Source organism: Artemia franciscana, chromosome 7 (assembly GCF_032884065.1).
Source record: "Artemia franciscana chromosome 7, ASM3288406v1, whole genome shotgun sequence".
Lineage (NCBI taxonomy): Eukaryota > Metazoa > Arthropoda > Branchiopoda > Anostraca > Artemiidae > Artemia > Artemia franciscana.
In genome coordinates this window covers 6130222-6202310 of record NC_088869.1, presented here as the reverse complement: position 1 = coordinate 6202310, position 72089 = coordinate 6130222, and the positions used below count along the sequence as shown (strand labels likewise).

The following is a 72089-nucleotide window of genomic DNA, read 5'->3' as shown; positions in this document are numbered from 1 at the left end:
TTTTCTCAGGCTTGTAACTTTTGTTGGGTATAACTGATCTTGATGAACCTTGTACATTCAAATTCAGCATTAAAATGCAATTTTTTTTATGTAACTATTGGTATCAAAATTCTATTTTTTAGAGTTGCAGTTACTATTGAGCCGGGTCGCTCCTTACTACAGTTCGTTACCACGACAATTCGGCAGCGGCAATTCGTTTGGATGGAAAAATTGGAAAATTTAAAAAGCAAAAATCCGGCAAACCAAAAGGAAAACAGCATAAAAGGAAAACATAAAGGCCGTTTTCATGCCCAGGGGTAAGATCTTGGTACACAATTTGGGCTATTTGGCAGGATTCTGTTTTCGCTACAGGTTGCCATTCTTCTCAAAGCGGTTGACGGTCTTTGAAAACATAGTGTCTTATATCATCTCAAAATTATACTTCGTATAAGAAAGAAAAAGAGGAAAATATTCAGTTCATATTCGATGATCTTCTTCCTCCCACTTTTGGAGTCATCGTCGTAACCAGGGGGTGGAGAAGCTACATAGAGGTTCCCAGAAATGCGAAAGCCTATCTGATATTAGGGACGTATTTGTAGTAAATCTTATCTATTGTTCGTATTCGTGGTTTTATTTCAATACTTTCTTTCTTTAAACTAATTATATTTTTGTCTTGACTTTATACGTCAAAGAAAAAATTCTTTCTGAGTCTGTGTTCTAATGTGGTTTTTGTTTGGTGACAAAAAAAGCGCCGTGAAGTTTTAAACGCGGCAAGAGATTACTTCGGGAAATTGAACATGCAAACTGATTGCAGACATATCAACCTATAACTGTACGTGCTATAGTCTATACTTTGTACCTATTCTATAACCTATACTAAATCAACCTATGCTATATAAGGGGCATCAACCTATACTCTTTTTTATTGTTACCAGTTTTAACACGTTGTATTAGTAACCGACCTTTGCTTGGTGAAGAGAATTTTAGACATAAAAACGATAATAAATGTACCCCCCCCCCAAAAAAAAAACAAACAACAAAACAACAAATGTATTCCTCCATAACGTGAAACACGCAAAAAGAAACTTTGTGTATTTTTCCTACACTTTTTTTGAAAAACACAGATACAAAAGGCGATGTGATGTTCAAATTCTAGGAGTCAATTTAATCCCTCCGATAGGTATTCCTTGCAGGGTTAAATTGACTATTAATTGAATTGAATTAATTGAATTAATACTTTTATTATTAAATTCGATATTCAATATCAAGTATCGATATATATCGATATATCGATATTCGATATATCATTCGATATTCGATATTCAATAGCAGGGTTTGATCAATCCGAGGTTTCAGGCACAGTGCTGAAAAGCATTATTCAGATTTTCTGGATATTCAATATCAAACAACGCCGGATGGATAAGTTAACAGTTCTTTTTTTTAATTTGTTTTTGGATGCTTTTAAATTTTAAATGTAATCTTTAATGGATAAAATTTCCAAGGGAGAATATTTTCCATGGAAGATAATTTCTGCAGGGGTGGGCTCTAGTAAAATTTGTCTGTGATTTTGTTTTTATTTGGACATTACTCTTTTTTTATTATTTAAAAAACTAGAAAAACAACCAAAAGTACGGTTTTGTATGCCATATGGGGCCTTATAATTGTAATTTTAAGTCGAATTTACAAAAAGCGATTAATTAAAAATAAAAGGTTCAGAAGAACTCACTCAAATCCAATTGTGATTTTTCCCAATTGATGTCAATCCTATCAAACAGTTCGTGGTAACAAACTGTTAGTAAGGAGCGACCCGGCTAAATGGTAAACGAAACTCTAAAAAACAGAATTTTGATACCAGGAGATACATCAAAAGAATCGGATATTTATGCTGATTTTAGATATGTAAGTTCCATCAAGTTTATTATTACCCATCAAAAACCCTTTTTAAGTGACTAAATAATTGGGAGGCAGCTAGGCCCCCTTCCAAACTCATTCTTTCCCGGAAGTCTCCGGATCAAAACTTTCAAATAGCCATTTTGTTCAGCATAGTCAAAAAATCGAATAGCTATTTCTATGAGAACGACTTAATCCCCCACAGTCCCAGGGGAAAGGGTTGCAAGTTATGAGCTTTGCCCATTGATAATATATAGTATTGGTTATTGGGAAGTATACAGACGTTTTCAGGGTGAAATTTTCTGGGGGGGATGGGGTTGCGTAGAAGGAACTTTCCATGGAGGAATTTTTTATGGGGAAGAATATTTCCATGAGGGGGGCGCTGGATTTCCAAGCGTTGTTAAAAAAAAAACAGTCAGAAATTAAATATAAAAAGAAACAAATTTACAACTGACAGTAAGAAGCAACATTAAAACTTAAAACTAACAGAAATTATTGCGTGTATGAAGAGGTTTGTCCCCTCCTCAATACCTCCCTCTTTATATTAAACTTTTTGAGCAATTTCAAAAGAGCTATTTATTCTAATTAAACAGCCTTTGTGAATAAGGGGTCATTCTTATGGAATTGGAACAAAATTCGAACTTTAATGTAAAAGCCGAGGTATTGACGTAGTGGAGGAAAAATACGGTTTGACCTCGGGGAAATTGCAACAGAAATTTTTTTACACCAAAACGTTCAGAAAACCAGCTTAATCACACAAACAAAATCCCCCGGAATCCCCCTTGCACAACTACCTGAAACCCCCCCTTGAAGGGGGGAAAATCGAAATTTCTAATTAGACGTATTTTTGGGTTTAAGAGGTCGTTTTCTGCCAAATCAAGCATGACGAATCTGACTTAAGAAATCAAGTTTTTCGTACCCAAGTATCAATTTTCACCTCCACAGAACGGGGAGGGGGGGGGCAGTAAAGTACGCAGGTCATTATTTGCCGGATTCCTGGGGCTAAAGGATCATTTTATATCAAATAAAGTACCGTATTGCCAAATATGAGGTCAAAAAGCAGGATTTTTTTTAACTATTTACCTCATTTTCTCCTCTAAGGGGCCTTTAATATGAGGGGTTGCTAAGTATAACGTCTTGAAAAACCACTTCTTTAATCGAGATCAAAACTTCAGATCAATCAGTTATAAAAAGGAACGTTTAGAACTCAGGTAAATTAATCATAAGAACATTTTGATTTTAAAGCACAGCCTAAAGCCAATTCTTCTCCCTGCTCATCTTCGTTATCATCCTCATCCTGCTCAAGGAGCGACTCGTACGCCTGTTTTGCCTTTTCAAGGGGTTCTGGTAGCATGTCATTAAGCGCTCTGCTAACCATCAAGCGCTCTGCTATCCAGTTCTGATGATAAAAGGTTCGCATAAAGGGCTACCTCCAACAGACCATGGCCTCGCACAGCACGAGAGACAGCTTTGCCTTGTAACATACTACACGCAGTTTTAGGCACGTATACTTTACTTAGGATTTCCAAAAGTCCTGAGTCAGTTATAAGGAAGCCAATGGCTCCTAGGAAACTCATGCGTGTATGAAATCCACCTAGGACAATAATAGCATTTCTTAAAGCACTTGTGGCAGGCTCTGCATCGACGATACACTTCGCCTTCCAGTAAAGCGGTTGGTCAAAGGTAATGATTAGAGTTTTTCCAGCTCGACTAGGAAACTCGTTAGCATGCATAAGTGTAGAATAAACACAGGAGATATCGCTTGGGTTGTGGTTAACTATTGACAAAAAACGAATATTCGAATTTCCCGAATCAGGTATCTTTTGGTGTATTGACCACATAAAGGCCGACCAGCTCATGTATGAGCTTTTGAAAAAGCCAGAGATGCGCTAGAGTGCTTCACCTTTCCATTCATTGTCATGAGTGTCACTACTGTTTGTCAAGCAAACAAAAGTCCTTGGTTGCGACTTAGCAGGTTTTTGGTAGGTATAGAACGGCACGGTGCCGATTGACTTCATCTCTTCTCCACTTACTTCTTTTCTCGGCACTGAAAGCTTCGTTGCCGGCAACTCAGGTGTAGGCACTTCAATAAGTCTCATTCCATGAAAGGTATTCAGGCCGTTGATAGTAGCAATATCATGATGAACGTTGTCCCCTACATATTGAAAAAAAAATGTACTTTCTCTTCGGACTCTTCCAACAACGTTTGATTTACTGCTGAAGCCAAGATTGTACAGTGTGTCAATTAAAAATCGGGATGAAAAATGGTGATACAGCTGCGAAGCCAGTCCTATTTGTACAGGAGACATTAAACCACATGGTCTGCATGCCTGAATTATAGCCTGTCTGATAAGAGATACTAGACGAGGCGTATCGACCCCTATCGATGAAAGCCGTAGACAAAGAGATGGGCACACGAAGTTCGAACACTTCTCTACTGACGATATCTCGTTAAAAAATTCACAGGAATCCTTTCTTGTGGTAATAGATTTGATTTCACTTCTTATTATCTTTCCAACGACTTTGATGAGCTGATCCCTTTCTCTGTTTTCACTATCTTCTTTGTCTTCTTGGTGAATTTCGTAATATCCTTTCAACGGTATCTCGAAATGTTACGAGTTTCTCTTTCCCATTTGAATCGGACACAGCCACTTGTTCGCCATACTCACTGACTAGCAAATCCTTGGCTTGACGAAAGCTGTAGGCCAAACTATCACAGTCAGTTTCAGATATAATATGAGCGATTTTTCTTAAAATGATCGTCAGAGGTACAGGTTCTTCACTGTTGGCATAGCGCCGAAGCACTTTTTCGAAAGCGGCTTTCCTTGCACTATCGCACAGTCTTCCCTTCCGTTTCTTTGGTCGAGGCACGTCACTCACTTCTTCTTGATCACAGAATTTTTGTGGAATCTCTTTTCCTGTCCTGAAGTTCATTGAGCATATTTGATCATAAACGGCATCCTCTGCATGAAGGTCAGAAGTCTTTGAATTTATCCGACCAAGTACTGTCATGGCCCACTGATCGTCCCTGCTCTTACACATTTCACTAATCGAGTAGTCGAACCTATGAGTTCGTACTGCATAAGCTTCAGCGAATTCACGACTTGTAATCTTGCATAATCTCACTGCTTGACCACAGAATAGGCAGTTCTTCGAAAAATCAAAGCGTGGAGCTGAAGATCTGGTCGGGGGGCTGCAACCGGTTCTTTCTGCTCAAGTTGTCTTTGAGCGTTCTTTTCTCTGTTGATCCGACGTCAGTCACAGAAGTTACGACGACACGCGGTGTGGACTTCATTTCCAGTCGTCACAGCTATGCTACTACCTCTTTCTTTGCTTGCCTTATTTACGGCATCGGCTCCTTTCTCGGATAATATGGCAGTGTTTTCACCGGGTTTGATACTGCTTTGGCATATCGGGCAGATCATGTTCTGTTCATTGACGGTTCTAGAAGAAAAAGAGACTGATTATTTCATACAACTTGTTTGTTCAGGAATCCAGGCACAATCCAATCGGAATTCCATCCATCGCAACCTAGAAGAACAAATTCAGCTTGAATGATACACCATAGATGGCATTGCACAAATGAAGTTGAAAGGCAGAAATGAATATCCACTCTTTTCCAAAATCAGAAGCATAATCTTAAACACTATCTCACTGAATGCTTCTAATCAACGCTCACGGATCCCAGTTTATTATTTTGTCTTTTCTTTGCGGAAGTAAATAAAACGGCACAAACATTTTATATAGCCTTGAGCACGCCAATCATCTAGCAAGTACTATGGTAGATGGCTCTACCGATTAGATCACCTTAAGAATGACGTTAAGGAATTGAAAACGCTAACTGGAGGGGGGCCTGGAATAATGGTTTGAAATTAAACTGTTCGAGACTCATATTTTAAGGCGCCATTCCCAGCTTGATAGGAAATGGTGAATCAACCGACAAATGATTAAAATAACTAGTTCACGTAGGTCAACTTTCACTGACAGTTTAGGTAAGATGAGGTACTTGACCACGTAAAATCAAGTTTTTAACTTTATTTTCGAATTCACCGCCATTGATTCCAAGGGAAACGGCCAAATAATGCAACAACCTCTTAATTTCGAGTTTTGCCCCCCCCCTCCACCCTTTAAGGGTGGAAATGGGCATTAGGGAACGGAAAAAAGGAAAATCTGAATTCAGATTTGGAGTCGGCATACTTGATTTGATAGGAAACGACTCTTTCAACTCAAAAATATTTATAAACACAAAAGTCGGATTTTTTTTTGTGTGGTTTAACTGATTTTTCTGAACATTTTGGCGTAAAAAAAAATCTGTTGCAATTTCACAGAGGTTTGACCATTTTTATCCGTATCTTTCCTCCACTAACGAGGGAGTGAACCCCCTCATATACGTGTTAAAAATATAAAAATGTAGAAGTTTGTTGCGTAAGTTAATTCGTGAGTTGCATATATTTATTACTAATAAAAACGTTCGTAAATAAAACTGAATGTTCTAGGGCCCTATTAAGTGACCAAAAAAATGTAGGGCAACTAGCCCCCCTCCTCCACCCTTTTTCTCAAAATCGTCTGATCAAAATTTTTAGAGAGCCATTTAGCCAAAAAGAAGTAAAGTTAAGATGTTTAAATTTTGTTTTAATTATTCATGTGTGGTGAGCCAAAATGAAAACCTGCATTATTTCAAAAACGTCTAGAAATTAAATAAAAAAAAAACAAATTTCATTTTAACTAAATGCAACAAGCGACATTAAAACTTAAAATGAAAAGAGATTATTCCGTATATGAAAGGGGCTGTCCCCTCCTCAACGCCCCGCTTTTTACGCTAATGTTTTTTATTGTTTTAAAAAGTAGAGATGTGAGAAAGAGTCAAACTTTAGCGCAAAGAGCGAGGCGCTGAGGAAGGGAAAGCTCCTTTAGTATAGGGAATAATTTCGATTCATCTTAAGTTTTGATGTCGTTCCTTACTTTAAGTTACAAAAAAAACTTGTTTTTTTTTATTAAATCAAGACGGACACTAATTAAAGTGTATCACCGATTCCAGGTCAAGAAGACAGTTTGTTAGCTAAGTTTCCCGACATGACTAAGTTGCGGATGAATTCTTCAAGTCAAAATGCTAACAATATAAACACTACCTGCGCAGCAGCAAATATTATCAGAGCATATAGTTCCGGCGAGAGTTCCGTCCCTTTTGAGCGAGAGACGAAGATCAAGAAATTTTTTTTCCGCTAGAATTTTACACAAAACGTGGAGTTAAGTGAAATTACATGTATGCATCTCCCAGTGCCTAGAAAAACAGAAATGTCTGTTAAAACTGCCGTTATTATTGGAATAACAAAGGTTCTTTCTCTTTTTTAGTAAAGAAAGCAGAAAAAAGAAAGAAATCTCTGGTTTTTGTTTTCTCCGTTAATGTTTCTGTTCCCTTTTTTTTATTCCGTGCTTTTTTTTTTACCGTTTCTCTTTAGCCAAAAACAGAAACGATGCCGACCCCTACTGTATACTCCCAGAAGACTGGCGGTATTTACCGCTTTTTCGTGTGACTTTCTAAAAAAAAAGTATGCGTTACTTGCTATTTTGATGATTTTGGTTTCTTCAGCAAAGCAGACTTCTGGAGAATTTTTCCCACCCATGGGCACGACATGAGACAGCACCATACCAATATTTAAAGGTGCCAATGCCCTTGGTCTCTCTACACGCTCTCCAGATTTGCCTTTCCGGATCTTATTGGAAAATAGCTTCAAAGTCAGGCAAAACCGTGGTTCCATATTCTCTACATCTCTTACCCCAAAATAGTGTATATGATTGTACACAACAATGATATTGATAACTACAGAAATTTATTAACAAAAAAAAGTAAAATACAGATTAACATGTGTCGAACGTGACCAAATCAATACGTTTGTGGATCAGCTAGAAACAAAAAAGACTACAAAAGAAAGAAAAAAGCTAGAAACGAAGGTTTGTAAAAGCTAAACAGTTGAATCGAAAGTATTATAGTAGAAGTCATTTGTATCTATCATGGTAGAAGTCACTACAAAGAAACTATAAATAAGAACTAGGATTAAAAACTGAGATAAAGAGTTAGAGAATTATTTGAATTTTGGATCTGGTGGCGTCCACTGAGCAAGTGAACCAATAAAAAGCTATGGCGGATTGACTTGTCATCTTGTGACAAGCGCTTTTAATCTTTTTGTTAAATCTCATTGTCTCAAAATTTGGTCTATCTTGTTGGTTATTTATTTCTCAGTGAAATCAAACGGTTCGTGGTAACGAACTGCCAAACAGTTCGTTACCACGAACTAAGGAGCGACCCGGCTCAATAGTAACCGAAACTCTAAAAAGTAGAATTTTGATACCAATAGTTACATCAAAAGAATCGCATTTTAATGCTGATTTTAAATACATAAGTTTCATCAAGATCAGTTATACCCATCAAAATTTACGAGCCTGAGAAAATTTGCCTAATTTTAGAAAATAGGGGGAAACCCCCCTAAAAGTCATACAATCTTAACTAAAATCACACCATCAGATTCAGCGTATCAGAGAAACTAATTGTAGAAGTTTCAAGTGCCTATCTACAAAAATGTGGAATGTGGTGCCAGAAGACAAATCACGGATGCGTGTTTACTTTTTTTTCCCCAGGGGTAATCGCATCGACTAAGTGGTCCTAGAATGTCACGAGAGGGCTTATTCCAACCTTATTTTATAAGTTTTAAGCTCCTATCTACAAAAATGGGGAATTTCCCATTTTTTGCCAGAAGACAGATCACAGATGCGTGTTTATTTGTTTTTGTTTTTTTTCTTTTCCCAGGGTTGATCGTATCGACTGAGTGGTCCTAGAATCTTGCGAGAGGGCTTATTCTAACGGAAATTAAAAGTTATAGTGCCCTTTTTAAGCGACAAAAAAAGATTAAAGCAGATCTTTGTAATCTGACTACCCGTCCCTCAGACAGAAGACAGAAATCAAGACAGATCAGGGCTTACAGATAAGTAATACCCTACCAGTCGACGAATTAAACTCAGGATAAATATATACTATGAAAAAGGGGCTTATGCAAACAGAAAAATAAGGTAAATGAGGCTTTTATGGGAGTAATAACAAAACAATTGATGATTAAAAATTGGGCCTAACCTTTGATTTCTATTAAATATACTGTGATCACTAGTTAGACATCTCCATTTCTTAGTAGATTAGGGCATAGGTTTAATGCTGACATCCTTATATCCCTATTAAAAACGATATACATAAGAGGTGGCAGTAGATAGCGCAGGGTTAAGACAGAGAATGAAAGAACTGGAACAATTTGAATGCTAAGTTCCCCAGCAACGGATCCAAGCACAAACTCTGTAATTAGTACTGGCAATGGCGTTATAACAACAGACCCAATAGTTATAAAAATCTGAGCCTTTGCGGTTGTAATATTGACTGTTCGCATTCCGGCATGAGGCCGAATCTTCTTTGAGGCCTTATATTCCAGTTTCAAAACAATAAAACTAAGGAGAACCATAAGAAATAAAGATGTGTAAAGACAAATGGCATTTGTCTTGCTCATACGGATGGGACCGTTTTTTACGGTTTCTAAACTACAATACTGATATAAGGGAGTCGCTTTCATGTCATAAAACATGAGCCAAAATGGCCCTACAATAATAGAGCTTGTTGACAGTGAAACTGCAAGGATTTTCTTATTTGACCAAGTTATCACTCGGCCTGGAAAACCTAGCATAAGACAGCGTGCTACCAGACAAACCCCTTGCTCAAAGTTCGAAATAAGCACAACAAGAAGGGTGATTATAATAGTCAGGTTGCAGTCTATTGTTCCCCGTTCCTTCTTCGTAAGCCTGTATATGGCCTGGAGATAATACACTGACATGGAAAAACAAGCAATTATACTAAAATTTTTCAGTATATCATTAATAATTGTCTTTTGAATTCTTGCTCTTCCAAGCCCACGTAGAAACACTAAATTCATCGTAATTGCCAAGATGGCCAAAAATGTCACTATCAATATTAGGAGGATATACAGTTGAATATCAGATAGCATGGTCAGCACATGAATATGTCTAATAGTACTAAATTTTTCATTTTGAAAAGATGATCTCTCCTTTGTTGTTTTTTGTTACTATGGTCTGCAACAGAGTGCTTGAGCATAAAAGCATATTCGGTTTCCATTTATAGCAATTAAGCACGAATCCAGTAGGGACTTAACTTATCTTCCCCTGAAACAAGAGATGGGATGAACATGACTTATAACTACGAAAGAAGTTAAATATATAACCATTTAACATGCCGTTATATAGCCTTACAGTTATATAACAATGTCGGTTTTTAATGCATCAATTTAAAAAGCTTTCCACAAAACAAGTTTTTCAAAAAAAAGTCAAAAGCTTTATTATACCAAAGACGAGGGGAAATAAAGATGAATGATAAACATAAATGACAAACATAAATCACTATCAATAAATAAATGAAACCTAAGACAAATATAAATTACAATAAATAATCAAGTCAAAGTTACAACGACCAAAAACTGGCACAAACAGGAATATGTTTAACGCCCCCAAAGCTTTCGAAAGACAATAGTGCCATTAACATTCCTTCTTGAAAGTCTCTGCAATTTTGAATTCATTAAAGTTAAAAAAGCGAGAACAAATTGTTTTGACATCTGTTGTCCATTATTTTTGTTTTTAGTGAAGCAGAGATGACACTCCAGTCTTAGGAAAGCTTAGGAAACGTTAGCCTTATTCCTGTACCTACCCTGTACTACAATCTACCCCGTACTGTACCTAGATCCTTACCTATCTGTACTACAGTCTTAACTGTTATATACATTGATGCTATAATCTTAACAAAAAGGCTTGGTAGTACTAGCGCTAGCAACGACTATCGCTAAGCCTCTATCCACTCCATCAAACGCCCCTTTTGAATTTAGAAATGCAACAAATAGCTGCCCTCTTTTCTCCTAACTTGTTTCTTAATCATCCCAAATAAAGTAAAAATCTGATTTATAGGACTATAGTCTTTTTTGAACCCTGCCTGCAAATCTCAAAAAGTTCTCTTTTGGTCTATCCAACTATCTATCCTACCACATAATATCTTAGCGAAAACCTTACTAAGCAAATTACTTAGGCTTTTACCTCTATAGTTCCCATGGTCTAATTTATCCCCTTTTTAAATAACGGCACTAGAATAGACTTAGCTCAGGACAAGGGCCACTGTGAACTGTTCAATATACCAGAAAGCATCCCTGCTATAGCAGGCAGCAGTCAAACCTTTCCCCACTTCCACAGTGCGGCTGATACTATATCTTTACGTGGAGCAGACCTGTCTCTGACGCCCTAGCCCCTCCTACGACCTTTTTCCCCAAAACAAATCCAATAAAAATTTTGTGACAGCCATTTTGGTAAAAAAAAGTTCGAAGATTCTATAACAAAACTCGGGGGTCAGGACCAGGGCTTGGTTAAATCAGTTGTAAGTTATGCCCTGGGGCATATATGGTTCTTATAGAAGGGATGCTCGAATAAACTTCAGATAGGACTCATTTGATTAGAACTGAAAGTTACAGTTCACTTTTTACTGTCGAAAGAGATCAGACAGCAACTAGCCCCCCCCCACGTCCTTTTTTTCCAAATACACCCGAAAATTGTTTAGATAGCCAATTTGTTAAAAATAGTCGAAGATCCTATAACACAATTCCGGGGTAGACTCGACTCCCCATGGCCCGTGGATAGGCGTTCTTAAAAAGGTAAATAGGATTTACAATTTCCAATCAAATGAGACACCTTCGATGTTTTTACGATCACCCGTTACAAAAAACCTAATATCCCATCTCTATAATACTTCTTCAGCTGCTCTTCTGTCCTAATTTTATGCTCTATTTTCTTAAAATTCAACATTTCTTGTATCATTCATTATAATTCATATAAAATCTAGTATTTACCTACTATCTATGCTGTCCCTTGCTTTCCGCAGCGCCTCTAAAACTTCCTGGCGTGTCCTTTCAAAATCTTCATCAAAATCCATTCTTAATATAATTCTTAATTTTACAACTTAACTTTGAACCTACCTCATATACAGCATTAAACTATTGCTAACGACTCCTCTATTTTTGCATCACCTAATAAAACCAAATATTTCTCTAATTCCTGCTGAACTTCTTCATTCCTTATCACACCCTAAAAATCTTTCTCTTTCTCTTTTGTTGTTTTCAGTGCCTTTCTAATCCCTAAATTCTCATTTTCCTGGATTTTTTCCCATCTGTCTTAGCCGCTAGTTTCTTAGAAGTAACCACCTCAAAAGTAGCCGTAGTAGGCAAATTATCCGATTCTTTCACTGCCATCGCCTCGAAATCCAAACACAGGCACCAAAGAGGAACATTCAACAAAACACATTGAATCATACTTGGAGAAGCACCTGAAAAACAAATAAAACTTCCCACATCTCCATACTTTCCAACTCTTCAATGCAAAATAACAAATTTTCCTTACCACAAAAATCCAAACTTTTACGACCCTCATTGCAAAAGCAGCTTCGTCCGTACAGAAATGAGATGACAACAAAGCTTCAGGAGTAACTCCAGCATAACAATTAAAGTCCTCCATGAGACAAAACGAATCGGAAGGAAAGTGAATAGAAAGTTTACGTTTTTCAGTCTCTAATATACTCCACGTATCCTTCTCGTTGTACGACCTTGACTCTGTAGGATTATAACTGCACAAAAAACAATAAACCGCCCATCTGCTTCGACTTTGAACCATATCAAATTACAAGAAGCACTCTTCAGCTGTTGGACTACGTGCTTAGACAAAAATTCTCAGATGCAGAAATCGCTGCTCCACCACAAGTTCGTCCATTCCTAAATTTTTTACGATGCACGACGGAATACCAAAACCTTGTAAAATGAACTTAATTTTCCAACTAAGTTTCGGATTATGCTACAATATCAAACAATGAAAATTAAATTCATTTTCACTTCACTCCATCCTTGAATGTTCCAGTGCGCCATATTTATTCTTTCTTACGAGTTGCGATCTGCCTTTCATTTATAACGGCCTTATTTCTAAGACAGGTGGCTGTGTTGTATTCCGCGCACTATCATTTGGTCTAATAATTTCAGAATTTCCTCTCTTCGGAGCGCCCCTTTGACCTTGTTGGAATGAAAGTAACCTTATTTTCACTTGAAAAAAAACTCATTATTTTATTTAATCTCAGATCGTTTTTTAAATAATACCTGGATATACATTTCCTCGTACATGAAAAATTTCCTCCCCACATGCAAAATCTCTCCATTGAAAGTTACTCCAACATAAAATGCCCCCCCATGCGCCAGGAAAATTTCCTCTGGGTAATTCCATTCTCGTTTAAAATTCCCCCCTGGGAAATTTCTTTTTATGATTCTACCTGAAGAATTCTTCTTAGCATACTTTCATTTGACCAAGACTAATTTCAGATTTTTTTACAAATCGTACTGCAAATCCCCCCTCCATGGAAAAATTTTTCCAGAAATACCCCTCCCCCTAGTATAGGATGCTTCTGCAGAAAATTCGAACATGGACAATTTCTCTTGGAAAATTCTCCAACGGAGAATTTTTCCCCATAGAAAGTACCCCCCCTTCCGAAGGAAAAATCCTCTAGAAAATTCCAACTAGGTAAAAAATTTCCCCTTAGAATTCCCCTTGACATCTCCACATTTAAAATTAAGTCAGCCAAGAGAATATAAGATAAATAAAAAGAATTTCAAATAGGAATTCTGGCACTCTCCCCAGTATCAGATCTCCCCTGGAATGTCTCTATCTAGAAAATTGCGTCCCCATGTAAAATTTTTCTACGGAAAATGCTCTCGGCAGAAAATTCTCCCGCCCCTCCTAAAAATGTCTGTATGCTTCTCAAAAACAAATACTGTACATAAATAATGGGCAAATTCCATAACTTAGAAACCTTTCCTCAGGGGCAATGGGGGGGGGAGGGGTTATGTTATCCACAAAGGCATAGCTATTAGACCTTTATCATCTACACCGTACGAATTAGCCATCTCTAAATTTTGATTGAACAACTTTGGGGAAAAGGAGGAGCGGTTGGGCGGGGGAGGGCTATTTCCTCTCCAATCTTTTAGTCATTTGTGAAGGGGCAGCCGAACTTTTAATTTTTATTCTAATGAACTCTATCCCTTTATTCCAGAAACATAGGTTCCATCCAATTCACCCTGACAAAAAAAAAAAAAAAAAAAAAAAACAACTAAACGCACTTTGTACTGGCAAAAAAAAATGCAAAATTCCATATTTTTGTGAATGGAAGCTTGATCCCTCTACAATAAGGTTCTCTGATACGCAGAATCTGATTATGTGATTTTCATTAAGAATCCTCGGCTTGTCGGGGGTGTTTTATCATTTTTTTTCAAATCAGACAGATTTTCTCAGGCTCGTAGCTTTTGACGGTAACACTAAACTCAATGAATTTCATATATTTGAAATTGGCAAAATAAACCAATTTTTTTCACATATCTATTCATAATAAAATTACATTTTTTCGACTTTAGGTTACTATTAAACTGAGTCGTTCTTACTAATAATTTGTTACCAGAAACTGTTAGAAACAAAAATTTAAATAATAAGGCTATTTAGGCAAGAAAAATCATAGCACTTGACGATGGAAAACTGTGTTAAATCTTCCTTTCACTCATTACTGTACAAAAACGTTCTCAAAACAAAACTAGGAATAAGAGAAATAACGGTTTTTCAACCTTGGCGATTGATGATGAAAAAAGGTCCTGTTATTTCAGTACTAAAAGATACACTGTTGTTATTAGTTAACAATCTCCATTTCCATGTAGAATAGGGAATAAATTCAATTCTGACGTCCTAAACTCCCCGTTGAAAATCATATACATAAAAAATAGTATTAGATAGCGGAAGGTTAAGACACAGAATGTAATATCTGGACCAATCTGGATGCTAAGTTCCGCAGTAACAGATCCCAGCACAAACTCTGAAAGTAGTAGTGGTAGTGCTGTTCAAAAAACAGAGCCAATAGTTATGAAAATCTGCGGCTTTGCGGTTGTAATATTGACAGTTCGCAAACTGGCATTAGGTTAAATCCCTTTTAGGCTTTATTTTCTAGCTTCAAGAAAATAAGATTAAGAAGAACAAGGAAAACTAAAGAGGTAAAGGCAAATTGCATTTGTCTGGCTCTTGCGGGTGGGGCCATTTTGTACGGTTTCTAAACTACAGTACTGATACAAGAGGGTTTCTTTATTATAAAGAAACATAATAAACAATGCTGCAACAGCGATGGCACTTATTCAAAGCGAAAATAAAAAGATTTTCCCATTTGACCAATTTTTCACTCGGCCAGGAATGCCTAGCATAAGAGAGCGTGCTACCAAACAAACTCCTTGCTCGAAGTTAGAAATAAGCAATACAAGAACGGTGACTATAGCAGTCAAGGTGTAGTCTATTCCCGGCCGTTCCTTCTTCGTAAGCCTGTATATGGCCTGGAGATAATACACTGACATGGAAAAACAAGCAACTGTGCTAAAATTCTTTAGTACATCATTGATGTACTCTTCCAAGCCCATGTTGTAGGAACACTAAATTCACAACAATTGCATTTCACTATCAATATTAGGAGGATATATAGTTAAACATCAGATAGCAAGGTCAGTTAATGAAATTGGCTTCCACTGCTTAATTTTTCGTTTTGAAAAGATGTTGTCTTCATTTGATGCTTTTTATTACTATGGCCTACAACAGAATACCTAAAAATAAAGCATATTTTATTTCCATTTACAGCAATTATGACCAAGCCTAATCAGAACTTTAAACTGATGAGCTTACAACAATGCGAGATTCCTACTTTAATGTTTCTGATCCATCTTGATTTTTTATCATCTCTGCTGATAGCTGGAGTCTTACTAACAGCTTCCATTTTGACATGTAGAAATAGATGTAGAACTGTAGGACATGTAGAACTGTGTTTACAGCATCCATGATAGAAAATATTTTTTTCTCCTAATTTGGTGCAGAATTTTATCATCCGGATCCGACAGATTTGTAAAATATCTTACAATTCCCCTGTTTTTTTTTCTGTATTTAGTGCTAATAACACGGTGAGGTCTGAGGCCCTATTTTTCGCGATATAAACATTACGTTACCTCAGAATTCTCAAAACAGTAATAGATTTTTTCATACTTGTTAAGGGAATAAAATCAAAGGAAAGAAGAAATACATTCAGGATGACTAATTACACAATAAAATCCTTTATGTAACGAAGGGGTGTCTAGGAGAGCCTGTCAGCAAGGTCATATAGGTTTAGAATTGTGTCTGGAAGCTCGAATCTATGAATATCAAGCAAATTACTTACACTTACACTAAGTTTAAATCGCAGTCAAGATCGCCGTACAGCAGCCAAAGAAGAGGGAAAGCTGCTTATGATAGCAGCAATTCCTTTAGATGGAAAAGCAGGAAAATGTAAAAAGCAAAAATCAGGCAAACCAAAAGGAAAACAGCATAAAAAGTAAATAAAAATGCCGTTTTCATTCCCAAAGATAGGATCTTGGTTCACAATTTGGGTTATTTGCCAGGATTATGTTTTCGCTACAGGTTGCCTTTCTTCTCAAAGCGACTGTCTTTGAAAACATTATGTCTTATCCCATCGTCAAAATTATAGCCTACTTCATATAAATAAGAAAAAGGGACAAATATTCAGGTCATATTCGATTATCTTCTTTCTCCTCGCTTTCAGAGTCATCGTTAAAGTGTTATACATACCATTATAAAAACTTCAAGAGGTTGACAACTTTAAAATTGTGTTAAACGCTAAAAAAAATCTGGTTCAAATTTTAAGAAAAGACAGGGATTGTAAGCAACAACTGGCTGTTATGCCTTGATCATATTTGCAATGAAATATTGGCAGCTTTTGGTAGTTGGTGTACCTATTATTCGCTTCTAATTCATTTCAAGGTGTGAATGTCCGCTAAGGATAGGGAAGATGACAGTAAGAATGAATTATTAGAGCAAGGTCATCTTCTTTTCAAAGGGGCTAGAATCTTCTGCAAATTCTACTACTACTGCTACTAATGGCTCACTAAAGCACCAAGCCACCCGACGCCAAAACAACAAAGCACGCTTCTCCTCCATCCAAACCATTCAAAGCCTCCCTCTTCACACCCTTCCAGGAAGTTTTCACTTTCATTAGATATTTCCTTAGCACATCCTCCCACCTCATTTGGAGAAGACCTGCTCTTCTTCTGACCCTAGACGGTTTGTCGACCGTATCTTTGGCAAAATGTCATCGATCTTCCAAAGAACGTGTCCTAGGCAGCTCATCCTTTCTTTCGTCATAGCCATTGAAAGCGGGACGGAGAAACATTTTCGTACAGCTTACTGTTAGAGATATAGTCAGTCAGTCGGGCCCACAAAATAATCCGCAGGCACTTTGTTTGGAAAAACATTTAGCAGAGCCTCCTCGGTTTTTTCGGAGTACCCACTGTTCAGAACCATACTCGGCCAGTGTCATCACCATAACTTCTAATATTTTAATCTTGTTTCGTACACTCATTTTCCTTTTTTTCCAAACTTATTTCAACTGTGAAAAAACACCCTAGCCTTGGCTAATCCGTTTTTTAGTCTTTACTACACCCACCGTCTACAATAATAATACTATCCTAGGTAAGTGAAGCTGTTCATTTGATCGATCTTCCACGCTACTCAACATCACCTTTTCACCTTCGCTGATTCCTAGTTTAAGCGAATTAGTCTTCTTAACATTAATTTTCAAATGTATTCTTGGGCAGGAAAACAATTCCAAGACGAGTTGAAGAGTTTTGATTAGGAGTCGATTATTGAATCACGCCTGCCTTCAGGGAATAGGGTTGTAGGTTCTAACGAGTGTTGTACCCTTCTTTCATCATTACAGCGCCTATTCATAGTAGTACGGTTATGAAAAGTGACCAAAAGATTCATAGTGCCAACTAAGTTCGGTACGACTGTATTGTAGGTTTTAAGCTCTTTCATGAGTTGTAGCATCTGAAAGTTTCCAGAGGCTTACACCTTCAGTTTTAATATAAACATTGGAAGTAAGTATTTAAATTAAAATTCTGAGGCACTCCGGAGACTTGAAAGTAATTTTCAAATGTTAAGCCAGTCATCTTTGTCGATGAGGGTCTTAGAGCTTTCCCTTGTCGATGCAACTATTATAAGCTAATAGAAATAATTTACATTTGAGCCAAAGAAGACCTGTTTCTATGATTTTCGCAACTATTCAACAGCTCGTTGTGACGCATTATAAGTAAGGAGCGACTCGGCCCGATAGCAACCAAACTCTAAAAAAAAAGATTTCTTTAAAAAAGAAATTCTGTATTAACCTGAAGGCCCAATAAGGGGTGGAAATGTTTGTCCGACTTGTAAAAACGTAACAAAATGCATGAAAACACACTCTTGATGCGTTTTTTACAATTTGCTCTGCCCCCCCCCAAAAAAAAATACCACCGCCACCCCCTCCCAAGCAAAAGTCCTGGGATCATATATCAATTTCTACCTCGACCCTCCCCTCGTCTCTCCCTTAGATCTAGTTCTATATTTACCCGAAGGCACAATGAGAGTTGGGGTATTTTGGCATTAAAATGCACCATTGAGGCATCTCTTTTCCTTCCTAAAAACAAAACAATCAAAGAAGCTAATTGTAGCAAAATTCTTATATACAAATGTTTGGAATTGTGTGTGTTTTTTTTTTTTTTTTTTTTACCGAAGAATAATCATGGAAAAAACAACAGCAAACAAACAACAGGGAATTTACCAAAGACAAAGAAATTTGTTTAGATCGTAAAATATTTCGATTCTCTTCCAAAAGCCGTCCACAGCAAACGATGTGTATAAATTAAATAAAACTTACAATAAAATAAAATCTTTAAAACTAAAAAAATTGAAACAGTCCCAAGTTTGTTGTTTTTATGATAGGAAAGCAATGTGGTCTTCGTCATTATTTAAAAATTATGGATGTAAGTTGTTTGTTTTTTTTCTTTTTATTGTTTCCTCAAGGGATGATTGTAACAAACCATATGTCCTCGAAGATCGGCAGAGGGCTCACAATGTATTTATACACCAGAGACCACTGTCATGGAGGTTCGAGCAGAAAATAAAAGTTCTAGTGCTCTTTTTAGATGACCGAAAAGATTACAGGAGAAGTAGACCCCCTCTCACAGCTCCTTTTCCTCAAAATCGTTCGGTCAAAATTCTCAGATAGCCCTGTTGTTCAGCACAGTTGAAAGGCCCAAATACTACTCTCACACCCCCAGGGGAAAGGTCTTTAAGCTATAAGAATTGCTCATTGTTTACGTATAGTATCTGTTGTTGGGAAGTATGCAGACATTTTTGGGTTGGGGGAGGGACACATCTTCTACTCGGGGGCATTTCTATGGGAATAAAATTTCCAGGGAACTTTACCAGAATTCCTACACAAAATTCTTTTTATATGTCTTGGTTTCTCTTTGCCAACTCAATTTTACGCGTGGAGATGCTAAAGGTAATTGTTCGAGGTAAATTTTCACCAGGATTAATTGTCTAGAGGATATTTCCGCGGGGATAGGGATTTTTCCGTGGAGGTGGAGCCAGATTTCCTGGCATTATTTAGAAAAGGATTAAAAATAAAATAAAAACAAATTTTTTCAACTGAAAGTAAGCAGCGACATTAAAACTTAAAACGAGCAGAAATTATTACATATTTGAGGGGTGTTGTCCTCCTTAACACCTCGCTCTTTACGCTAAAAATGACATTTCGTCCCAATTCCTTAAGAACGACTCCTGAAACACAAAGTTCGTTTAACTAGAACAAAAGTACTAAAAAATTCCAGCCTGAAGAACGAGGTGTTGAGGAGGGGACAACCCCCTTCATATATCTGATAATTTCTGTTCGTTTTAAGTTTTGATGTTGCTCGGTTCTTTCAGTTGAAAAAACTTTTTTTTGTACTTAATCTTAAGCATGGCCATGATTTTGAAAAACGATAAAAAAATTAATTTTAAAAAACATTTTTTTTCAACTGAAAGTAAGGAGCAACATTAAAACTTAAAACAAACAGAAATTAATCCGAATATGAGGGGGCTAGTTCCTCCTGACATCCTAGCTTTTATGCCAAAATTGGACCTTTTGTCAAAATCCTTTACAAACGCCTATAGTCGGTAACAACTAATTTGTAACAACAGGTTAACAAGTAGGACGTTTTTTTTCAGTTTTTTTTTCTTTTCATAGCCCGTTTTCACACTCTTTGACATAGTTGGGATGTAGAACTCCTAATATGAAAACGGTTTTGGCTAATAGCAGCAACCAGTTCCCTACCCAAGCAAATGTTGCCTTATGAAAAATTAAATACTTCAGAACGTATATCCACCTACCTTTGAAATTTACGTCGTTTAACCTAAAACATTTTGGTGGCACTAGAACAGTTGCTCTTGCATGAAAAGTTATTTTTCAAATAAATAAGTAAAAATAAATAAGGGTCTCAAAAACCAATGGAAAAAAATCACATGTCTCCAGTAAAAAATTTATTCAAAATACATCCCACAAGTCGAAAATGCAGAAGTTACTACAAATAAATAAACAAAACAGTTTACCATCACCTCTGCAGACCTGTATAAAAAACAAAACAATTGGAAAAACACAGGAATATTCCTTCGAAGCAGCAAGACACTTTGTTTTGAAGAAATACATTTGGAGGTATTATCAAATTACTAATACAATTTCTAACCAAACATTCACAAAGAGTGTTAGACAACAATCAGCTACTACTACTACTAGAGACAACTCTTCACAAAACCAACCCGTCGATGCCAATCCACCTCCACTCACTCGTCCTCCGTCCCACCCTGTTCAGAGCGTCTCTCTTTTCTCCGTTCCACGTAGTTACCACTTCTTTTAAAGCCCTATTTGCATTAGCGTGGTAAGGGTTATAAGCATTCAGGACCTTAGGAAGTTTACACAAAAATTTCGGAGAGTAGATGACCTTTTGTCAATTCATGCAGAAGTCTACCAACAACTCTTGACAGAACCAACACACTTGATGGCAATCCACCTCTCGTGACTCACCCTCTGTCCCACATACTTCAGAGCATCTCTCTTTATTCCGTTCCATGTAGTTACCACTTCTTTTAAAACCCACCTTTATTTGGTGTAGCAAGGGTAATAAGAATTCTACACATTAAGGAGTTTACGCGCAAATCGTGGAAAATAGATGAAGTTTTGCTCAATTGCATAAGTCGATTAGAAGAAGCCAATTCATAGCGTAACAAAACGAGAGAAAATTTCGAACCAAAAAGAGAAAAAAAATAAAAAACTTTCAAGATTTGACATTTGAGCTGATTCCTGAAAGTTTTATTCACCTAAATCATCTACTTATCTTCAAAACGCCGTAAAGTTTTTCTGGAAACCCATACCCTGTTTACCCTATCGAGTACATGAAAATATACTAGGCAGCTTTTGTGCGAGACATAATCAAACATTTCTTAACCCAGTCATGGTCGGTCCCTTTTACCTCCTCCAAAGCACCTATGCCTTTACAAATACAACCAATGGCCAAAGAGCCATTAGAGAAACTTTTCCTACTTTGCAACTGATTACCTCAGATAGCGTTACATGCACTCTTTAGTTTTGAGCACAACAGTATCTCCCTTGAAGATTTATGACCTCCGGTTATAAAGACAAAAAAAAGGACCATGTTCTACTACAGGTTTCTGCAAGGTTTGTGATTCCAAAGCTTCAAAATTAAATAGCCCAAATTGAAATAATTGTCATCCTAATTACAAGGAAACTATAAACTTTATGAATAGATTCGAACAAAACGAACGAAAAAAAATTGTTTTGGAGAGCAGACATTTCGAAATAGCAAAAATGTAATTGACAAAAACAATTGTCTTCTACAGCTCTCCGAAACAATACGTGAAAAAAGTTCCAAGTATAAATTGAAAATCCCAATTAAAATAATTGTTACCTTTACAAAAAAGAAGTGCTGACGTTTTAGTAAAATACAAGCGTACCTACGTGTCTACACATATCGTATGCAAACGTAAAATGGTTGCCACTACGGTCCGTTCCTAAAGTACTACATTTGCCCGAATTTTCGTGCCACAGAGCGATTTTCGGTGCTAAAAATTTGACTGTAATAGTGCTAATATAGCACTTTCGTGATGCAAGTGAGGATGTACTACACATATTGGAATAGTGCTAAAATAGCACGTCCGTGCTACAGAAAACATTCCTAATAGGCATGGTTCTGAAACAATGACACTTCAAAACGTTAACGGGAATACAAGAAACGTTTTCAAAACGTCTAAAGGGAGTATCTGTATATCACATTTTAATATCTGTTCACACAATTTAATTCACATCACACATTGGCACCTACAAGAAGCTAAGGTGATCCCTAAGTCTAGAGCCGTTTTCCATTTATGTGTTTTTCTCTTAAATTTGCTTAGAAACATTTAAACGGAACAAATTGTGCAAGAACAGCACCAATGTTGTGCTTATTATTTGGGAAAGATGCACAATGATTTTCTCACAAATATTCTTGAAATACATAAAAAAGTTAAAACTCTCCCATAAAATTCGTGTAATGTACTAATAAAGAAATATTTAAAGGGTTGACGAATATAAAGTAATTCCATTTATTTTGAGCCAAGCACAAGGATTTGATTTGCCAAAACTGTCAATAACACCTTCAAGCCATTTGCTCAAAAATTTTTTACAGAGCCCAAAACCTCGCACAAGCGAAGTGTATAGCAAGTTACTTCAAACAAAACAAAACTCGTATGTAACTGACAAACATTAATTGCTCCCATTTTTCCTGAGAAGGACTTCACTTCTGTGTATTTTTCAACAGAATCTCAGAGCCACTTACTAGAGAAAACTTGAAATGAAAAACTTATCAGTCAAAAAATCGTATATGCATTAATCGGCTTTGATTTGTGTTTGCAAGAAAAGTGTACTTCTGGCAACACTGCTGGGGCCAAGCATAATACAAGAGGTCCTTAAATAGTTTGGAGAGAGGTCGTAAGGAAATATTTAAAGGAAGCAGAAACTGCCTGGGAAGGATTCAAGGGTGCATCTTTAAAAAAGATAGGGGTAAAGAAGAAGCAAAAAGTCTGCTGTCTTGGTTACATGCAGCTTGGTGCTGCGCTGAGTTGTCAATAGTAGTAGCAGTAGTAGAACAGATTTACTTTCTCCAGTTTTGTGGTATTTCCCTTGTTTTTGGAGGGAAAATGAAAAAAAAGGAGGGAATATGAATTACAAGGCAGTTTTATTTTAATAAAGCTTAACATTAAAAAAGAAAGAAGGCACTATCAGGCATGTAAATAAAAAAACATTGAAAAGTACTATTTGAAAGCAATACCAACTTTTTTCTCTACTATTTCTTCTATACATTTCTACTTAGTAAAGAAAAGAAAAAGAATATGATATTTATTATTGCTGTAAAAATTTAACAAACCTTAATCAAGAAGTAAACATTATCACTAAGCAGTTTGTTCTCAGACATTAATGAATAGAGTCTCATCTCTCCTGTATTGCGATAACTACAAGTAAAGAGGAACCTTAATAGACTTAAAAGATGATCCACAAAATAGGAACATATAGTTAGGGCTTAAAGCACACATAAAAAGTCTTCAGTTTCTTTGATATGAATATTGCTTGTTAAAACCAAACCTATTCGGAAGATCTGATACTAACAAAATAAATTCAAGCAAATTCAAAATAACTTATGACAGATTAATAAATTCTCTTGCGAATTCTTATCAGTATGAAACCTTTTATAGTTTAATAAATATTTTTAATACACATAAATTGGTCGTTTGAATAAATTTATCGTTCAGTCAACAGGGCAACACTGGCTTAAAAACAAGGCTGTAGGGGAGGGTACCAGGTTTGATCCCCCCCCCAATTTTTTTTTATTCAATTCGTAAAAGCGTTACAAGATGTTTAGAAACACATCTTAATGCGCTTTTTTAAGTTTTCTTCAGCCCCCTACCCCCCAAAAATACCCCCGAACGAAGATCCAGGATACACCCTGGCTTCAAAATTACATCACTATCATCAAGGATAGCTTGAAGGCATGCATAAAACCCGACTCTCTTTTTTAACATTACATGTTAGGTCTATTGATAATCTACATTATATACATTTTGTGGTCCAAATTTTCCTTTTACCGCTTACAATGATAATAATAATAAAAATTAAAACAAAATCCTAAAACAAATTGTAAAGCTATCATTTTGGTTCAAGAGGCTTAAATACCCATTTGAAATAGTTATCTCCTTCACTACACGGAAGCATTGCGAGTTTTCTTGTGACTGCATGAACAGATAAGCATTTCTTCAGGGTTTTGTGGTACATCACATGGGTTTGCTGAAAAAAAAAAGAGACATTAACGACGAGGCAAGATTACTTAAATTATGACCAGCATACTCATGGAGATAAAAAAAAACATCCCATGTGTAATAAGTTTTAAAACATTTATTTTTTGTAAGAAACTTTCTAATACTAAAATATCAGTGACCAAACAGCTAATTTTACCAACTCTCGGCTAAGAGACAACCACAACCCTCCACTCAGATTCGCTCAGAACACCAAGTAAATTTTCTTTTTTTAACTTTATTTTTTTAGGTGTGTCTTATTAATTCGTTTGACACATTTTATTCTGCTGAAACTTTTCCTTCCTTTTTGCACGAAGGACTGAGGGACTTTCAGCCAAAAGGTTAGCATTGTTTTATCTCTTCCACGGGATGAAGATTTTTCTTTGTTTATTTATTTTTACATCTTTCTTACTCAATCAAGATGTAAGATTCTCCCCCTTTTCATTGAAACAACACACTAGATATAATTTGCACACATAGAATAGACTAATCTTGCAAAGAGAAAAATTCTTTTGAAGAGTAGACCATATCTCAAAAATTCACGAATCGAAGTTTATCTGGTACTTGTTAATCATACGGAATATACTTAAGAATTTTGATCTGCAAGATCTGACAAAACTCGGTTGAGCTATCTGTATTTGGAGACAATTAGCTTAGGCTCAGGGTAAAACTATTTTGTAGGTATATTTTAATTAAATATTTAATATTTAGCGAATTTTCTAATATCTCTGTAAAATTACAAAAGATAATTTTCACGCTCTGAAATTTTCAAAATGTTCGGTTCTATCTTGTAAACACACATTTTAACAAAAAGGAGCCCTCGGTAAATGTATGACAGTTCATGTTATTGACTTACCAATAAAGTGAATATACCACTCGATGCTTTTTTTTTATGCTCTTTATGAATATAACAATAGCTTCAATTGCAAATTCAAATTTAAGCACTCTTTGACCTAATCTAACCTAAACTAACCTTATTATAAATAATTTTGGCACTAAGAAAATGTAGTATTATTTTGTCGAAGGCGACCGAGAAGACGGCGCCTAGAAAATGTAGGATTATTTTTTCGATTACTTATACTTTAATTGAGGATTCGTCTTTTTAAGAGCTAAAAGAGCGCTTAAATTTGAATTTGCGATAGAAGCGATTATTATATTCGTAAAGAACATAAAAAAATTCATCGGGTGGTATGTTCACTTTATTAGTAAGTCAATAATATGAACTGTAATATGTTATATCACTTATTAAGTCGTTAAGAAGAGGTTTATTACCTCGTCGTATTGCCAAGGTCCATCAACAGTTCCTAGCCTGCAAACAACGAGCTTGACACCTTGGCCATCCGCAATGATACATCTCTCTCCTGTCATCAGTTGACCGTCCAAAAAGGGGCTACATCACGAATTTTTTTTTTTTTTTTTTTTTGACAAAAGGAGCGATAGGCTTTTTTACGAATTTAAAGTATTTATTCGTGAATAACTAATAAATGCCAAAAAAATCGTAAGGGAATGAAAATATTGCTCACGAGGAATTAAAAACCCATATCCAATATCCTTAAAATAGAGACTTTTTTTTAGATTCCAAAATTAATTTTTCCTTAGGAAACTGCCGTAAGCTGAACAAAACTGAATTGCAGAAAAATACAAAGCAGTAAGGACTCGTACACAGAAATGAAAGAGAGTACCCCCTCCCCCACTCATGGTAATAACGTAAATATTGTCTCCTCTATGATAAAAAAGAAACCAAATTGAGGTATGAATTATCCTCTGAATTAGTCTTAAAAATTTCGATTTCCGTGATTTCTCTTAATCTTAATTTCTATTAGATCAGTCAAATATTCCTTTCAAATTGTTAATGATTTGTGTGGTTTGTATCGTTTTATTTCCCATGTTTAAATGAGGGAATAACACTCATCCTCAACTATAACTGGAATGTGAGGAAATCATTGATATTTTGAGTGGTTGATATCACTACGATTCCTGGTGATTTTCTGACATGATTCGAAAATAAGTCAGACATTCAATAAAAAAAATTTAGTTTTTTCAAGTGAAAGTAAGGAGCGTCGCTAAAACTGGATTCACGTCAGCCTTTATCGACGCAAAAAAAGATAACTAGCCTAAGAAACCCTATAAATGAAAGCAGAACAGACGCTACACAAAAAAAAAGAATATGAAAACAAAACATGTTTAAACAAAATCCAACTTTACCTCATCGAATTTTGTTTAAATATTTTTTTTGGATTCTGAACACGGCATTGGATTTTACAATTTCTATTGGTGGCGCCGATCTCCGTTTCATATCCTTTCAGACAGGAAGTGCAATGGGTGGTTGGGCGAGCTATCCCGTGTTTTTGCTTACCCGGCCTATTAACTGCCTCAGATTTATCCAGATACCCATTTAGAGCTGGGTCGACTCTTGCTGAGCTTGCAGAGTCACGCCACTGACCCTCGGTCAGACCAAAAAACCAGAGTAAACCCAGTAAAGGGTGACTCACAAGGAATTTAAGTTGATGTCATAACGTAGTAGCTGCTGTGTCTGTCCCTGATTTTCTTCCTTTTTTCCATTTTTCCTGTGTTGGCTCCGGTGTTCGGTGTCTTAGCCATAATCCTTCGCTCTTTCCTTCCTGTGCCTTTTACTGTTTTTTTCCTGTTCTCTTTCCTGGGTTTGTTCCTTTGATCCTTCTTTCTTATTCTGATTCGTTCTCATCCTCCGATGTTTTCATTATGTTCCTTTGTTTAAAGAGTTCCTTCCTCTTTTTTAAGTTTTAGTAGGCTTAGACAATATTATAATATCGGTTTCCCGAAATTTCTACTAAAAATGAGGCATATTATTAACCATGTCTCTTTATATATTCTAATGCTTCAATTCAAAATACTAATCAAACTTCCAGGAAAACGGACAGTTTTTATATAAATGTATTTTTGCCGATCGGCGATTTAGTTTTACTACTTAAAAAACAACGAACTTGCCCAAAAATTTTGCTCAAGATTGCACATAGGAACGCAATAGAACCATTCAGGTCTGAAAAGGTGGAGCTATTTCGCTTTGCTTCAAAGAAGTAAAGTGAGTTTCAAATTGATTACTGTTTTTTCTAAAGTTTTATACTATAGATTTTGCCAGGTGTTTCTAGATGACTTTGTTTGTTTTTCTCTCTCCAGTGTACAAAATTTCTGTTTTTGCCAAAAATTCTGACTCAAAATTTTGCTCTCGTTTCTTCTAATGTTGTTTTTTATTATTTCTTCTAATATCTTTAATATTTAGGTAAATAGGTATATGTAGGGATTATAAAAAAAAGGTAAAGGATACGGCATTATACTTTACAGTCCCTACCGGCGGTGCTGATCTCCGTTTCTTGGCCCTTCAGCCAGGAAGTGCAATAGGGATTATGCATCACTATAATCCCTATTGCGAATTTTTTTGTTTCTTCACACAAAATTTACTCAACCGGGTCAGCTGCTCCAGGTGCCGTTGCCACGGGGTTGCCCACTTTGATCAAATTTTTCACTTTGATTTGTTTTTTTTTGCTTTATTTGGGTTGAGACTGGTACACTTTTATTACTGCTTGGGAGTGATGAAACAAGGCCATGAAGTCAAGAAAAACATAACTCAAACTCAACTCAAGTTAACACAACTGAAAGTAAAGTTCGTTCTCATTAGTTTTCCAGATTCTTACGTGAAACAAACTAAGGGGGGGTCGCTTTAGTATCCATCGAAGAGGATAAATGGCATAACTTCTAAATAAAAAGTGAATTTCACAAGAAAGAATAAACGAAAGATGCTTTCTTTTAGAAATATTGAAAAACTCTCCACTTAACTAGTTTAGCATTCTAGCACCTAGCACTTTTAAGTGGGCCTACTCAAGAGATTTTTCTAATTTTTTTTTCACGTTTTATCTTTTTTCTTTTCTTGAGTATTAAAAAATAATAGTTCATAGAGGGCACTTAGGTTAGAACTTAGAATATATCAAGCTTTAAAGGAACATGACTCGCGTTGACCAATGCATCGGAAAAACGAGTCGTAATTACCCCCTCATATTCTATGACCATCAGAAATATTTGCCCTAGTTCACTTGGGTGCAAAAAGACGTTATGTCACATTTAATTTTCATTTTTCAAGCTGCTCTTCACTTATTGAAGTTAGAGACTAAACAACAGCATAGGTATACATGCAGTAATGCGCGCTCTTATCTTCTCCCTTAAAGAATTTCCGGGCACATCACGTGCTGCGCATTTCTCCTCGCCTCCTCCTTTACGCGTGTGTAATGACGAATTTTTACCGATGGCTGTTCGTAAATGCTCTAGAACCGTAAGAGACCTACTGTTTGGTGTTTTTAATGTACAGTTGAATTAGTAAACGCACAATTAAACTTTAATGAAGAAAATAATAAAAAATAACAGAGAATTATTGCGCTAACAGTTAATTAACAAAACTTCCAATAATTAAATACAAGTAACTTTCGCTAAAAAAATTATATACCTCAGCGGAATAAAACATTTATTTTTTCTTGAGATTCAGAGTCACTCCAAGATTTTCGGCTTATATTGCTGGCTAAAAATAGAGGCTAATTATCAAAAACTGTTTTTTAGTACTTTTTTTTAATATTATACTTTAAATACTTGTCAGAAGTACCTGGCGTTGTCCGAGAATCTTTATAATACTTTATTACATACTTTTGGTATCACAACTTGGTTTCCCGTTTTTTTTTCTGAATTTACATAATGTGATGAAAATTTAAGCTTTCCTGGGCATTAAAATACATCTGAAGATCTGTTTTTGCTCGTCTAGATTTTGTAAAGGCTGTTGATGTCTTGAGAAATTTTCGTAGGAAAACCTGAGTTAATTTTATACGCCGATTATGAGCTTCAATGATGAGGCTCTTGAATGTGATCAATTGATGTGAAACAGAACACGATGTAGGATCTAATCATTGGTCTGTCCAAGTTTTTGCACTGGTAGTTAAACTTTTGTCGTAATGTTTCCAAAAATTGCTTGTATTGACATTCAAGAAGCCTTAGAATTTGTAGTAAATTGTTTTTACTTAAGTCAATTGATTTAATTAAGTCAGTGACTTAATAAGCATTATATCAATTAACCATTAAGTTCATTAGGGGCGTCAAAATTTTCTGTCTATTTTTGAAATAGTCAAATATTAAACTTGATTACTTTAGGATTTCTGCAGGTGACCTTAAATTCTGTGTAGGCTATATTACTTTTTTTTTTGGTGGGAGACCTGACTTATGTCGAAAGGATCGGAATGATTTCAACTTCACAAAAAGAACTTTTCTTACAGCTTTTTCTATAGAAAAAAATAATACTTTTTTGCAATTATTAAATCAAAACAACGTTAAGTCAAAAACATCTTGTCTTCAGACAATACAATTAAATATACTACATTTTATGCTCGAAATTTTTGGGATGGATGGTCACATTGTGATCGAAGGAAAGCAGTGTCCCCAAAATTTTAATTTCGATATCATTTTCTTTTTCAAAGAGGAGTGTGGAGGAGGGGCCAATAAATTAGTCAGTAATATTATAACACACAGAAAACATTGATCCTTTTGTGTATCAAGTAGAAGGAAATCTTCGTCTTAGTTTGCATCCAGGATAGCCTTTTAATTCTTTCCCCATTTTAGATTGTATCCAGTGGTGTCAATTAGGGGGGATTTGCCCCTGTTTTAACCATCACCCCCCGTCTTTGTATATTTCCATTGATTGATGCTACTGGTAGTGTTTACGAAGTTCAAACGAATAGAACTTTTCTATATGCGCTTCAATTTGTTTTGAACATTTGTGCTGATTTTTTTTAGCTTTGTTTGGTTTGTTAACTATATTGTGTTTTGTTTCAGAAAATGCGTGTTCGGCAAGAGTTAAATTTTTATATGGTCTGCTTTTAGTAAAAATAAATGACCTTCGCCATCAAGTGCATTTATGGTTTAAAGGAGTAGAGCCATAGAAAGCGGGAAAGAGGAAGACGCAGCTATTGCTCATTAAGTGTTGTTGAAAAAAGAAAGCATAAAACATTTTAAAAAACATTATCGTTGAAAAAACGCTAAAAATTAACGACAAACATTAAAACATTATTGGTGCAAGAGTGAATTGTCCTTTTTATCATAAAAAATGTATTATATTAGTTTAAAGATCAATTTTCAGATAATCAAAATTTTGATAAATAGTCAATGGTATCAAACAATTAATTAAGACTAGTGTTTGAAATAGTTTTGCAAAGTATTCCGTTGTTCTTATAAAAACAAGTTTGTCTGAATGACTTCCCTCCTTAGGCTAAAAAGCAAATTTCAAGAAACCATAACCTTAAAAAAAGCCATTTTATTTTTTTTATGGCTTTTATGTTTAAGATGAGCCAAACACTAATTCTCTGAATTTGTATTTTTAGAAGGAACATCTTTTAACTCCTCCACTGTAGTTTCTGTACGCTGCCCAAATTAAGGGTTCATTTTTACATCTTTGAGGGCGTTTCGGCGTGCACAGCTGTCTTGAACTCTGGTAGCGTTGTGCTCCGATTTCTTATTAGTAATAGTAATTTTTAGTTTTAAATTAATATCTTTGCATTGGCTCATAGTAAAGTTGGCACATACATTTTTTACACTCAGAGGCGCAAAAAATGTAGAAAAAGAAGTATAATATAGGATAAAGCTCCAGTTCCTCCCTGAACCCATTTAAGGTTTATTCGTACTCGAAAACCGCCGCTTTCCATTTTGGTTGTTTCAAAACAAAGTTGTTAGGGTAGTGCCCCATTTTTCTCAATGTCCCCACATTGTTTCGTGAAAACGAATAAGCAGCTAATTTTTTATATTGTAAACAGCTAAGCCTTTAAAGGAAAACTATACCTTCTTGATCTGTTTGGGCCCATATATTTTTACCTGCTTTTTCATACACGTTTCTTTCTTCTAAATTGGATGCCCGATTCCATCAAAAACTGACAAAGGAGACGGCTTTCAATAAAAATGGTAATCTCGATGGTATTCATATTTTTCAAGACATATGTGGTTGTGAAGTACCCATTTAACCAATTAAAGCAATCATGTTTCCCTTTGACTGTCCTTGGAACTTTAATATTTATAATTAGAAAACAAATTCAAAATACAATTGTTCTTCGCGCTAAGTATAGTCAAAGAAGAATGCGTTGTTGAACAGGGAAACCTCGCGACAATAGGGTCCCAAACAGAATAACAGCACTTGATCAAAATGAAAATCCCATAACATATTATGATAGAACTCGGTAAATAGATGGCGATTTTTCTAAAGAACGTATTTTTAGTTGATGTTTTCTATGGAGTAAAATATTAACATGCTCGTAACGTGGCAAAGAGTCTACAACAGTCGCAGTTTTAAGTCATCCAGCCGAAATCATCACATTAAGGCAAAGTAGAACACTAATGTGCACTTAACTGCAAAAGTAAATGTAAAAATAAAAAATAGTAAATTAATAATAGTAAAAAATAACTAAAAATAGTAAAATTAAAAATAGTTAATAGTTAATCGAAAATAGTAAAATATAGCAAATAGTAAATGATTTTCTTTTTGGTAAAAATTAGGACACAAACATCACTCTATGCAAAGGCTTCAGGTTTCACAGTTTCCTGATTTTTCTTTGAAAAGTATGTTTTTATTCAAAATTTCATCAGAAAAATCTGTTTTTTCGATCACAGAAATATTATTTAGTGTTTTGAAGATTTGCTATGAACAAGTTAGTTAGATTTGTTAACTAAGTCTTTGAAATTTTTTTATTTATCCACAAGTTAAAAGAAAGGGGACAGAATTCACTTCCAAGAGTTACCAGGCGTTTTGGACATACTGTGAATCGTGATTGAATGAATGACATTCTCGGACACGCATAAAAATTCAATTCTACTACCTGGTAAACGTTACACTGACCTCTAATGCAAAGTACACTAGTACACTCGTCTAGTAAAATAATGCCAGGTTTTTCTTCTCTCTCAATTAGACTACCTCTCCTGGCTTTTTCTACAATTAGCCATGACTTGATGCCCACAACTATTCCATTTTAATTCATAGTCAGTAATAATTGATAGGTCAGTGTCTCTGACCTCTGATATCTGATATAGGTCACTGACCTCTGATATCTAGTGCAAACAAAGAAACAACCTTCCAGAGAATAATTTAGAACTCTACTCAATATTAATTTTCGTTCAAAAATGAAGTTTTAAAAAATGTAGGGGTCGTCCCTTTTTGATTCTTTTATTTGCAATCACAAGTTTGGTTCAAAATACACGAGGATGTACTATTTTTCGTCCTTTTCCAGTTCAGCTTTATCTTTGGTGTCTTTTAGAGGAGATACAATTTCAACAATAATGGGGCCGTCATTTTCAATTAGCACTGAACGAACCTTTCTAAGGATCCCATCTGGAAAAGATGTTAAAAAGTCAAATAAATCACTGGCGTCCATTTTGATTGATTTCAGTTTTACAATCGCTTTGCTTATCTTTTGGCGAAATAACTTCAACAGTTATAGGGCCGTCATTTACGATTTGAACGGACATCATGGCTCCAAATATCCCATCTGTAAAAAAACCAATCAATAGAAAATACTAAAACATTTGTTGTCTTTGTCTTAAAGAGTGAATGCAAATAAACCCATCGGGATTACGATTAGTATAGAACAGAACCAACTATAAACCTCTAACCTGCACATGGGACATCTACTTCACGAGCTTAGCAAGCCTTAAAGGAATGCGATACCTTAAAAATGTCTCGTCCCTTATAAACTTTTGTATTGTGAGTGGCTAAATTGTTCAGAATGGATTCGGTTGCCTTGACATAACTTATAGAACTTGGATAGGCAAATAAGGGCAACTTCAGGAAAGGCGAAGTGCAGGGGGGAAAAGAAAAGGCGAAGTGCCGGGGGGTTAGTACAGGGGGAGGGCGAAGAAGCTCAATAATGTGCATCTCCAAAGCAGACAAAAAGGACGTTTTAACATTTGAGGACAGCTGGGGTTCCTGAGTTGAAACTTTCAGTGAATGTTGAGGGGGCCAACCCGATATTGAATTACGAATAGGTGGAGAGGGTAGGGCGTATTCAAAAGACAGTGCATGCATTCAGGTTATCAAAATATCATATCTTCAACATCTTGGAAACAGGATGGGCCATTGAAATTGGAAACGAAAAATTCTAGCGCCGTGTTTAAGGGTTGAAAGTGATTGGAGGACAACTTGCCCTTATCTTGTGCTCGTTTATCCTACCCACAACCACAACACCAAAGGCATCCGATTACAATTTTGAAACATAAAGTAGTCAAAAGGTCAATAAATGTCTTTGGTGATCAGATTACCCTTACAGCTCCTTGGACGAGGGCCACGGAAAATAGAAGTTTCCCATCATTTACAAACAGATTTAATCAAACATTTCGCGACATCGTGCTATAAGTAAGGTGCAACAAAAACTAATGGTCATGCAAACTTTTGAAAAGGAATTTTCATAACAATACATACATCAAAAGAATTTTCTTTATGGTGAATCTCAATATATAAAATTCCGCTACATATCAAAAGATACTAATCTGATAAAATTTTAGTGATTTTTGAAAAAAAGGAAAATATCCCCAAGCAACAAGTGGTCTTGATGAGAATTAAACCATCAAGCTCAATACATCAGAGAATCCTACTGTAAAAGATTCAAGATCCCATCTACAAAATATGGAATTTCGCATTTTTCGAGAAGCAATATTATTTTTTGTTACGTCTTTTTCCCTGATGGCTTTTTGTATTGAACTGATGGTCCTATAAAGTCGGGAGGCAGCCCATTCAAACAAAAATTAAAAGTTCAAATGGACATATTAGGTAGCCAAAAAGATAGTTCTGGCTTATGTAGCGTTTTAACTCTTTCCAGAAATGCCTGATACAATTTCTTTGAGTCTTCCGTTGACATGGCCTGGCGAAAGTCTGGCTTATTCCCTTTCCGTGTATGATACAAAGTAAACTGACTTATACAAAGAAGCTCCAGTGAAAGATCTTTGACTGACTTCATCCACCTCTTTTCATCTTCATCATCGAAAAGCCTAATTGACAAAACTTTCTGTGCCCTAAAAGAGTGTTTCGGCTGTACAGGTCAGTGGTAAAGTATAAAATTAACGATGTATAACACTTCACACAAATAACAATGTATCACTAATCACAAATAAGCCTGCCACCGGATTCAACATTGAATTTTCATACTAAAATTGACCGCCTCTTTTTAATCAAAAGTAGTCAAATACCAGAATCGCTATGTAAACCCCTCCCAGTTTACAATGAAGTGCCCGGGTATACTTCGAAGGAGAGAAATACCCCTAACTTTTCTAAATCCAATATATTACCACTTTGTTTCCTTAAATCCTCACACTTTCTTTTAATCCGATCCCTCTCAAAGAACTTACACATAAATTTGAATGGCTAGAAAGTGCAGCCCACTGTTGGTTGAAAAAGTTGGGTAGCAAAGTAGCAATTTTACTTGGCAGTTTTTAAATGTCTTCGCAGATTTTGTCTGAAAATGCGTTTTTACCTATAAAAATAATTTTTGCTCAAAGAAAATCTGTCAATACACAATTTGTGCTCCACCACACAACAAATGGAGTAGCGTAGTTGCAATGCTACCTATCAGTTGTTAAATTTGTTTGCAGATTTTGTCTGAAAATACTATTTTTACATATAAAAATAATTTTTGCTCAAAGAAAAGGTGTCAAAACACAAATTGTGCTCTGCCAAACAAAAAATGGATTAGAATAGTAGCAAAACTACTTGGTAGTTTTCAGTTTTTTGGTAGATTTTGTCTGAAAATACAAGTGCTTTCACCATTCCCAAATTTTTGGAGATTTCCCAGCGATTTGTCTTCTCAAAAACAAACAGTTCTCCGAAAATTCTATTTCGTTCTGGGGTGCCCCTCCAGTAATTTATCTACTAGTGACAATTCATCCCTAGTAACTATCACTTTCACTTAACTGAAGTAATTTTTCACTACTTTCGAAATTTTTTTGTCTCAATTGTTTACTACCCATCTAAAAAGACATAGATCATTGAATTACCGATGTTACTGCCTGTATATATTTTCTTCGTTTCTGTAGTGTCATTAAATAAAAAAAACAAGTTTTTTTTAACTGAAAGTAAGGAACGACATTAAAGCTTAAAATGAACAGAAATTACACCGTGTATGAATGGGGCTGTTCCTTCCTCAACGTCCCGGTCTTTGAGCAAAAGTTTGACTCTTTCTCTCAATTCTACTTTATAAAACGGTAAATAACTTTAGCGTAAAGAGCGGGACGTTGAGGAAGGAACAGCCCCTTTCATAGACGGAGTTATTTCTGTTCGTTTCCAGTTTTAATGTCGCTCCTTACTTTCAGTTAAAAAAACTTATTTGATTTCAGAACGTTTTTGAATTATTTCTTTTTAGATTTTGGCTCTCCGCAAATTAATAATTATCAAAAAATTTGCGTATTATTTTTTTTTTGTTGCTAAATGGCTCTCTCTTAGTTTTGATAAGACAATTTGGAGAAAAGGGGTGAGAGAAGAGGCCTATTGGCTCTCCAATTTTTCGGTTACTTAAATTTATTTTTTCATTGTTTTTTTTATAATGCTAAAAAATCCTGCGCCCCATTCTTGGAATTTCTCTTCTCCATGACAAATTCCTCCAAGGGAAGATCCTCCCACTTATTCCCCTAACCTCAACCCCCCCCCCCCAACCAAAAAATCCCCCTGAAAGGACCTGTACACTTCCAAATAACCATTACTGTATGTAAACGCTGGTCAAAGTTTGTAACTTGCAGCCCCTCCCCCAAGGACTCTGGGGGAGTAAGTCAGCCCCAAAGACATAGTTATTATGTTTTCCAACTATGCTGAACAAAATGGCTATCTCAAAATTTTTGATCCACTGATGTTGGGAAAAAATGAACATGGGAGTGGGCCTAGGTGCCCTCCGATTTTTTTTGTCACTGAAAAAGGGCACCAGAACCTTTGTGTTAGAATGAGCCTTCTCGTGACATCCTTGGTCGATGCGATCCCCCCTGGGGAAAAACAAAACAAAAAACAAACAAAGAAACAAATAAACGCGCACCTGTGATCGGTCTTCTGGCAAAAAATACTAAGTTCCACATTTTTGTAGATGAGAGCTTGAAACTTCTACAGTAGGGTTCTCTGATACGCTGAATATGATGGTGTGATTTTTGTTAAGATTGTATGACTTTTAGGGGGTGTTGTCCCCTATTTTCCAAAACAAGGCAAATTTTTCTCAGGCTTGTAACTTTTGCTGAGTAAAACTAAATTTGATGAAACTTATATATTTAAAAACAACATATAAATCCAATTATTTTAATGTATGTATTAGTATAAAATTCCATTTTTTAGAGTTTCATTTATTATTGAGCCTGGTCGCTCCTTACTACAGTTCGTTAACACGCACTGTTTGATTCCGAGCATTGGTGCAAAGAAGGTTATTTTAGCCAGATTAACCGTGGGTTTTAATTTTGTTTTCGTATAAGCCTTGGGCCAGAACATAAAGAAACATGTTAATAAAACAATTCTTACTTCACATTGCCCAGTCCTACTTAACATATATCTCAGGCGGTGAATCTTATCTTCACTATTTTCCTTGTATTTCCAGTTTTTATATTATATTTTAAATGTTTTTGTCTATTCTCTAGGTCTTGAAAATTATTTATAAACAAACACAATCGTCATCTAACCAAGCAATCTAAATTTATAAGTATTTGTCTTTTAATATGTTTTAGTGAGAACTATTAGATGGGACAGAGGGTGTTTAATTGCATACGTAGATTATTTGAAAATGGAAAAATGCATTTGCATCCATGCTTATTTTTCAGAATTTTGTAAAAAAAAACAAGCCAAAAAAAACAAAACATAAATCAATTCTCACCCTAATAGATGATATTCAATTTTACACAATTCCAAGTGCTGATAAATTAATGGCAGAAATTAATGAGCGCAAAAATGTGCTACTTCTAATTCTAATAAAAAGAAAAAAAAGAATGATGGATTACAAGATTAGGATTTTGAGCGAGATCGCCTTTCTAACTGATTCAATCTTTTCATCTGTGTCCCTTACTTAATACCTGACTCAAGAAATGGCAAGTACTGAGTATATGACAAGCCCTAAAAATACGAAATAAAAAGTTTTACTTAAACGAGCTTTTCAATTTTTATTAAGATAAAGATAAAATAAAATGTCAATATTCTTCTTTGTTGACTCAGGAAGTGGTTGTTTGGAAAAGAAGCAGAGGCCATAGAAGAAGCAGAAGTGCTTGGATGAGCAGTAAATTTGTTTAGTGAGGGATCAGCAAAAAAGATAATAGATTCAAAAATGTAAAAGGTTCCATTTATTTTAAAATATAGAAAGGAAAACGAGTATAAACAACAATTTTACAGAGAATTAAATTAGCTTACGGTTGAGAACCCTTGATTATTATTTTAATTTTACAATTACAAGAAGCCTGCACTGTTGCAACACCTTTTTCTGTGAAAATGAAGGCTATCACACAAAAAGACGGCAACAGGCTCCAGACTTCATTCACAGAAGTTTATTTACTGCTCAGCTTTTTGCCAACCTAGAAAAAAAAAGACGTCAATCGATTGAAGATAAAAGATATGTAAAGAATAAAAGAAAAGAAAACAGAGAACAAAACTATAAAATATAATACGAATAAATATATATGTATATATATATATATATATATATATATATATATATATATATATATATATATATATATATATATATATATATATATATATATATCATAATTTGTTTTAGTTTTTTCTAGTAAAACATCACCGAGAAGGGTGTTAAGACGTTGATTTCTAACGTCAAATCTCTAGAAAAAAAAAAACTAGAAAAAAAGACGTCAATCGATTGGAGATGATGTAAAGAATAAAAGAAAATAAAACAGAGAACAAAACTATAAAATATAATACAAATATATATATATATATATATATATATATATATATATATATATATATATATATATATATATATCATAACTTGTTTTATTTTAACTTGTTTTAGTTTTTTCTGGTCAAACATCACAGAGAAGGGTGTTAGGACGTTGATTTCTAACGTCAAATTTCTTTCCAATTCATACTGATTATTCAGTTTCAAGAAATGTCAACGCACAAATGTATTGAAAAAAAGAAAATAAAATGTAAATGTAATCGCTCTCATGTTTCAAACGAATCAAAAATAAAGATTTTTTCCTTATTAAATTGACGAGGCATATTTGCAGTAAATCTTTGCTTTTTTTAAGAGGGAATATATTTTTATATTCAGATATGACTACTTCTATTTTAAAGGGTTAACGTGAGCTATTATATGCTACTTAATTGCTTAAAAGAGTCCTTTTTATTACACCTGCATTCTATGGTGAATTGCCGATAAAAAAATTTCTTTCTTGGCGTTAAATGGTTGTATAAATGTAACTAATTTACGCATTAAATAAGGACTAGAAACACTACTCTTTTCCTATAGTAAATAGTAAATAGGTAAATAAGGAATATTTCGGCTATAATAATGAATCATTGCCTGATTGTCCCACCCTCCTCAATAAGACCGGGCTGGAGACTAAAATTTTGCTGATTGTGTGACTGTGTTTGGCATTTACAAAACAAATGCCAAACAATGTAGGCTAAATCAGCAAAAATGAATAAAGTTCTATTTTAGCTACTTTGCTATCTTGGAAAGGGGTTAGGTTGGGGAAATAAGACTTTCAGAGATGGACCTACACACAAATAGATGTCCTGGTAGGGTATTTAGAATCACCTAGCAAGCCTATTTTGTCGCACTTTAAGGAAATAAGTGTGGGTCAGTGTACTTGGGTCCAAGAAAACCCTAAATTCTCAATTAAATACTCTATTTTGGCCTAGATTTCAAATTTTTAGCCTGGAATCAAGGCAATTTTGGACCTCATTAGAATTACCTGGTAGTTGAATAATGGCAAACTTTTTTAAACAACACCTGAAACCTTTTCCCTTTCCTATTTTTTGAAAAAAAAAGTTCCATAATTTTTCTTGTTAATCCATTCTAAGAATGCTTTTAAGCTTAAATCTATATATATAAAAATAAGTTGTCTATGTGTGTGTGTCGAGTGACGTCATGTTTGTGTGTCGACTGACGTCATGTTTTCGACTGACAAAATTACAGACCGGGACATCGGGACACAAATGACGACCGGGACACCGGCATATAGGGAATGTAAAAATGACGACCGGGACACTCAAAGAGAAAGCGACCGGGACACAAATGACGACCGGGACACAGGGAGTATAAATGACGACCAGGACATAAGTAAAAAAAACTAAAAAAACTAAAAAAAAGGTAAAAACTACGAAAAAACTAAAATGAAAGAAAAAACTAAAAACTAATAAAAAAACTAAAAAAGCTAAAAAACTAAATAAACTAAAAAAGAAAAAAAAAGAAAAAAAGATGAAAAATAAAGGAGAAAAACAAAACTAAAAAAAGTAAAAATAAACTAAAAAGAAAAAAAACTAAAAAAACTAAAAAAAAGTAAAAACCAAAAAAAAAACTAAAAAGAAAAAAAGGGGAAAAATACAAAAATTTATTTCATCATATACCATTTCAAAAACGAATGTATATACAGACCGGGACACCGGCATACAAATGACGACCGGGACACAGGGAATATAAATGATGACCGGGACACAGGGAATATAAATGATGACCGGGACACAGGGACACAACTACAACGGGGACGCCGGGGGGCACAGGGGGATATATAAATGACGACAGGGACACAGGGAATGTTCGATTAGCAATCACCATCAACAAAGCTCAAGGGCAATCATTAGAATCATGAGGTATAACTAAAAAACTAAAAAAAGGTAAAAAACTAAAAACTAAAAAAAAGAACAATTCAAAATCGAATGTATATACAGACCGGGACACCGGGACACAAATGACGACCGGGACACAAGGAATATAAATGACACCCGGGACACTCAAAGAGAAATCACAGACTGGGACACCGGGAAACAGGAAATATAAATGACGACCGGGACACAGGGACACAACTACAGCGGGGACGTCGGGGGGCACAGGGGGATATATAAATGACGACGGCGACATAGGGAATGGTCGATTAGCAATCACCATCAACAAAGCTCAAGGGCAATCATTAGAATCATGAGGTATAGATCTGAATACGGATTGTTTTCCCATGGACCATTATATGTTGCATGTTCAAGAGTCGATAAACCTGACAATCTATTTATATGCACAGACAATGGGACAGCGAAGAATGTTGTATATTCGCAAGTTTTACGTAATTAAAAACATATATATATATATATATATATATATATATATATATATATATATATATATATATATATATATATATATATATATATATATATATATATATATATATATATATATATATAATTTTCAACTAATTTCGGAGGTTCGAGAAATGTTGTCGCAGCGCCATTTATTTTGAATTGTGTTTTTAATTGAGCGGATTTTCTTAAAAATTAGCCACATGGTAAAGATGAATTCTATAATTGTTTAGTTCATTTAGGTTTTTTGCAATGTGTTAATATTTGTGATTTGGTAAAATTTATAATATTTAGTTTACCTATTGTTGCTAAAAAGAGGGATATATTAACAGGATAAGCTTGTTTTTGTTTTACTTGGTTGTTTTACATTTGCTGTTTATTTGTCTTTCATAGGCATGTATTTTGGGGGTGATACCTGACACGGGGATGCCATGGATATTCTGTGGTAGCCACAACACTATGCTGTTTGACCTATGTGATTGTATGGATGAGCAGGGTTAAGGCCTCATTCAAGTGCTGGTCTATATTAATCACTAATTTAGGAAAACGGTCTTCCTTTTCTCCTTCTGTCTCTCTTTTTTTTCTTTTTTTTCTTTTGTGTGTGTTTGTGCTGTTGCATTGGTGATTTCTCTTTTCATGATATATGTATATATATATATATATATATATATATATATATATATATATATATATATATATATATATATATCTATATTCACAGGTGGGCCATAGGTGGGACACACAACTACAATGGCGCGTAACAACTTACGCGCGCGGGGGGGCTTTGGGGGGGGGGGGTGCAAAGCGCCCCCACCAACTAGGTATTGGGGTGGCGCAAAGCGCCACCCCAACAGCTAGTATTTTATATAAAGCTGAAAATTTCAGCAAAATTCTGAGTCTCTTAAATGATCAAGATCAGATGTATTCTAACCCATTTGTTTCATGATAAATTAAAATTTCATTTCAATTTAAAGAAAATTCTGAGCAATGCCCTCCTCCCACAAAAAGAGAAAACGCGAGCGATGGAGATGCAACCATCTCCGCCCTACAAAGCAAATGTATGGACCCTTCTGCGGTCCCCAAACAAAGCGAGAAGGGAGCCACTTCCACCCTACAAGGTCATAATGTGGGCCCTTCACGAGCTATTCCCAGCATGCGAATGACTCAGAAACTCAACAATAATACACATATAGTTTTTCGATAATTCTAATCATTTAACTATCTCAGGATTTTCACAAAATAGCTTTTTGGCCCTTTTTGACTAATAGTTGTTTTGCACAAAAAATTGCTGAAAACACCACATTGCTATGGGGCAGTCCCTTTGGCTAAAATAAATGCCTATGTTACCCGTTTATTTTGTAGGCCTACCTGCAATTTATAAAAGCGAATGTTTTCTATACGGCATTACTGCATTTGGAAATCGACGCTCAATATGCGTATGGATTTTTGATATTTCTAAATCATATAACTATCTCATAATTTTTAAAGCTTATCTTGTTGACCCTTTTTTGACTAGAATTGTTGTTTACACCAAAAAATAGGTGAAGACACCACTTTGCTCTGGGACAGTCTATGTGGCTCAAATAAATGTCTATGTTAACCATTTATTTTGTCGTATTACCTGCACCTTTTAAAAACGAACGCACTAAGTTACGGGATTACTACCTCTGAAACTCGAAGCTCAATATTCTTATGGATTTTCGATAATCCTAAATCAATTTACTACCGCAAAAATTTCACTCAATAGCATTTTAGCCTTCTTTTGGCTTGATTTGTTGTGTTGTACTAAAAAATACACACAGTCAGACTCACAATAGCCAAAAGATAGACACAGACAGACAAACACGCACTCAACCACACAGACATGGTGAGACAGAGATAAAAACACACATAAACACAGAATCGGACGCACAGACACATGCAGATAGACACAAACACACAGAGACAAAACATACACATATAAACACACAGAGTAACACACAAACACACAAAGATAGACACAGAGAAAGGTAAATACACACTCAAAGACAAAGGCACGATGAGAGAGAAAAAAAACCCACACACAAACACAGAGTCAGACAAGTACAAACACTAAAGGATAGACACAGAGACAGGCACACACATTCAAATACACAGGCATAGATAGAGACAAAAACACACGCGTAAACACACAGAGTCAAACACACAAAGATAGACACAGAGACATTCAAACACAGAGGCACGGTGAGAAAGAGAGAAAAATGCACATAAACACACAGAGTCAAACAAACAAACGCACAAAGATAGACACTTGCTACCGACCTGTTTCAACAACAACAAAAACAATGTTGTTCAATATTTCATACAAACTCGCGCTGTCTTTCTAGAATCCGGCCTTTTCATCCTAATCATCCATCATACCATAGGAAAAACTTTTTTGGTTTTCCCTTCATGTTAAAAAAAAAATCTTAAAATTGTTCACTTTTAAAGGCTTTGCTTTTAAGTTATATAATTTGCTTTTTGTCAAATAAACACATCTTGAGTTACTCTAGTATCTTTCATCATCGCCTTATCCGGATGTTTTCATCGCCTTATCCGTCTTTTTTCTGTATGTAATTAAATTTGTTTCTTTTGTATTACTTTTTCTGTTTTTCTTTTGTATTTTACTCCACTTAACCTCTGTTTTGTGAAGTGGGTGATAAATAAATTATTATTATTATTATTAAAGAAAGTTTTTCATACATTTATTGCGGGCTTAAAAAATAAAATCAATGCAAAAAAAATCAATAAATTCAAATATACAACCAATACCCCAAACTGCACACTTGGCACCCCAAACCAAAACCTTGTATATATATATATATATATATATATATAACTAAAAGTTGGATCCTAACCATACTGAAGACTATGACTTTTGTCATACAAAACATAAATATATGCTCAGCAGTGATGGAAATCTTCTGCTTTTTGGCAAACTCCTCTGTTCAGCAGATTTGAAAAGCTTTGTAAAACATGTTCAGCTCTTTGAAAGTGTTAAGTTTAGTAGTAGAACTTTGACGATTTTACATAACGGCTTCAATATAAGAGTCAGACCAGATTCAGGTCAGATAGTGTGGAGCCTGGCACATAGAATTTCATCTTACCAAAAAGATGCAATAGAAATCCTGAATGCTTCCAATAACAGTTTTTTCCACAGTGTCCATGTTCAGTTAAAGATTTTCGATTGATTGTCAATTTCTAACAGTTGTAAGGAGTTAGAATATTAATAAAAACGAAATGATTTCTGAAAAAAATTTATTGGACTCTTTTTATTTACTAAGGTGTTTAAACTCGATAAACTTCTGCATTATCAATTTTAATACTAATGGTTGCTCCTAAGATATGACTGACAGATTTTTCATTACCGGATGCACATACTGCAGCTTCAATTGGGGAGGGGGCAGGGAAGGCATTCATTTGTTTAACCCCTTAAAGAGGCTCTACGTGGAAGACGTTTTCAATCCAACAACGAAGGTAGAAATCTAGTGGGAAAGTGGCTTTAATTTGATGGCAGAGGTATGCACAAACTTACGAAACTTACGAAAACTTTCAACAGAAAAGTAAATTCGAAAAGTGCTTTTAAAAGTTACAAGGCTTGCCAGCAGCAAATTGAACGCTGATGTAATACGGGCTAGTAAAATGGGAGCCTGTCAGTAAGGGTCCATTACCTTAAATGAATATATTGAAATGGCATTTATGACAATTTATGTTTAAGTGGGAATTTACAAGCTTAACTATGCTATCAGGCTGGTATTCATCGTTCACTTATATTAGCTTTAGAACTTCCTCCCCACCATAAAGATCGTTGTAAGTTCATAGCGAAATCCATAAATATCTTTTCATGTTGAATAATTTGACGGCCTTGAGAACATAGAATATAGAAATTTTCATAATTAGAATATACGAAACTTTGGGAAACTATGGACTAACTGAATATTATTAGGGTGGGCGTGGCATTCAGTTTGGGAAAATAATTTTATAATTGAGTTAATCCCTGGAATACCCCAGATCTCCAAAAATTCTCTCTCTCTCTCTCTCTCTCTCTCTCTCTCTCTCTCTCTCTCTCTCTCTCTCTCTCTCTCTCTCTCTCTCTCTCTCTCTCTCTCTCTCTCTCTCTCTCTCTCTCTAGAAAACCCAAAGTACATACCAAAAGTTTTTACTATCAAGAAAGCAAATATTTTTTTGACAAAAAAGGCTTTTTTCAAACATCCCCCTCTAAGTCCAAAATATTTGTAGGCCTAATTCCCTCTAGAAAATGTGCGCAGATGCCCATGGTATCTGAAAGGTCGAAGCTCTTGAATTTCTGTCTGCCAATCACCACTAGTGGGTTCGCACTTGGCTTCTCACTACTAATGGGCTTGGTAATATGTGTGAGTAGTTGGAAAGATATATAAAATCTGGTGCTTGTTTCAGTAGTCCCATTTGCACCGTAGTCTTGTTTCTTTATTTACAAAAACACAAACTGTACCTAAGAAAAATTTGTTGGTAAATGTCCGTTGGAGCATATGGTTTTGAATAAAGTATAAAATCTAGAAACACGAGTCTAAAATACTACAAAAGATTCTAAAGAAAATATTGAAAAAGTATTGAAAATATTGATTCTAAAAAGAAAAAAAAATGTTGCCAATTTGAGAAAAAAAAAACTATAATTACCAAGTATCTTGGAAAATAAATTAAATGCAGAAAATGAATCAATATTGAACGTTCTGAGAACAGACTATGTATCTCAGTTTGATGAAAACATGAAATAAACTCTTTCTAATTACCTTTCTAAAACTAAACACAATTTCTTATGTATATTAGTGAGCTCAGTTGAAATATCCATTTTGGCATTGGAATTTTGATCTTCTAAAATGCTTTAAATCGTAAGATTTTGTGTTTCAACCGTGTAGGTATTTCAACTACCTATCGTTGAAAATTCATCGTGAATTTTTTGAAGAACCAGATTGTGCTATACAGAATACTAAAGTTTAATAAAATCTTTGAAGATGATATTGATTATAAAAGAAGTAATTCACTTATTTGTTGCTGATTTTTAATGAATTTGCGGTTTTGGCTCTAATTTTATTGCCTTCTAAGAGGGACGATCAACCTGGAAATCTGTGCAGTAAGCTATTTTTTAGTCGCTGTCAACCTACGCTTTACTGAGAAAATTTCTAAACAAATAAGGGAAATATTAATTATTATCGCTTGTAACATTTTTGTCTGAGAAATTACGTTCTGTTTAAGTTTTCTGAGCAACTCAGACACAATGAACCCTTTTCCTCACCCCCTCACCCCCCCCCCAAAAAAAATGGAAGGATATCATATGTATCGAATCTAAAAATTATCTGAACAAATATTAATTCTATGGTGGTATTTTGCCTACTGGCGAGTTTCATCAATTCTGTTTACATTTCGAGTCTGCTTTTCATATTCTATTTGAATTGCACATATATCAGCCAGATATTGAACCTTAACTTGCCCTATGTTTTCTATTTTACAATTTCTCCACTTATTTATAAGAGAAGTACAAAGCCTACATAAAAAACGGGTTTAGCCAAGCGCTGTAGTGCTATCTAGAAAAAATAAATAGTTGTCAGCTTCTAATACATTAGGTGCCGTGATAATAGCTTTTTGTGTATGGTGATTGTCGTCAGAATCAAAAGAGGGACAACAGTTATATACAAAGAAATATAGCAAAAAAAAAAATCATGAGCAATATTAAAAGTCTTGGACGGTTATAATATTAAAAATAAAAATATTAAAATAGGAATTTGTTCCTACATTGATGCTCTGACGAACGTCAAATTAATCGAGGATATATCCTTACGTGATTTCCCACATCAAGGAAAAAAGCATGACGTCACTTAAAAGAGGTAAACTAGAGTATTACTAGTCTTATTCGAACAGACTTGGGTGACCTAGAATACATATGAAAGATACTTCCTAATGGGCAGATGACTAAATACCCATCCGTATTTCTGTACCCACTATAATATCGATTATAACCCGTATAATCAATAACCTTTCGTATCTCTCTTTGTATTGCCGTTGAATAATTTAGTACTCAAGCTTTGTTGTTGACTTTCTCGCTGCCACTTTTTTCAGGCACAACATTATTTTGCTAAGGGCTATAAAAAACTGGTAATTTGAAGCGAAAAAGAAATACTTGAGCCCTACCCCACATCCGTCCCCTGTTAAAATGGAAAAAAAAATCCCCAATAATTTGACAATTAACAAGTTGGGGTCAAACGGATTCATTCATCAGACCGACCATGATTGTTTTAAAGAAAGTGGGTGTCAAAAGTCAACATAAGAATTAACAACACATTTTGTACTACCACAGTTACGGGGATGAGATAACAAACCAGGTCAACAATTATGTTAGCACGTAGTATGATGGGCGCATGGATAGAAAGTCAAATTGAATGCAAAGGCCTTCTGAACTTAAATACAACTATACTTTTAAATATTTCAAGTGCTTGTGGCAGAGCCGTTCAAATGAAAATAATAAATCGCCATGTTAAAGTATATATTGCCCCATGGGAAAACTCAAATCTGGTGGTTATTCTTAATTGTTTTAACTCCCATCGATCACGATTTCTCGTGGTTCTTTCTTTCACTTTCTCCCAATATTATTGCGCAATTAACTAATAATTTGTAAACTTTAAATATGAAACGAACAGTTGACTAACCGTATAACCGTGTACAGTTACAATGTTACAGTTACACATTGCATCATCACATATATCCAAAATTATTTATTTCTCATGCATTTACCCATGTTTCAACCTGTTTGGCCGTAAATTGAATCAACGCTTACAAAATCAATAAATGGAAAAACATACATGGGAAATACATAAGTGGGTTATTGTTGCCCTAATTTTGTGGATCTTAAGCGATTGCTACAGACGCAAGAGTTTTGACAAAAGTACTTGCCAGGTGCAATCTTTTTTTGGCTGCTAGTCAAATTCAGTGCTTTTTGGGGATACTTTTCAACATCCCTAGCTTTCGACAAATCAGCTACATTTGGACCAGGTCAATATTATAATTTCCGGTAATTTCTTCTGCTGCAGCACCGATATTAACGAAATGTAGGGGAGGGGGGGTGCAAAATGTAATTTTTGAAACCTAGAAGGGTAAATTCTGTTGTTTTACAATAAAAATACCATAAAAGACATTTTCCAATGAAAATACCCCAAAAAGGTATTTTTCAAAATCTAGGGAGTAGCAAGAATCCGAGGAGAGGGTTAGAAAATGCCTCCTCTAACCCCTCCTGCCTCAACTAATGCCACGGATCTGTAATGCAGACCTACTGCCGAATCGCTTTGTTATAATTCTCAACATTCCTGTTACGCAATACAGGCTGCATAAATTAGTTAGTCAGTCTTCCATAAGGGACAGGAGTCTTCTTTGTCTTGAAAAATACATTTTTTAATCAGAATTAGGAACAAGAGTTGCACGAACATCGAAGAGGCGAAAGGCCTAGCACAACCGAGTCTGCTCCTGTTCCACAACCAGTAATTGAGGCAAGAATTTGCCACTTTTGGAAATTTTGAATGTGAAATATCAATCTTAAGTTTTTCTAAGAAGAATTGCATAGATGAATGTTATCTAAAAGGCAATTCTCTATTCTTTATTTTTTTTGTAATTTTAGACTAATGGCAGCTTTGAAAAGCAAATTTTTATCCAACATTTTTCCCAGGGGGAAACCCTTCCTGTGGAAGTATATGCCATAATAGAGAGGGTGTGTTTAGTCCCCTCCCCCCTTACATCTTTCTTCGATTATTTTTATTAAAATATTTAGCACATTAAACTAACTCTTAAAAATTAACTTTCCATGTAGCCAGAAATGAAGTTTATTTCTGAATCCCTTTAGCTGGGCTTGGGACCCTAAATACCCTCTATATGAGAGAGGGTCATTAATATTAACCTTTGCATAACATGGCGTGCTTAGTTCGATCATTGCTATATATGCAGGAAAATATTTGTGTAGTCCGGTACTATTTATATAATTGATCATCTTTCATATATACCCCCAGGGCACATTTTACAACACGCCCCGGGATTCTGGTGAGGGGGGTCTATTTCATCCCTGTATTTTTTTATATATTATCTTTGGTTTATTTTAAACAGAATGGCTATATGAAAAATTCGATTAGACGCATTTGGGGAAAATATGGTTGGGAGTGAGGGGGGTCTAGTCGCCATCGGATCGCTTTTGAGTCTTAAAAGGTGAATTAGAACTTTCAATGTATAATCATTTGAGTCGCCTCCAAAGTTTATACGACCACCTCTTCCATAAAAACCATATATACATTCCATAACTTACAAGGCCTACCCCCAGGCCCTGGGGGTGTTGTGTCAATACCGGAGTTTTTGTTATATGACTGTTTTTTAACGAAACGGCTATCTCAAAATTGTTTCAGATACATTTGGGAAAAAAGGGATGACCTAGTGTTTTTTTAGTTATACTTCCCAGGTATTGGAAATGGAGGCTGACTCTATATGTTGCACTCCGCATGTGACGCTCAAAGACAAGTATATGGTAGCCGCGCATTTTTTTATGCTCAAATTTTGATTTTCAGGCTAATTTGTCTTCCTTATTTTCTGAGACTGACTCTATATGCTGCACTCCGCATGGCGAGCCTGTCACATGCATTGACACAAAGATGAGTCTGCGGTAGACATACACTTATTTTCTGAGTATTTATTTGGAGTTTTTCCATTTGCTGCCTCCATGATTCTTGTACGGCAAGGTCTTCAGTGAAAATTCTATCACAAAGGATTACTCTTGAATTCCACTGGATGCCGTCTATGCTGGTGCTTCATATTAAGTAGTTATAGACGATTGCGAAGAGCATTGGCGACAGGACACAAACTTGTTCAACTCGTGACAGGAAGTGAAAGAAACATATTTAGGTATCTTGCTATCACAGGACTCGCTATCTTCATTGAGCGCAATGATCAGTAAAACCATATTTTTCGGGAATTCAGCAGAGTAGTAGGATCTTCGAGAGCTCTGATGATCCGTTAATCGGCATTGTCTGCTTTCTTTGGGCAGTAAGCTTAAAGTAAATATCAAGTCAGCCCATTAATGGGTCGGTCTGAAGCCATTTTGCTCGTCACGAAGATGTCTGTTGAAATGTGAGCTGATTCCTTGCAGTAAAATGTGGGACAGTGATTTGCTGGGCATTAGAACGTATGCAGAATCCTTGCCAGTTACCTGGGAGGTCCGTGTCGCCTTTCTAATAGATCCTCGCAATAGTGCTGCATTTACAGTAGAACGGTACTTTAGCTGTCGTCCAAACTAGTGCAAAAATGCCTTCTAGAACCCAAGGCAAATCATAATAGTTACTCTTATCATTTTTGTCGATATTCTGTCTCCGCCGGGAGACTTCTCGTTTTTCAACTTCTTTTCTACTGCTGTAATTTTTGTGGATGACGGCGTATCTGCATCGGTATTTAAAGCTACAATTGTTGCTGCTGGAGTCTCTACTGGGTTATATGGGAGAGGTCTTTCCAGGAGCTTTTCAAAGTAGCTGGCCTATACTCATTCACGGGATAATGTTCGATTATCAGGATACCTCAGGGTTCTTTTACCGGTCTGTGCTAATTGGAGGATTTCTTACCAACAGTTTCATTGACGATTTTATAGACAGCTTTAGAGTCACCTACCTTTGCTGCTTCCTCCGCCTGTACTGACCTCCGCTCTGGCGAACCGCTCCAGTATTTTATGGTATTCTTCTTTACAGCTTTATTCATGGCTCTGTGTTCTTTATTTCTGAAGATCTGGCGATCGAGGACTTGTCTTTGTATGAGCGATCCTTCCTTTTCTCTATTAGATCCCACGTTTGACCAGACAGCCACCAGTCCTTTGGATCCTGTGGTATCTAATGGTAGCTAGATGGTGTTGTTGAAGTATAGCTTTATTCTTTTCTACGTTTGTTCACTATCAGATTTGAGCCTATGTAAGCTCCTCTACACACTTGTTGTTCTATAGACAATGTCAGTCCTATTTTTGGTATAAAAGTCGGGAGATGTCCGAGAATATTTGGGCACATACCGATTAGGGAATAAGATGCCTTCTGCTACAAGGTTCTTGAGGAACGTGCAGTCGATCAGCATCTCTCGATTTTTGTTTTGATGGCCCAGGCCATACCCGCCGAGATCCTGTGGAGAAAGCAATTGATCGTTCCCTGCTCTTAGGCTAAGTGTCCTTGAAAACATAATATGCCATATCGCGATTTGTCATTGGCTATGAATTTAATCGGCCTGTATAATTCGTCTTTTGATTCAGCAGCAGGTCTATTGATAGGCTCAAAACATACTACTGACAGATTCACTTCAGGATTTCAGGATTCTAGGCAATACCAACGTCACTTTCAGCAGAGGTCGAAAGTTTTGTTTCGTCATCCTAAGGACATCTTCGAATTCACGTCTTTTCTTGGATCTGCTGTAGGGAAAAGTCACATCTCCGGCCAGTGTGTTTGATCAAGAACCTAGCCATCAAGCCTTTTGACAATGTCAGAAGGTTGAGGTGGTAGTTTTGCAGTGTTTTCAACAAATGCTCAGTCTTTGAAGCTTAAGACATCGTGTGGACATTTCTTAAATCAAATTTAAGATGTGTTGTCCTTGGTTTTCTATTAATAGTCAACGAAAGGGGTTCCAATCTGAGGTTCAATTTTGGTGTTTAAGATGCGATAATATTTCCCCCCTAAAAGCTGGCCCTCGAAGTCTAAAAGCTGGTCCTGGGCCTAGGTTGCAAGCCCAAAGTCCAACCTTCCTCACTTAACTGACTTGGGACCGTCATACTTCCCCGGCTTCTGCAGGGTTGGCCCTTACATTCTTGATTTTTTCATGCTTCCATTCCTACACTGTTTTAGTTATATTTCCTTTATTTATGGCTATTTACTTAGTCCCAATTGGTTTTGGATATAATAAAATAATTCTGACAAAAATAACAAACTATTAATAGTCATTATACCATTTTAATAGCCTAGAAAACATATTCTGTTTTATTTGCCTTTCTATCTACCTGAATTTTTTGAATTTTTAACTCCTTTCCAAAAAAGGTATTAGATACATTTTTTTAGGCACAACACTGTGAAAGAAGGCTTGTTTCTGTTTTTTTTTTTTTTTTTTTTAATTTGACTTTGTTTCATCATTGTTCATCGATATTTGACTTTCTGTTTTAGCAACTGATAAAAGTCAAAGATCTACTATCTTCGTCGCCATATTTGACCACTGTCATCATCATACCTTCCAATATTCTAATCTTAGTTTGCAGACTTATCCGCCTATTCTTCCAAACTTTTTTTGATTGTTAAAAACCACCCTGAACCTTGGCTATTCTACTTTTAACATCTTCACTGCTCCCACCGTCTTTACTAGTAATATTACCAAGTTAAGTGAAGCTACCCTCTGATCAATCGTTTCATTACCCAACGTCATCTTTTCATCTCCACTTTAAGCCCCAGTAAAAAGAGATTTGACTTTGATTTGACTTAATGGAGTTTTGAAAATTAGAGGTTTGACTTAATGACACATTTTCGAAAAAAGAAGCAAATGATGTATCCATTTTTCGAAAACAATATGAGAATTGGGCATGTTTCTGAATTCTTGACATTTGGCCTCACTACTGGATATCGAAAATTATCAGATTTCATAATAAATCAAAAATTTAGAAATTATATTTCCTAATATAGAGATAGCTATTGGTCGAAATTTTAGGTCTACTGTAAAAGGAAATAAACCTATTTAAATACGCCAAACGTTAATGCAGCATACCTCATAAAAATATATGTTGCATATGTCCTTTCATAATCCGGTTTTCAAAGAAAGAAATATAAAATCGTGTTTTTCCCTCCCATCTGGATTCCAGTAAATGACAGATATTATCGTATAAAAGCCATAAAATGTTTGAAATTACCACCTTAAAAGGCCTAAGATTTTTCTCTTTGATAAAATTGAAGTTTTTATATAATTAGTTGGGAAGCTGGTCTTGTGATAAATTTTCACATACTTTTGAAGTGTCTTAATTGAGAGAGAACTTCTTCAAAAGAAGAAATTGCCCTGGAGATTTCAACATTTTGATGGAACCACAGGTGTGACTATAAGATACTCAGAGGCCGATTCTTTTTTATATTAAATTTAAGAAAAATTTCAACCGAAAGTAAGGAGCAACATCAAAACTTAGCCTATAACGAACATAATTTATTAGGAATATGAGGGGGTTTGCCCCCTCCGTAATACATAGCTCTTAATGCTAAATTTTCTTAGTATTTTTTATAAAAAGCTTCTTATTGTTCTAATCAAACACCTCTCATATACGCAACAATTTCAGATCGATTTAAGTTTTGATATTGCTCCTTACTTTCAGTTGAAAAAACTGATTTTATTGAATTTCTGATTTTTTTTTAGTAAGGTCATTAAGTCCAGCTCCACATCCGTAGGAAATTCCTTCCTACCACAGAAAATCCCTCCATGGAAAGTTCTTCTCACGTAAAATACCCCCCCCCCTAGGGAAATTTTCCCAGACAAATTCATTGCCGCTTCTTGCGGGGGATTCCAGCTGAAACGTAATTCTTAGCACACCTTCATTTTAAAAAAGACTTCAATTTTGATTGTTTTTCAAGTCACGCAGGAAATTTGTCCTCTGTGGAAAATTTTCCGCGAAAATCTCCCTCCTCTCCCCCTTGGTAGAAAGTTGTTCCTGCAGAAAATTCCCCATGGAGAATGTATTATGTGGAAAACTGTCCCATGAAGAACTTCCTCTGGGGAAACCCCCCTACCCCCACTACAGAAAAATCTTTTATACCAGCGGTTCTCAAATTTACTTAGACACTGTATCCCTGTTTAACCACAAAAAACTTTAGGTACCCCTTCTCTGGTACTGGTACTAAGTAAACTATAGCTAAAGTTGGCCGGCCGCGTACCCCCTAAGAATTTTTGCGTACCCCCAAGGGTACGCAAATCACAGCTTGTGGACCACTGCTCTAAACAATTTTAATCCAATGAAAATCGCCCACGGACAATCCCCCTTGACATCGCCACATGTAAAATTGGTTCGACTAAGAGAAATTAAGTCGAGAGGAAGTATAAAATTTCCCTTAGAAAGTCTACCCCCCGACACTTCCCTCCTAACAGAAAATTCTCATCTGGGAAATCTCCCCCAGCAGAAATCCCCCCACAAGCACACTATGCGTAAATAGTGGGTAAATTTTATGACTTGCATACTTTTTTCCGGAGGCTAAGAGGGTTCGTGTTCTTATGAAAATGGCTATATTCAAAATTACTTCACATTTTTCCAGCTGTATGACATTACCTCGCCTTACCCCGTCTTCCAAATTAGCAGGTAGTTGATGATATACCTCCATTAGGTATCTAATCCTAGTCAGGCATTTTTCTATTTGGTGCTTTATTCTTTATAGTTATCTCGCATTTCTAGTAAGCTGTGAAATGAGCTCTTCCTATTTGGGTAAGATGATTCCAAAATTCACAAGACCTGTAATGGCTTCAGTTAAACATTCGCAAAATGTATTTAGTTAGCGTAGGGTTAAACTGGGGAATCATTGTCTTTGTTTCTTGCGTTCCAACTTCGCAATCTCAAAATTACCGCGTACCAGCAGCTTCGAGAGACGAGAATGAAAGGCTATGGTCCACAGCATCTCAGTGATGCTCCTTAACTGATTCATCTGCAAATTCATCACATGCAGTCCTAGATTCTCCTGGAGTCCGCATCAGTGAAATTCAATTTCCGTTGGATGTGCCTTGAGATGTGCTTCTTTATCAGATACGATAAATGTATCCCCACATGTACATCCAATTTGAATCAGTCTCCTAGCTTCTTGTTCTCAAATTTTTAGCCTGGGAGACCTCAACAAATTCCCCTAGATTATCGCTTGCTATTTTTTCATTCAAATCAGGGTCACTGTGGTAAATCACTCTAGTTTTTTATATACCTTTGGCGTAGAATTTTTAGAGAGGGCTTGTCTTTATCTTTCCACTCCCTTTATAGACGAGCCATCCTCGGTGGGGTAAATGTGTCCACAATTGTTTCTCCCCTTATTCTAGAGAGCCCCAATCAGCAGGTTCATATCTCAAAAATCAAATCTCAAAATTTTGAAGGACGACTTTGGAGAAGGCAGGGTCGTGGAAGGGGGGCTAGTTGCCCTTCAATATTTTTGATCACTTGAAAAGGGCTTTAAAACTTTCAATTTGCGTTTAAATAAGTCATTTTCCGATATTCTAGGGCTAGTGATTTGATACGATAACCCATGGAGAAAAAAAAACAAAACACACATCTGTGATCTTCCTTCAGATGAAAAAAAAATCCACATTTTTGCAGGTTGGAGCTTGAAACCTCTAGAATAGGGTTTTATGATACACTGAATCTGAAGGCAAAGCCGTATCCAGGGGAAGGTTAATGAGTTTGAGCCCCCCGCCAAAAATGTTTTGTCCAAAAACTTTTGATGCGTTTTTTAAGTTTTTTGTAAAACCCCCTGAAGAATTCTTTTATTATCCCCCCCCCCGAAAAAACCATGGATACGGCCCTGTCTGAAGGTGTGGTTTTCATTAAGATTCCTTGACTTTTATAGGGTGCTTCTTCCCTTTTTTGAAAAACAGGCAAATTTTCTCAGGCTCGTTTTACTGCACTTGGCTAGTAAATAGACACAAGGGGGACAATATTAAACCCCCCCCCAACTTTCCAAAAAATACAGCTGTAATTTAACTTCAATTAGCAAAGCTCCTTACGCTTGTAGTCAGTATGCCAGTAAACCGGTCAAACAAGTTGACCGGTTATATATATACATATATATATATATATATATATATATATATATATATATATATATATATATATATATATATATATATATATATATATATATATATATATATATATATATATATATATATATATATATATATATATATATATATATATATATATAGATGTGTGTTTGTGTGTATATATATTATATTATATATATTATATTATATATATATATATATATATATATATATATATATATATATATATATATATATATATATATACATAAACAATAGATGGTTTTTTGAAGCTCACTGAATTAGCAAAAGGAGCTTCTTCTGGCAAGTGGAAACGACTTTCTTGTTGCAATTTATCAGGCATCATTTACATCAGGCTTGTTATCTTTTATGTCACTGCATTAAGCATTAAAGCCGGTTCGATTTATAGCGTTCGCTGCTTTCTTCAATTAGAACTAAACATTTAATATGATTCGTAGACCGACAGTGGTTTTGGTGCCATGATTTTTAGAGGTGATTCTATATGAATTTTCTGCGCTAAATTCAAATTTGTCATCAGATTTTGCCTAGCAGGTTGAACATTTACTATCTAATAATTTAGTGGATTTCAGTATTTTAAGTGAAACCGTGAATGAACCCAAAAATGTTGTTATACTACACAGCCATTATTTACAACATACAATGAAACATAAAAAATAATTAAATCAACTGTTCATTTAATGCTTTTAAGTTCTTTTTCCTTGGCATTCTTGATTATAGCTTAAATGATTCCGTATCAAATTACAGCAACAATCTGCCATCAAGTTGGTATCCCATCCTTCTTGGGAGTGGTCCTCCATACTTTTAATATCCTGGTGAAGTATTTAAATACCCTATTATAGTCCTTCGTAGTGGCATCAATGCACAAAAATTGAGGGGTGGGAAAATGTTATTTTTCAGAATGTATTTCAGAAGGATTTCGTTGTTGGTTTTTCAATTTTTTTTTTATGAAAATTCCAAAAAAAAGTTACTTTTCAAAGAAAATTCCATAAAAAGGTACTTTTCAAAACTTTAGGAGTGTGAAAAAAATAGAGGGGGAAAATTCTCCCCTCCAATTGACATCACTGTTACTTTCTAGTATTTCCTAGATTCTCAGAAAAACGTCCTAAATGTCTCTATAAACAGTGCACTTTAATGCACACATTACACCCAAGGGTTATAAAATTATTGAACATCTCTTTTAGCTGTTCGACATAGTTTTTGTATTCACGTTTAGTAGTAGTAGTAGTAGTAGTAGTAGAACAATTTTATTAGAAAAAAACATTTCTTAATCAATAGCACAACATAAGCGAAGCTTGCGAGGCTGTGCTAAATTCAAAGAAAAAAAAGAAACAATATGGAGAATAAGAAGTTATGGAGAATGAGACCATATACCGAGATCAACAAAAAACAAAAAAACATAAACAATACACTCCCTTGCGTGACCCCAAGACAACAGCAAAAAAAATACATAAATATTACAAATGAATAAGCTATGTAAAATTTATATTAATTAATCAGTTTCAAAAGCATACCTACCGAGCAACTCCACACGTAAATAAGACTTAAACTGGTCAAGGCTACCTAATTCCTTGATATCTACACTCAGTTTATTCCAAAGTTTTGAAGCTCTGTAAATAAGTGAAAAAGAAGACCTACTTGAAACTAATCGAGGAACCTCAGTATTACCTCGTATCCGAGTATTGTGGTGGTGAACATCAGACCTCTCACAAAATATTCCTGTAAAACAATCGGGAAGGCTACCTCTGTAATACCTATATATAAAAATCAACGTATAAAAATCACGTAATCCAGCTGCAGGCATTATATTTAAATCACTATACATAGACCTCAAAGACTCCTGGTTCCCAACACCACCAAAAACTCGGACAGCATTATTCTGGATCACACGGATTGGATGAACTATCGAAGGGAAAGTACCAAGCCAAATCGACGAGCAATACAAAATGTACGGGTGAATCAGGGATAAATATAACAATCGTAGAACATTTGGGGGGAAAATATGTTTTAATTTGCGCATCATACCTAAGTTACGTGACAATATTTTCGAAACTGACTTCACATGATCTTTAAATGATAGGGTTTCATCAACATTGATTCCGAGGTATTTGGTGAATCTTGTTCGTTTAATAATTCCCCGCTCCGAAATTATTTCCGTAAACCAAGGGTAAAAATTCGGAGATCGAGAGAAAATAACAAAATTTGACTTATCTATATTCAGGTCAAGGTGGTTTATTTTAAGCCATGTACATATCCTGCTCATTGCTGCATTTATCGTTGACATGAGCAGTTCTTCTGTAGGGGCAACACACACCAAGGTTGTATCATCAGCAAATAAGGGCACAGTAAGCTGGGTCTTACTCGTACCATTGTCAACAAAGTCGTCAATTCTGGGCATAGCTTTCACAACATGCGGTAGATCATTAATAAAAATTAAAAACAGAGTCGGACCCAGTACGGATCCTTGGGGAACCCCCCAATTAACAACATTTTTACTAGACAAAAATCCTTGCAAATTGACATACTGCTGTCTATTTTGAAGATAACTCCACAGCAAGCTCAATGTAGCACCCCTTAATCCATAGAATTCACATTTTTTAATAATATTCGATGGTCAACAGTGTCAAACGCCTTAATTAAGTCCAAAAAAACAGCAGCTACCCTAAGCTTTTTATCAAGAGCATCATTAATTATAGTAGTAATAAATGAAATCGCCATTTCAGTTGTTCTGCCTTTCCTGAAACCAAATTGATTGGTATGTAGAAGTTTATGACGCTCCAAATGCTCATAAATTCTAATATTACTGCATTTTTCTAAAACCCGTGAAACAACAGGTAATAATGAAATTGGTCTATAATTCCCCAGATCATTCTTATTACCACCCTTAAACACAGGAGTTATTCTTGCAATTTTAAGACAATTGGGGAACTTCCCTTGCTTAAAGCAAGCATTAATAAGGGACGTTAATATATGTGAAATGCTTGGAAACACAGCTTTTAAAACAACAAGGTTAATGGAATCACTCCCAGCCGAAGAACTTCTCATCTCAAAGATAATTTTACGAACTTCATCATGAGTGACAGGTCTCAGATACATTGATACATCGACAGAAGTACCCATAAAAGTCTCAAGCGGAGGATCATTATCAGAAGCTACTGTAGCACGAGAAAATCGAGCCCCAACAGTTGCAAAATGTTCCGAAACGGCATTACAGATTACAGCAGGCTCATTCGATTTTAACCCATCACTTGTAGTAACTTCGTCAGGCAGAACCGGATCTGTTGAAGATATAACACTTTTAATAATTTTCCAAGTTTTAGCTGGGTTTCCACTAGCATCTTTAAATTTACACTCAAAATATTTTTTCTTCGCATTTCTCAAAAGTTTATTAAGAGTATTTCTATAATTTTTTATAAATTCTTGTGCAAACTGGATCATTTTCATTCCTTATTGAATCCCTATATAACTGGTCTTTCTTATTTATGCACCGCAGAAGACTAGGTGACACCCACGGCTTTTTGGGCATCTTTTTCCTTGACCTTGTCCGATTCACTACACAAGTTTTACTCAGAATAGAGATCAATGTATCATAAAATCTTTGAAAACTTATATTTATATCATCTAGATTTTCAACTTTATTATTCCAATCAACATTAGAAATCTCTTGTTTAAACTTTTCTAAGTTACCCTGGTTGAGCACAGGTAACATACTCATTTTCAGTCTAGAACCTTGCAGCCTCGGAAAACAAACTTTAAAACTTGCCGAAATCCCAAAATGGTCAGAAACATCAGTAACAATAACCCCTGGATCTGAAAATTTAGAATTAGAAAGAATATTATCAAGTAGCTTTGCCGTTAAAGTGGTAACACGCGTACAAATATTGATAGTGGGAAATAAACTATATGACATGCAAAGCTGTAGGAAATCTATAGGAGTATTCGAATTCATATCATTAAGGTCAATATTAAAGTCCCCAAGCATGAAGAATGGGTGCGAACCAGTAGGTAGTTTATCCAACTGTTCCTCCAAAATATCAAAAAAGGCCGGTATAGACCCAGATGGTGGTCTATATAGTACAACAACATAAACATCTTTTGGCTTAAGCCTGAGCTGAAGGATAAGTGGCTCAAATAACATCTCGTGAAACAGCACTAGATCACTTCTTACCAAAACCTCGATATCGCTCCGTATATAAGCTCCAATACCTCCATGTTGACGAAATTGACGATTCCTATGATAAAATGTATACCCTGGAATATCCAAGAGAGCAGAGTTATGCTCATTTAGCCATGTTTCTGTGAGACCAATAACCTGAAAAATGGAAAGTTCACATATCTCGCTTATAAAATTAAAAGATGAGTTCAAACCCTGGCAGTTAAGATGGAAAACTCTGAGATCTTCAGAATCACCACCACCATTCACGGACCTCAAACCATCCTTAAATAAGTACTTTGAATTACAAGAAACATATTGACCAGCAATCCCAATATCATAATTCCGGTGGAGCTGCTCCGTAAACATACTACCAAAATCCACAAATGAAGCTTCCAAAATTTTAAGACGGCTGTTGCCCGGGGTGCCACAATCATCATCAACCATATTTATACAGTTTTGAAACAAAGTAATTTGGCCTCATCTCCACAACAAAACAAAAAAGAAAAGAAAAAGAACTAAACAAGAACAAAATAGAATATAATAAACAACAAAAGAATGACACTTTCCATCTTAGAAAAAAACAAACACAAAAAGAAACAGGCCATATTTCGTTAACCCGTAACGAATCCATGTACAAGTTACCAAATACAACGGCTACTAATTCCTACAATCACACAACCAAAATTATTGCGACAAAATAATAAGTTTTTTTTTTATTAAATTTTGTTATTATTTTTTTTAATTATTCTTTTCAATAACAAATAAACACTCACTAATTCTAACAACTGCAAAAAAGAGAAATTAAAAAAAAAATTTAAGAATCCAACAAACTCTTAGCATTGTACCAAGGCACTTTAATAACACGGTTGTCCTTTTTAACAGAGATGCTGGGTGGTAGGGTAGGAGGTACCCAGCATTCCACACCTTTATCCGCCAAACGCTTACGTAACCCAAGTAATTCTTTCCGCAAAACCCGCACACGCGGTGAGACATCATCACTAATAAAAACAGACTTATAAACACCGAACTCTTTCCCTTTTAATTTTTTCGCATTACTTAGAATCAAAAAACGTGCCTGGACACTGTCCACCCTAATTTTAACAAAATTCTTGGAACAGTGAACCACAGTGAATGGTGGCAACTTGTCAGGTGGGAGTGACAAACCAGCTACAATAACCTCAGAAACCCGAGATGCAGCCTCATTCAAGGGTACATCATTAAGGCCCCAAAACAACAAATTATGCAACTTGTCCCGATTTTCATCAACAAGAGACTGGGGCACAACCACATTCATTTCCTCATTGCATTTCTTAATCAGCTGTGACTGGGCTTTTACAATACTTTGTAGAGTTAGAAATTCCGACTTTACTGTTGCAATTTCATTGTCCGTTGCATTACTTTTAGTTTCAAGCACCATAACACGACTTTTAACTGTACCCAAATCGTTCTGAATTTCAAATACACTCTGCTTTAGGGTTTCCATATTCACATTTATAGATTGGACCATTTCCAAAATTTTAATGATATTCTCTGCATTCGTTTTCTGGCAGTCCGCATTAACACTCGTATCCGAATTACTAGTAGAATTCATAACCGGATCCGATAGCTCAGCTTCTGTCCGGTTGCGTTTGGGTCTGGCTTTCTTTCCCATCCTGACTTTATCAAAATAATATGTCACCTACCTTTACAAAAACTTATTTTTTACCCACGCTAGTTTACAGCGTGCAATTTGCATAAACCGTTAAAAGGGCACGGCTAACACCACATCAGGATTCCTCAGGAACTAACTCGAACGTAGAACTCACTCCTTTATATCCAAGATTATATTATAACAATTAATTTAAGCAATTATCACGCTATTATTCACATAAGTCTACAACATGGCATAGCAACCGTTGTATCCGGGCAAAAGCAGTCAGACAAGTTTATCCATTGACTGCTAAATGCGAACTGAAAGAATGTTTACTGAGAGAATGTTGGGTAATTGAAGAAATTGAAGTTTACACTTTTCACTCAACTATATTCATGGAATTTACGACGTCATTATCCTTAATCACTTTTATTATTTGCGGGCCTTTTTTTGTTCTCTTTCGTATTACTTCTTTATTTGTTTTCCAGACTCAACTGCGGTATTTTTTCCCTATATAAGAAAGCATGATTCAATTTTCTCAAGAGCCTTTACGAACTTTTTCATTAGACCCAGCTTGATATACAGTGAAGAAAAAAAAAATGATTTTCTCTTATGGAATTAAAGCAGCGCTCACATACAAGTCTAGCAAGACTTCCATGCCTGAGCGTATTTCTTTGACCATGCACTTGCGTAAGTATGGAACCTCAACCAGGCATATATATCATTGTCACTCTTAAGCACAGATGATAATTATAGTGCAAAAGAAGCATCGTGATTGGTAGAATTTGAAATCATACACACATCATTTTAGACTTAAGAGGTGGATGTTTAGCTCCAGACTGGTGCAACATAGCACCGAATTCTACATGGGAACACGAGCTACTGGATATTGATTTCTGGATAGACACGTGTCTATGCTTGCAATTTAACTATACGTTCATCTTAAGGGGACATTAATGATATTATTTTCCCGAATGTCCATGTTTTATCTCCTAGGCCACTCTTTCCGAACCTCCTGGTATGTTTTGTCTCTGGTATCCCAGAGAGACAAGAACATCGATACAGGTTTGGCCACTTTGCAGCCTAATTAGGAAGCTTGCCATTTTTAATGCTGCATAAATTGCTCATTGTGTTCAGAGTACTTTTTTTTTTTTTTTGAAAACCAACGCTAAGGTGTCAAAATATTCCGTCATTTTCCTTGAATGAGTAATTGGTATTGACCTATGTTTGTTTCCATTGAATTGAATAACATATGTTAAACTTCACTTTGAGTTGCCAGTAAATTGATGCCAATCATCCAAAAAGTATTCAGGACGGCTTATTTCCTAGATGCCCTCTAATATCATGTCAAAATTCAAACACTCTTCTGCAAAGAAAAAGGGTAGAAAAAACGGGTTTATTTCTTGTACGATGAAAGGCAGATTATTTTGCCCGGTTCAAGCAGATTTTTGTCCTTCAACTTGGAATTCAGTGATTTTGAAGCTTCTACCAAGAGGCTGGAACCTTTGATGAAGTCACCTCTCTTGGTCAAACCTTTCTGGATTCGTTCATATCCGCTTATAATCACGTTCACCTTTAAAGATTAAAATGTGTCAAATGAAGCTGATTTTAGGGAAGAGAGAGGGCCCCTGCCCTGGGCGCAGAGTTTTTAGGTCTATAAAATTTCAAGTAAATAATCTAGTATTCTATAATCATTTTGTAATTTTTGGATTTTTATAAATAAATTAGAAGGCATAGTTGGTAGCAAGAGTAGTGTTGCTATAACACTACTCCACTACTAACACTATATGCTATAACACTACTACGTTGAACTGAAAAAATGTTTAGGCAAGTTGCTGGGTTAAGCTTTTTAATCTATTTGTCTATCTGAAGATCTTAGGTATATTAAACCAGTGTAGGTATTCGTGACATAGTGTTAGTGCTATGTCTCAGGGGGATATACCAAATGCTCTGGGTTTCTGGCTACTGAATTGTCAGATATTGAATCCATTTTAACTAATTCAGATGTATATTAACTAATTCACAATAACGGGGTTGGATCGGAAATTAATGGCTTTTAAGGAAAAGACAGCAAATTGTCTGAGATTAGATGCCTGACGCGTAGCTAAAGAGTCTTAAGATAATTATCAAGATTTCAAGAGGCTGTAACACAGGTCAATATCTGAAACATAGCTTGGAATTCTCGTGACTGGAAGTTTTTCTTGTAGGAATTCCAAGTCAATTGGAATCGGACCATCTTTTCATGCCTTTTATGAACTTCCTTGATTATACCCATTACTAATATTGTAACACTGCCAATGAGAGCATCCATGAGTGTATCCCACCACGGTCTCACCTCCAAGGGCCGCCAATGCCCCCCATCCTAACTTTTTTCCCTTATGGCAAATTTCAGGGTTTAGGTCTAATGGTATTTTTAAGAACTAAAATTTTCTTTTGGGTGTCTTGACAATAATTATTTAAATTTCCAAGGAGAGTGCCTCCTCATAAAAACTGAGGAGGTGCTGACTTCCTGCCACCTAATGTATATCTTGAAATACTACTTGTGCCGCACAGTTTTGCCACGCTTAGCACAGTCGCCAAAATACTTAAAACACTCCTCAAAACGCTTGACACAGTTCCGCCACACTTGGCATGCCTAGCAGTCTTATTGTTTGAATAGGTTAAGTGGAAACTTACACATTAATATGTATTAAATATATCGAAAATTGCTTTTTTATTGAGAAATTCCCATGTGCAGTTATATTTTCTTTATAGTAATGAGTGCAAAATATAAAAAAAGAAGGAACATGGGTAAGAAATTCAGCATAAAATAAGGTTAAAACATTTCACAACAGAGCTTGTAATCGTGTAGCTTTCTTTTAAAGTTGTCGTAGTCCTTGGAAATTTCTCTCGGACAAAAAAAGCTGTCAATTCTAATTTATTAATTTTGCTTATTTATTGTCACGATTCAATGTAGCAACATTGGTGAAAATGTAGTACTGTCTCAATAATATTTCATAATCTTGAAACAACCAAAAGAAAAACATAAAAAAACTGCACCTTTCAGTTGTAAATACACCTAAAATATGTCCAGAAAAGTTTTTAGTTGAAGTCACTGGAAATTATCTGAACTGGAATATTTTATAATCCACCCCAACCTCCCATAATGAAATAATCAACAAATTATAAATCCTTGGATTACACCCTTTTCATAGATATTTCTTGCTTTGAAAAATGGATGAATTTGGATTTCACATTTCAATACTTGAAATATCCCCCCTCACTATATCAATGGACATTCCTTCTGCTCAGCCAAGTGCCTTTGAAGAACAGGCTATACCAGGGGATGATTATGCATGGCTTGACCAGCTCAGTCCCAATATTAATAAACTATTGGATGCAGCATATGGAGGGGCGAATGAAACTCCCCCAATGTTTAAACGGAGTGTTTGGATGATAATTCTGCCTAACAAAGTGCCTTTGAAAAGGGTTCGGTTATCGGTTTTTCTCAGCCAGATGCCTTTGAAGATCATTGTGTATCAGAGGATTTTTGTTTGGATTGACCAGCTCAGTCCATATACTGGTACATTTGTAGGGGAGTAACCTAGAGACGTAGTTGTAACTCCCCCCAATATTTCAATGGACGTTACCCCTGCTTAGTCAAGTACCTTTGAAGAGCAAAGTATACAAGAGACTGATTTTTCTAGAGCTGGACACCTCAGTTCAGATACTCTCGAAGATATGCTGAGCAAGCTGGGTGATTTCAACCCGTGCTCCGACCCGCTTATAGACACTGAAGTTGAAGAAGGACAGAAAAGTAGTGGTGTGGTAGAGGAAGAATCTGCAACGCTCACTGTATTGCCCGAATTTTATTTGTCAAATTGTGCCTTGCACAATATATATATATATATATATATATATATATATATATATATATATATATATATATATATATATATATATTTACACGACCGCATTTGAGGATCCTTTTAATACATCGATAGCACGAGATATTATCACAGATCCTATTGACATAGTACGCTCCTATATAGGCAAGATTCGAGTCCTTCGTGAACGACAGACTCAGGAACGGGTAAGGAGAGATAGCAAAAAAAACATCCATCGCACAAAAATTGCTTTGTTTAAATGAAAAGTCGGATGATGTATATTTTCACTATGTGCAAACTGAAATGCTAAAAATTCACCCGCATTCGGGAAATTTTGAGGGTGTATTCATGGAGTGGGTAAACCGTCCTGTCACAAAACTGGATAATTATAATTAGAAGAGGCGTGGGGCATTGTTTTATTTATTGAAAATTTTAAGTTAAATATTTGTAAATTTAAAAAAAGATTTTATTTTAAGAGGTGGGTTTGGAGAGACGGCATTAATTTTTAAATATAATTCAGATTTAGAAGGATGTAAAGGTATAGAAGGAACTTGTTTTGGTACAGGGCTTCCTTGTTTCCAGTATGCATTTCTTATAGCAGCCCATCGACCTCTGTTAAGGGATGCTAGTAAGACAAAGTTGGAAGAATTGGCAGCTAATGGGGATGGGGCAGAGCTAATGAACCTTTGAAGATTGGTGTTACTGTTTGAAAATATGAAACAGAGTTTGGAGAGGGTGAATCCAGTTAAAAAGGGGTGATATATCGTGTGAAAGCTCATTGAATAAGTCCATTGAATAAGTGAAGCACTGGCTATGGCCTCTTTACATGCCTGCTACAGAAGCTGATTCAACTGGACACTTTAATCCAATTACAATGTTAGTCGGGTTCTTGATGAGGGAAAAAGGGGCGTGGTGTGTGCTATTATTGTCCAATGTCTTTTTCTAGATTTCTTAGTGAATTAAAGCTAAAGCATCATATCTGAACCGTTACTAAAATTATTCCTCCATTTCTAATTGAGTCCTATACTGATGTCAACCATATCTCTTACGCAGACGATATCCTTCTATTATCAAATGAACTCCAGGTTCTGCAAAATACAATTCATACAGTTGGCTTGGGTCCTAATGAGATTGCGTTTCAAGTTGCCCCCTCGAAAACTGAGCTTCTCGTCTACGGCTCGTCTCAACAACCTTCTGTTACTATCCATCTTGACCCAGAAGCTATTTCCACATCGTCCTCTCTGAATTATTTACGTCTCCCGTTTGGATCAAATGTTAAAAATACTAAAACACTCGGTATCTCGGCGTTGAAAGAAAAGCTTAGAAAATTCTATGGGCTGCTTGCTCGAGTTAAAGGCCAGTTTCACAAAATAACCCTGGGCAGACTTTACAACGCTTTTTTTGTACCGCGTGTCTTTTTCTTTGTCCCTTTGAGGAGTTTATTCACAATATCTGAGCGGAAGAAAAGTATATCTTTATTATTCCGTTTTTGCAAATATCTTCTGTAATTGCCGCTCTGGACTAGCAACCGGTACTTTTAGATTAGATACGATGTTTTAGATATTTCCTAAAAAAAGAACCAGCTTGTGGATAGGTTCCACTAGCGTCGAGAAAATATTGTCGACTTTCCACTTAATTGTTTAGCTTAATTGTAGTGCGAAAGTACGTGAGATGTTTGTTTTTTCTTTTGTCATTTTTTCTTATTCATTTTTTCCATTTTATTTTGTAGTATTTTTGTACTCCTCAAAGTGCATTTTATGTATGTAAAGAGGGTTTAAATAAATTTTTATCATTATTATACGAGAAACTGTAATCGTCATCGGTATCAATCTGTGGAAACGGTTTGTGGCGAGAAGGCAATCTTGAGTTGCCTACACACTATGTTCAAAATAATTTTTACTTGAGTGTTTGTATTAACTGTGTAGAAAGTAGTTTAGCTCCAAGAGCGAAAGTCATGGCGATTCGGTCTTTAAATTTAAATACTTCATTATTGAGTAAATTAAAATCATTTATTCGTTAGACAACTACAGTTTACAGCTAGTTGTAGTCCAGGTGCTGAAGACGACATTTTGCATCAGTTTAAAATACCTACCATTCAGATCGTTTCTTTGTGATCCACGAATGTTGGGGAAAACAACACTTTTACCAAAAAATAATCAAAAATCGTAATAAAATGTTTTAGGAAAAACCGCAAAAAAATATACCTTTGCTACAGTGTTAGGCAAGAGTCCTCTGATAAAACAAAAGCTATTGAAACAGATACAAAATTCATACTGGGACTTGATGTGTTTAACATTATTGAACCAAACTCTTGGTTGATTATTGATGACTTAGCTGAACCCATTGAACAATGGTCGTAGAAAGTGCTACAATTATTTACTGTCCAATTACATCCCGAACAGATTACCGTAACCCTAGTTCTACAGAGTCTCTTTAATCGGAGCAAATGTATGAGAACACTTGCTTTTATATACTATATCATTTACAGGGTTGTTCGTGATTCAAGTTCTTCAATCACTCTCAACAAACAAATATATCCCGGTGCTCCAAAATTTCTACTCTCAGCAAAACAGTCCCTAACAAGTAAACCCTAGGGTTACGGGGTGGTTTTGTTAATTAATCGGTTTGTGTTGATGATTTTATCTTAAAGGGGGTTTGCGTTGAGTTGCTTGGGACACTTCTAAGTCTTAATAGTTTAATGTCGATATGGGAGCTAAATTATTAATAAAATAAAAAGGCTTCGTATAGAATCCCCGGCAACCTGGGAGATAGAACCATCTTGGTGTTGTTCGAGGTCTCTTGAAACAAATATAGATTCCCTTGGGACCGTACCTGAAAGCTAGAGGAACTGTATCTTATGCCCTAATACATAGACAGAAGATGATTAAATACAATAAGGTTTATTTACTTACAATATACAACTATTGACAAAATAGCTTCAATGACTTATAGCATGAAAAGGTGAACATGAGCAATTGATCTTGACAAATCGAATCCTTCCTTAAGACTAACTATTCGCCCTTGTGTTGGGCTCATATATCCAACGCGCGCACTTGCCGGACAGGCTTGGTGACCTGCGGAAGTTGACCTCCACTACTATTGGTAATATTTAATCATGTGACTAGTCACGCATCCAAAAGCTGTTCTTATGGCAAGGATTTCTCTTTTGGTTTTGAGAAAAACCCATTGGTCAGAATAACTGGTTACTTAACTTGTTGAGTAACATTTTTTTATCTAAATGCACGTAGTCCAACCGCGTTGGACTATGCAGACTGTTGAAAAACTCAGGGGTCAGAATAACTGGTTACTTGACTTCTTAAGTAACCTTTCACTTATCTAAAATGCACGTAGTCTAACTGCGTAGGATTATGCAGACTTGTTAAATTTAGCAACTGTTAAATTCTAAATGATTTTATTCAAACCTTTTTCAAATTGAAATTTACTAAAGGGGTGTGACTGAGAAATTTAGTCCTGAATTTAAGAGTTCCTAGAAGAGTATGGAATAGAGATTTGGTCCTATATTTGAGGATTCCTAAGGGGATGTGAATGAGGGATTTGGTCCTGAATTTTATAGAGGGGAGGGGGCTGGTCTATATGTTACATATCCCCTTTCCCATTGTAGATTGATGTCCCCATCAATCAGTCTAATCTCTCTCTTTAAATATTGCATTTTATTCCTTATTGTTTATAAAAATTTTATTATAATTCCATAACCTTGTAAATGATGATTAAAATTTAAGAAATATTTTCCTACACCTTATATATATGTCCTGCACCTAGCACTAAAAAAATTATTTAACCACAACACTTGACATTAACTGTTATTACACTCGAATACCTGGTTCCAATGGTTCATTTTTACTTGAAGTTTTAACTGTTATATCTGATTTTTAATTGATCCCAGGTATTTTAACAATAAAAATAAAAATACACGACGTAATATAATAAGATTTTCACTGGCACTTTTATTTACTTAAATTTATAATTCACTATTTGGCATTTTTTTTAAATGTTCATCACTTATTAGTTCTGGATATTAGTTTCACACCAATCACAATTTTCGTGTCCTTGCCCTATTTACTGATTGAACAAATATATTGTCATTTTCTAATTTATCACCATTTAGCAAAAGTAAAGATTTTTTGTTTTTACGCTTTTACAAAATGGGAAGCGCGGGACTCAGAATCACCTATCCCCAGCAGTTTAAGTACAAAGGTACGGCCGGTACTACAGTTCTTCTGTCCTGCTCCCGCTCTCTTCTGCATTTAAGCGTTATCTTAATTGTCTTTTGCGTTATCTTAATTTAATTCAATAGACTGGAGTACTATTTAACACCTTACTTGTTAAGTGATTCCTAAGTTAAAAAATTAGGACTTAGGATCTCCTGTTCTAAAAGTTCATTAGGTGTGTGAGGGTTTCCATATTGAATTGGGTTCACTAATGGTGTAATTGCGTGGGTATGTTGTCGTACCCGCTGGCTGGATGTTTCGTTTTCTCTAGTCTACATCGTATAGTCAGAAATGAAAGATGGGTGATAGTTTTCCGGTTGAATCAGACGTGTCTTGGGCATTCTTCGGTGGTTGATAAATCATGATAGGTGTTTTGTAGTCTTTGACCATGACGTTTGTTGGCCAATGTTAGTAGTATGCCAAATTCTGTAATAAAAATTTCCAAGCAGAATCATGTTGTTAACATATAAAATGGTACTAGTGATACGATAATATAAAGCATTATTTTAAATTGCATAATAATAGCACATAATTGCATAACAGTAATATTATTTTTTTTTTTTCAAACATTCAAAGTGAAATCGAATGTACGATTTCTTAAAAGAAGTTTTAAATTCTAATAATTCTCAGGTACATTTGAAGTAACGTGAGGTATATTTGGTCATATAGCAACTGAAAATAGTTTTATTGGTACTACACTATTACTATATTATTATGATTACATGTAAATATAAGAACACAGCACTAAAGAGGGTTATATATATATATATATGTAAGATTATATAGAGGTCTTAATGTTCTGGATCATACTTTAATCGAAAAAAAAATTTGAACCTTCAATGCGTGATTAGTCGAAAAGTAATACATTTTGCATCATAGCCTTTCAATTATCACGCCTTGGAACATTTTTTTTTCTTGAAATAGATCAGCAAAATTACAAGAGATGACCTCTTAAATCTCTTGCACATAAAAAGATAGGAACGAATTTTTTCGTGCTTGTTAGAGGCCTATATTTACATAAAGATTTTCTGCCAAGAGTATTTTTGACGTATATGCCAAAAAGTAATACAGTATGTTGTATCATAGCCTTTTAGCTGTTATACACCAACAATATTTCTACAGTAGGGAAAGGATGTTAGGTACGGAGAAAGACCTCTTAATTTCCCCGGATTATTACATCCTCCCTGTTAAAATGGCTTAAATATCATCAGGAGCAGTAGGGTTCAATTGATGCATCTCTTGTGCTTCAATTGTATCATTATTTATCCTTTTTCTCTTCAGCAGTTTCCCATAGTTAATTGTTAGTAGTGCTCTTATTGTTAGTGAAATAAGAAATACCATGAATACAGTGATTATAATATTATACCATGAGTTTGGTGAGAACAAACCGTATTGGCTCTCCACGTATTTCAATCTTTGGTCCTCGTCAGTGAATAAGGGTACTTGCATATCTAACGATTCCTTTATTTTTGTTAATTGCATTGTACCTTTAATCTTTTCTATTTTTGGCCATATGGATGTTTTAGATTCTATTCAACTCGTGTGCCTCAATTATATTATTTTGTCCTTTTTCGTCTTAAGACTTTTCATAGTCTAATTTTCTCTGTGTTCTTATGGTTGTCGAACAAGAGGAACTCATATCATTATGATATTGACGGGAAGTTTTTTACAAGAAAAATCCATATTTATTGTTGACATGTTCCAACTTTTCACCAGCGAATGTTTTGACCAACTTTATGAATACTGCACATATTCACCTAATATATTATGGCCATCATTGGAGCTTCTAAAATTAACCTAGGCATTAGTTGGCCATATACAAAAAAAAACAAAATTAAGAATAATAAAATTTGTCATGTATTGGGAACTTTGACAAAATACCTTGGAAGGTGGTTTCTTTATATATTTTTTTTTTTTTTATTTTGACAGATGTATTTTTTCCTTAGTCAATTTTTTTGCCATGCATTTCATTAGCCGTAGTTTGTGCCAAACCTTTATTATTTTCATATATATATAGCCTTGTTGATTACAGGGCGGTAGGCAAAATTTTCAGATGCATAGTTGAGCAAAAAATAATTAAAGAATTTAATAGTATGTGTTTTTTTACAGCGAATAATGTTAGGCTAAAAAAAATTAGTTGTTCAATAAACCTTAATTTTTTTTGTTTAAATTGGGGATATGTAGTTCTCAGAATCGTAATGGTCATATTACTATTAAACAAAAGAAATGAAATAAAACCTTAAATGATAACAAGTTATTAGCGATCTTGGTTGAAATTTCGTTTTGAGGTCTGGTAGAGGATTAACTTTTATTTCTGTTACTTCTTCATTTCCATCTATTAGCTAATATAAGGAATTAGGGCAAAGCGAGTAAACGTTACCATATCAGTTCATAAAAATTATTATATATCTTTTTTTTAATTTAATAAAATATGGGGTAGGGCAGTGGTAAATGCTATTAGGGCTATACTACTTGATAATTTAGTTAAAAGTAGTATTCTTTTTTTTCTTTTTTTCTTTTTTTTAATATTAGATAAAAGTATGAAATAATTATTTGTTTATTATGGCCTAAAGCTTAAGTTTCTAATTTGTTATGAAGTAGAAATTTATTAGCCTATTTTGTTAAAAAAAACTTTTGATTTATGGTTTAAATCGTCTTTAAATTTAGTAGGATCTTAGCCTAACTTAATTAATAAGTTGTAGGCTACTAGTCCTTTGTAATATAAATCTATATTGTACTCATTTAAAATAAGTTAAACTTTAGATTAAGAATTTGAAAAGTTTCACAACTTGTTTTCTTTTTA

General features: G+C 35.3%; 1 long non-coding RNA gene across 1 annotated transcript; it reads right to left on the bottom strand.

Moving 5' to 3' along the window:
* Nucleotides 1-20382: 20382 nt before the first annotated feature.
* On the bottom strand, nt 20383-25635 carry LOC136028773 (uncharacterized). The gene is made up of 2 exons (XR_010617873.1): nt 25528-25635; nt 20383-24247 (listed from the first exon to the last, which is right to left on the bottom strand). It is a non-coding gene; the product is annotated as an uncharacterized LOC136028773 (long non-coding RNA).
* Between the last annotated feature and the right edge of the window lie 46454 nt (nt 25636-72089).